This window comes from Desmodus rotundus, chromosome 7, assembly GCF_022682495.2.
Source record: "Desmodus rotundus isolate HL8 chromosome 7, HLdesRot8A.1, whole genome shotgun sequence".
NCBI classification, from domain to species: domain Eukaryota; kingdom Metazoa; phylum Chordata; class Mammalia; order Chiroptera; family Phyllostomidae; genus Desmodus; species Desmodus rotundus.
The window spans coordinates 80,134,223-80,206,134 of record NC_071393.1 but is presented as its reverse complement, the minus strand read 5'-3'; the positions used below and the strand labels follow the sequence as shown (position 1 = coordinate 80,206,134).

General features: G+C 44.4%; 1 protein-coding gene across 6 annotated transcripts; it reads right to left on the bottom strand.

Moving 5' to 3' along the window:
* Positions 1-16,323: 16,323 nt before the first annotated feature.
* SEMA6D (semaphorin 6D) lies at positions 16,324-70,206 on the bottom strand. Of its 6 annotated transcripts, none has more exons than XM_045201717.3 (19): positions 70,015-70,206; positions 31,028-31,190; positions 30,516-30,627; positions 29,899-29,959; positions 29,717-29,779; positions 29,507-29,608; positions 29,186-29,276; positions 28,622-28,741; positions 27,831-27,919; positions 26,893-27,110; positions 26,653-26,784; positions 26,167-26,322; positions 25,901-26,074; positions 24,529-24,669; positions 24,357-24,437; positions 23,835-23,896; positions 23,391-23,447; positions 21,747-21,911; positions 16,324-20,011 (listed from the first exon to the last, which is right to left on the bottom strand). In XM_045201717.3, the coding sequence occupies exons 2-19, from the start codon at positions 31,134-31,136 to the stop codon at positions 18,723-18,725; spliced, it is 3,222 nt and encodes a 1,073-aa protein (XP_045057652.1). In that variant the 5' UTR covers positions 31,137-31,190; positions 70,015-70,206; the 3' UTR covers positions 16,324-18,722. The 6 variants fall into 6 exon arrangements, with proteins under 6 accessions (XP_045057652.1, XP_045057654.1, XP_024423503.1 ...); XM_045201719.3 differs by having other exon boundaries at positions 21,759-21,911; XM_024567735.3 differs by lacking the exon at positions 70,015-70,206 and adding an exon at positions 68,919-69,976.
* Between the last annotated feature and the right edge of the window lie 1,706 nt (positions 70,207-71,912).

The following is a 71,912-nucleotide window of genomic DNA, read 5'->3' as shown; positions in this document are numbered from 1 at the left end:
TAGGCGAGGAGGAGCTGACACAGTCGTGCTGCGCCCGGAGCCTCGCTGGAAGCTGTTAGCCTCAGCAGGATGTCGTCCTTGCCAGGCTGTGTCCTCACAGTCATGGTGACGGACACATCCCACGGTCCAGCTTTGGCACATATGCTGCATGGGTTTTCTCCTCCAAATAGGATGATGTGGTCAGGTGACAGAAACCTCAGTGATGGCAAAGATTTCTGGTGGAACAATGTTTTTATGGAAGTAGCAAGCATTTTAGATTAAAAAAACCCTATTTGACAAGAATAAAAGCAACACTTTGTATCTAAATGGTCTAGGTTTGCTGAAGCATCGCCTTGTGACTTACACAGGTGTGGTTTTTATTTTTAACTATCTCAGCAGTGATTGTGTCAGGGCTCCAGGCATGAAGAGCCAGAAAGGGAGTTGCTCAGCCTGTTCCTGTCACACGTTGTGCTCTGGGCAGCATTCTTCTCATTTCAAATTGCGATGTTTTCTCCCAGACACCCAGACTGGTCCATTCCAGCTCCAGGGGCTTTACGATTCCTTTTGCATTCACTTAGGAGCAGTTTTTAAGGAGCAATGGTCTTATCTATTTATTTGCTAGAGTATGAAAATCACAGAGACTTTGAACAGGGAAATAACTTATTTTTTGTAGAAAGCAAACAGCATAGAGTAAGTGATTTTTTAAAAAAGAGTAAATTATTTACCCTCTTAAGAAAGCCCAAGCTCCTTCAGCCAGCCGATTTAATCATTTTGAGTTCTATTAATGTGCCACGCACTTTACTAGGGTCCCTGGCTCAGGGCCCTAGAGCCCGTGCTTTTTGGAAAGCTGCCAGAAACGTTCTCACCGTGCTGTCCACGGCGGAGGGCGGGAAACACATCAGGGAGAGACGAGAGTTTAACTAAGTCCTGTCCTCCCTGCACAGAAAAGACCCAGAGCAAGGGTTCATTAGACTCCAGTAGGCAGGGACAGTCCTATGCAGACAGTGGGTTTGCGGGACAAAAAGAATTGCCAAGAATTTTTTCAGTCTAAAATTAATTATTTTTTTAAAATGACTACTTATATGTATGGAAGCATCATATAAATTGCAAATCTTTTTTTTTTGATATTTTAAATGTGGAATTGTGTGGGTACGTACTGTAAGGTATAAGCAGTACATTTAATCGAGTGTGCGGAAAAACTTTTTCCACGAGGGAATGGATTGTACAGTATTTATAGAACATATACTACATACTGTATTCCTATTTGTTTTTTTTCAAGATAGTGGGTTGTTTGGTGTTGAACTTCTAGAGGGATTATTTACTTGTGAAACGTGACTATCGTTACTTTGTTGTTGATTTAAGGTACACAGTGTCAACAACTGTGAAGTGTTTGCATTGTTTTGTAAGTCATCTAAGGACCCAGCCTGCAGTGCACTGAGGTGGTGCACCGGGCTGGCACGCGAGTGGTCCGCAGGCCGCTCGAGTGCAGCTCCAGCCCTGGAGGCCCACACTGTCTCCCTTCCCATTCTCTGTCTCTGTCTCTGTTTCTTTTTGCTGCTTCTTGGCTCTTTATTTTCCTCTTAAAACCGCAAAATCAATTTGAGACTTCTAATTTCTGGTCCCAAAAATTGACATGGACAGAGTTTAACAATCTAAGCTCTGGGTTTGAAGATCTTGATGCAAATGGGAAGGAAATAATCCCAGGCTATTATGGGAGACCCATAGTGTGAAGGGAAGCACACAGGACTGAAGAAGGGGAAGTTGTCATTCATTCAACACATATTTACTGAGTGTCGGGTAGGTTCTAGAGGGTAAAGCCAAGAAGGAAACAAATCCTGCCTCTGTGGAAGACACATTGAATAAGACAAGTAGGTAAAACACCAACAAATAAGAGAATATCTGAGAGTGACAAGCATTATGAAAGGCATAAAAAGCGATGAGGGAACCCAGGAGGAAGGGGTTGTTTCAAGTAAGAAAGGCCTCTGTAAGAAGTAGCAGTTGAACCGAGACCTCGCAAACTGCAACCTCGCTAAATCTCGGGAGGGTGAAATCAGGTTACAAGTCCCCAGCACTTAGTTTATTGTAAGATCAAAGGAGAGGAAAATGTATACAAAGTGGTCCAACAGATAATAGCTGTTATTTCATTGACAAAATGCTGCATCAGTTAGGGTCTGAGCAAGAAACTGACAATGCACTCAAATCAGGAAAATCTGAGTAGAGTTTATTAAAGAAAGAATTCACAAGTTTGTGGGCAGGGTATAGAGAAATGAGAAGAGAAAAGGGCGGCGACGGGGGCCTAGAGCAGACAGCATGGCTCATCTTTAGGCCTGAGTGGGAGGGACTCATGGCTCTTCTGGCTGGTCTAACAATCAGTAGGCATGAGACAGATGAATAAGAGGAAATAACCAAATTCAACACATACGTATATATGGGAACCCTGCATACATGTGATTGTCAGAGACCCCACGTGCATGAGAGGTTCAGAGCTAGAAAGGGAACATGAGTATATAAACTCATCCTGAGCTAGGGATGAGGTAAGGTGCTTTGGGAGTTTTAAAGGGTCATCACACTTTTTCCCGCCAGTGCTGAGCCTTGGACATCTATCAGGACAAATGGTACAAGCGCTGCAAGACTGGGTGCAAGAGGAAGCCCCACCACAAGGACCAAAAGCATGACCTGGGACACCATGCCGCCAACACTAAGCTTGGCCTCTGCCACATACACATGGTCCGCCTGCCAGGAGGCAACACGAGGTGCTGTGCCTTGAGCCTGGATGTGGGCAACTTCTCCTAGGGCTTGGAGTGCTGTATACACAAAACAAAGATTATTGATGTTGTCTACAGCGTACCCAGCAACAAACTGGTCCGCCCCGAGGCACAAGTAAAGAACTGCATGGTGCTCATTGACAGCACCCCTTACTCACCGTGGTTGAGTCCCACTAGGCACACTTGCCCCTGGGCGTCAAGAAGGGGGACAAGCGGACCCCTGAGGAGGACGAGATTTTAAGCAGACAACAGTCATAGAAAATTCAGAAGAGACATGATGAAAAAGAAAAAAGTGCCAAAAATCAGTCGTCTTCTCGAGGAGCAGTTCCAACAGGGCTAGCTTCTTGTGTGCCTCGCTCCATGACCAGGTTAACCAGGTCAAACAGGTGGCTACGTGCTGGAGGACCAGGGGCTGGAGTTCTGTCTGAGGAAAGTCAAGGCCCAGAAAGGGAGGGAAAAAAGGTCATTGTACAGTAGGATGATAAGGAGAGCAGAAGTTTAATAAAGAGAATTTTGCCCTACCCTATAGATAGGGGGAAAAATATTTCTGATGATAGCCTAGGCAAAACCTCTAATTCAAATTCTTTTAAGTAGTTAAGGTAGGGGTGGGCCAGTCAAATGTTACCCTTGAGCTTGAGGCTAAACTTGCCTTTAGCTCAAAACAACCTGTATCCCTCAGAGGCACACCTTCAGGTAACTCATTCTGGACCCCGACAGACCCTAAAGAGAAAACAGAGTGTGGTTCCCAGCCCGTGGAGGCAGAGAGCCATGCAGAGCAGGCGGTGAGACTGAGGCATCACCCTGAGGTGTCTGAAGGTCTGTTATGTGCAGAATTAGGTAAAGCACTATGGGGGACGGCAAAGATGTGCTAGGTACGGAGTCTGCCACCAATGAATTGGCTTTCAATGAAGACTGGAAAATGATGTGTAGCATGCAGTTTGATTACAGCCTAGATAAAGAATAACAGCCCTAAAAGGAGCTCTGAGAAAGGTTAAGGAGTTCTCAGGGGCCAGATTACTTGCAGCCAACAGATCCAAGGAAGTACCATAGAAGAAGGAGCTGTGTTTGCCCCACCCCGTAAAGGAGAAATGGGATTCACACATGTAGTAGTGAATGTGGTAGGAAAACCCCACATGAGCAGAAAATAGACAATTTAGTTCAACTGGAGACTCTGGCACATGAAAGGGATGTGGATTTTAACCTTTTTTGTGAATCAGTTCTTTCCTCACTCTGGATATTTTTTCTTCTTTCAACCTATACTTCTTCCCCCTTTCATTGACTTTCTCATTTTTCTCTTCCAATCGTCCTCTTTTATGAGAGGAGGACTTGGGGGTAAGGGCAAATAGGAGTAAAGTGGGGCTGCGTGGAGTATCAGAAAAACATGCTAAGCTAGAAAACTGTGGGGGTTCAGAACGAGCCAAGGTGTGCCTCAAGGGTTGAGTGAGCTAAAGGCAATATAGCTTCAGGCTCAAGAGAAATATGTATTCCCAGAAGAACTTGAATTATAGGTCTTGCTCATAATAAGAGATCCTCAGAGATAACCTCTTCTGACCTAGTTACAGGGCAGGGAAAACTTCTTATCATCTTACCATCCTGTGATGACCTTTTGAAGCCACCGAGGCCCCTTACCTCCTGCCTAGCTCAGGATGTCTTGTATACTCAATCCCACTTTCTGTCTCTAAACCTTCGTGTATGCAGAGTCTCTGACTCCCACATCTGTGTGGGGCTCCTGTACACAGGAGATTACGTTTGATTTTCTTGGTCAGTCCCCCTCCTATTGATTTCTTATTTGGCTCACCATGAGAACCAGAGGAGGTAAGGGGAATTTCCCCTCTTCCCCACATTTTCCAAGCTCTAATTCAGTCCTATTCCAGGGATCACAGGATGGGAAATGATGGCTAATGGTGGGGAAAAAAAACCCAAAATGACCTGAGAGCAAAGGTTATTTAGTTTATCCTTTAACCCAAATCTTCTGCTTCTCTTCCCATTTTCTGAGAATGAGAACCTACTCTGCCCACTACTCCTGTATATGTGGTCCATAATAGGCCCTCGATGCATACTTGTTTGAATGAATGAATAACTAAATTACTGAGCAAACAAGTCTGGTTCCTAAGCATGACTTAGGGAAATGATAGAAAATAATGAGGACCCATCATTGAGGCCTTGCTTGCTGGGAAGGGCTTTGTACATAAAACTAAGGAAGTTGGACTTTATTACTTATTCTTTTTGCTATACAGAATGACTGAAGCTTTATAAGCAACCAGGAATATTTTAGCCACCAAGGCTGTTTTAGCAAGATCATTCTGATGGTTACGTAGAAGGTCAGTTGGTCTCGTACAAAGTTTGATGTATGATACATATAAGCTTTTGTTGCTTTGAAAAAGTGACAATAAAAACTTCAGTGAACAAAGGGCTTTTTGGTCCAGACATAGATGTGGCTGTTTTAACTCTATTGTCTATTAATGGAAATAAATGCACTTTATCCACCTCGAAGTCTAGGGTTTTGTATAGTTTTTGAATAGAATGTGTCCTCATGAAACTAGTGTGAACTACACTGTTCAGTTATTTACCATTTAAGTAAAGTATAAAGTCACAGGGAACTCCTAGATCTTTAATGGCAAGCAAGACTATCTTCAAACTAAGAAAGAGAAATGACCTCACCTTTTAACATTCCTGTGGGAAAGAGAATTCTTTGATTCCTATGTACCTTTAAAGTGCTGGACCTCCAGTTGCCTGATTTTGTAGGCACTGTAGGATTTGAAAGGTCAGACTTGTAGAAGCAGATAGTTTGTTTGTTTCTGCCATCTGGGTAGCGGGCATCTGATGGTCACACCTTAGCAACAGTACTGGTCAGCCTTCTGGGATTTTCTCCATCAGAGACACTGAAATGTGTTGGGCTATCACTGAGGATAACTCAGGTCCAGCTATGCGTGTTTTTGCACCTCTAAAACCATCCCAACACCTCTTTGTTAACATATCACCATAAATATTGATTACTTGCTATGACATATTATACGTGACTGTAATTTTTTTATAGCTCCTTTCATCAAGCAGTGGAATCTGCTCCCTGAATCTGGACTGGCCTTATGACTTGCTCTGACCAAAAGGAAGTGGCGGTGTGATTTGGTGCAATTTCCAAGCCTCTGCTTAGAGGTCTCAGAGCTTCTACTCTCTCTTGGAACTCTGCACCTTGAAGCAAGCCTAGGACAGCCTCTCAGAGGCTGAGAGATCATGTAGAGAGAAAGAGAGATGTCGGTGGGGTGGAGAGAGAGAGAGATCATGTTGCAAGCGGTCCAGCTATCCCAGACACCCTAGCTGAGGCCCAAGATTATGTGAGACCATCAAGAATGAGCCAGTCCTACAACCAGCTCCACCAACTGTCTGGCATCAAAGACAACACCATGTGCAGCAGAGGTGAGCTGCCCAGCTGAGCCCTGCCCAGATTGGCAACCCATAGAATTATGAGACAATAAATGGTTATTGTTGTTAGCCATTACATTTGGGGATATAGTGGCAGACAGAATTCTAAAGATGTCCTCTGACCCCCAAGATTCCCATTCCCTACTTATCAGTCAAATACTAATATAGGCACGGCTGTGAAGGGATTTTTCAAATACATTTAAAGCCCCAAGTTGCCTTGTGCTGTGGACCTAATGTGATCATTTAAAATGCTGAAGGGAGTGCTGTAAAAGCAGCAAGTTTTCTCTGGCTGGTAGCAGAAGGGAAGGAATGTCATAGAGATTCAAAGAATGAGAAGGATTTGTTACACCCTTGTTGGCTTAAAGATACAGAGGGCCACATGGCAAGGAACACTGGCAGCCTCTGGAAGCTGAGTGACTTCAGCTGACAGCCAGCATGGGAGCTGGGACCTCCGTCGTACAACCAAAACTGAATTCCACAAACAGCCTGAAAGAGTTGGAAGCAGATTCTTTCCCAGAACCTCCAGATAAGAATCTAGTTCGACTGAGAACTTGAGTTCAGCTTGTGAAACCCTGAGCGGAGAACCCAGTCCAGCCTGCTCTCATCTCTGACCTAGAGAACTGTGTGCTAATAAGTCTCTACATTTGTGCTAATTTGTTACTCAACAACAGAAAACTAACACAAGTTGTGTTTTCAGTCTTAGATGGTGAATACATACACTAACATTTGAATGACACATAGGAAAGACAAAACATACAGCAGCAGATTTCAATTCTGGCCGCGTATCAGAACCTTGTACACAGCACTTTAAAAATACCGATGCCTAGGTCCACCCTAGAGATACTGATTTAATTGATTTAATTGTTCTGGGATGTAGCCTAGGCATTGGTATGTTTGAAAGGTTCCCCAGATGATTCTAATATGTAGGCAGAATTGAAAGCCACTAATATAGAACAGATTATATAAGGGTGGGCAGAGAGAAGATTTCTACCCTGTCATCCATCCACTGTGAGATAACTGCCAGGATGGAGCATGTCAGGGACTGTCAGGTAGGATGCTTTCCCTGGAAGAAACAGTATCTGATCAGCAATGGGCCAATAAGAACATTAATCTCTCCTTTAACAGGAAATATGAAGGGCTTCGACTTGGTGAGATAAGCAACTCTATGTAGTCATCAAGGATTTGAGGGCTTCCTGCTTCTGTGCTCTGGCGTCTTCAGCAGGCGGGCTGTCCTCCCTTGCCACCTTCATGGTGCTGAGACGGCAGATGCGGTCATGTGGTGTGCACCACATGTCACTCGCCGCCATCCACAGGAAGAGCGCTTCTCCTCACGTGCCCCCTTTCTGTTAGGGATGGAACCTCCCCCAGCGCCTTCCCAGACTTTGTCTCAGGCTCTGCTGGCCAGAAGTGGGTTGACTCCGTGTTCTCACTACAAGAGAGATGGGAAAAGAGGTACAGCAGGTCTTTAAGGCCACTTTGTTCAGCATCGTTCTGTTATAACATTGATTAGATGCTGTAGAAAATTAACTCTTCTTTATATCAGTTAGCCTATGGTAAAATTGGTTTTGTTGTAAGTCTTTTCTCTGCAGTTCCGAGAACAAACTTATTGACAATGTTAAGTAAAGACTTATTGCACTTGGCATTTTTAACCTCTGTAAAGTCATTCACTTGTGGTGATATTTGTAAAGAAGAGAAAAGCACTCTTCCTCTAGATGTCTCTTCATTCCCTGGGGGTAGGTGACTAATCTGAAACCACGAGACACAAATCCAGACACACTCAGGGTAATTTTCTCCCATTCGCATCATGAGCTTATTTTCTGAGAACAAGATCTTCCCATAGAATTGTGTTGGCTATTGACACATGATGAAGTTAGAACGGTGGAAACACCAACGGAAAAAAAAAATATGATGACATACAGCTAGGCCCCTAAATGCCAACATGGAAGTTGAAGTCCATTTTGGCTTGCTATTGGTTAAGATGATCTAAAAAAAAAGAAAGGTCTTTGGGGGCCTTCTAGTCAAGATGGTGGTGTTGGCAGACATGATTTGCCTCTTCACACAACCATATCAAAATTACAACTATAATACAGAACAGCCATCACTCAAACTGTCAGAAATCAAGTTGTATGGAAGTCTGACAACTATAGAATTAAAAAACCACGTCCATCCAGACTGGTAAGGTGGGTTCAGATGTGGAGTGGGCTGGTCCCACACCCACGTATGGTGCATAAAATTTTGGGAGGGATGTCTCAGGAGCAAGAAGTCCCAGCTCCACACCAGGTCCCCAGCCCAGGGTTCCAGGGCCAGGAAGATAGGTCCCCACAACTTTTGGCTGTGAAAACCAGTGGAGGGTTGAGTCAGTGGAAGAAACTAATGGAGCCCCAAGCAGTTCCTCTTAAAGAACTCACACATGGACTCACCTACTCATATTCACTCCCTCTGAGCTCCAACGCCAGGGTGGCAGCTTGAAAGGCACCAGTGGTGCACAGAGAGAAACTGAAGTGTCTGGCATCGAGGCGAGCAGAAGACATTGTCCCTTTACTAAACCCTCCCCCCACATAGCTGGTAAGCTGGTGCCATATCTGAGAGTCCGTCATCCTGGCTAACACTGTTTGGCCTGCCTCAAAGACCCCCAGGGCCTGCACCACCCTACTTATGGGCCCACCCAAGCTGCTTTTCCATATGAATGGCTGCTCTTGGCTCATGTTTCCCAAATCCTATCAAACAAGCAACAGCTGGCTTCACTGATCTCCAGGCCCAGCACTAGCAGTAGCCAGCCTAGATTCACAGCTTGGCTTTGCCTGGGAATCTCCAAGCCCAGCACAAGTAGCAACCATCTCAGATTGTTTATAACAGGCAGGGTGCCCTTGGCCTGCACAACCTGGGAAACCCTAGGACCAGTGCACCCAGTGGACAGCTACAGCCCATGTTAGAGCACTGCCACCCTGCCCCTGCACAGCTGATCCTCCATGGAGGGTGGAGATTGGTCACAGCAAGTCCTTGCAGCTGACTGTTCTGGGTAAATCCTTTTCATCGCTCTGCCAACAGCAACCATGTCTCAATTACAAAAGGAGAGTGTACTCAGTACACACAGAGGGCACACCTCAAGTAACCAGCTTGGGTGATAGGGGAGGCTGTGCCACTGGACCCTAAAGGAAACCTACTACATTAGGACATGCTAACAAGACACAGAGTCAAAGAAGCTCTACCTAATACATTGAAACAAATACAGTGAGGCTGCCAAAACAAAGAGAAAAAAGAAACATGGCCCAAATGAAAGAACTTGAAAGATCAAAACTCCAGAAAAAGAGCTAAATGAAATGGAGATAAACAATCTATCAGATGCAGAGTTACACACTGGTTATAAGGAGCTCAAGGAACTTAGTGGACCTCAACAGCATAAAAAAATTCCAGTCAGAAACAAAGGATACACTAATTGGAATAAAGAACAATTTACAGGGAAACGACAGTAGAGTGGATGAAGCTGAGAATCAAATCAATGATTTGGAACATAACAAAAAAACAACCAATTGGAACAACAAGAAGAAAAGACAATCTGAACAAATCAGGATAGTATAAGCAGCCTCTGGGACAACTTCAAGAGGTCCAACATTCTCATCATAGGGGTACCAAAGGAGGGAAAGAGCAAGAAATTGAAAATCTATTTGAAAAAATAATGAAAGAAAACTTCCCTAATTTGGTGAAGGAAATAGACATGCAAGTCCAGGAAGCACAGACATTCCCAAACAATATGGATTCAAAGAGTCCCACTCCAAGACACATCATAATTAAAATGCCAAAGGTTAAAGAGAGAATCTTATAAGCAGCAAGAGAAAACAAGTTAGTTACCAACAGGGGTGTTCCCATAAGACCATCAGCTGATTTCTCAAAAGAAACCTTGCAGGCTAGAGGGATTGGCAAGAAATATTTAATCATGAAAAGCAGGGACCTACAGCTAAGATTGCTCTACCTAGCGAAGGTATCATTTAGATTCGAAGGGCAGATAAAGAGCTTCCTAGACAAGAAAAACCAAAGGAGTTCATCATCACCAAACCATTATTATATGTAATGTTAAAGGGACTTAAGAAAAAGAATATCAAAACTATGAACAATAAAATGGCAAAAAATACAAATCTATCAACAATTCAGTCTGAAAAACAAACTAAGCAAACAAGAAGAGCAGAGACAGAATCCTGGATAAGAAGAATGTTTTGATGGTTTCTAGACAGGAGGAGGGTGGGGTGAATGGGTGAAGAGGTGAGGTGATTAAGAAGTACAAATAGGTAGTTACAGAATAGCCAGGAGGATGTAAAGTGCAGTATAGGAAATAGAGTACCCAAAAGAATTTATGTGCGTGGCCCATGGACATGAACAATGGCGTGGGATTGCCTGAGGGAGTAGGGGGTGCTGGGTTGAGAGGGGCAAAGGGGGAAAATCAGGACAACTGTAATAGCATAATCAATAAAGTATAATTTTTTAAAAGAATGAAAGAAGTCTTTAATCTCTTCAAGGTGGTACACAGCTATAATAGAGAGGATGGGCAAAATCACTTCTTCAAAGGGAGAACTTAAACTGAAAAAATTCACCTAAAATTTTTTTTTTAGAAAATTCACTTTTTAAAGTGGGGACAGGCAAGGAAGCCAAGGGAATATTGGAAAGGGGTGTGGCTTCCCTGACAGCCGTAGCTGGCAAGCTGTCACACAGGAGAGGATTTTGCTCCACTAATTATTTCATACTTTCACAAGTTGTCATTACCATAACAATCTCATTGTCCTCAGACCTGCCTGCTCTCTATTCACTTACTTCCTTGCTTTCTGTTATTCTGGAAGACCAGACAAAGGAGAACGTAGGGCTGTACATTTCTGTGTCTCTGTCCTTTGAGACAGGACCAGACAGAGCTGACGGATGCACCTTCTCATTCTGAGTTCCAGCTCTGGACCCTCTACCCGCTGGGTGGGCGCCTGCTGTCTGGGCTACTCCGCCTGGGTCTCTGTTCTGTTCTTCAGAAACCTCTTTTCTGTGTTTGGTAATTCTAAACTTTCCGTATTTCATCTGCTGAGTCCCAGCATCTCCAGCAAAACAAACGACCGAACAAACAAACAACCCACCGAGATACACTGTTGTCACCCTCCAGAAACCGAGGGACCTCAGGTCAGTCCTAACCAGTGACGCCTCCCTTTCAGTAAAAGCAGACCTTCAGGGTGTTTGTTCTCAGCAGTGAGCAGAGTTCAGCTTTTCTTGAGACCAAATAACTAAGTCAAATCAGGATTTTTCTTTTTTTTAAAACAAATTTAGAATCAAACTTAGAGACTTTAAAAAAGTATTAGTTTTAATGATTATAACCAGCTATAATATTTTTGTGTTTCTTTCTAGACCCTCTTTCTTCTATGGGTATATTTATTTACATTTAAAATAATTTGAATTCTACCACTTTCTTTAGTGTTTTACTATTTTCATTAAATAAGTTTATGATATTTATGTAAATTAAGCAGACATTAAGAGTTTAGCCGTTTCTACCTCTCTGGAGGCGTGTTGGAAATAATAGCTTAGTCAGTCCTGAAATTCAGATGGACTTATTTAGGGGACAGCCTTAGCCTCTCTGAAGAAGCCATCAAGTCAGGTCGAATCTTGTTATGATTTTAACATTATGAGTTGCCGCGGTTACATACTGACCAGCAAACATCCCGATTGCTTGGACTAGTGAATGGTCCTGTCACTCAGCCTGCAATGTCATTGAACTTTGGAGCCTAACTCAGTTCCCAAATGCTCACTAACACCTGAGGTTTTCAAATTCGCAGAAGTACCCTGAGGGTTCCATTTCCTTTTACACTTTCTAAAGCTGTCCCCAAACCCATGGAATGCCCCTTTCAGAATGTTCAAAGAATTCTATAATCCTCTTACTTTGGGAATCTGATTTGCAAAGGCTGAGAAGGCAGGGTATGCTTCTAGTAGGCTTATTAGCACTAGCAGTTGCAAATACACAGCCAGGCCTGGCTGTCTGACGTAGCACAAAACTCTGAGGGGCAGTCATCACATTTGCCCCTTCAGCGGACGTTTTCTGGGTGCTTCCTCTGCACCTCACAGAAGACTAGGGAGCCCAAGCCACCAGAAGAGCGTTCTCCTCTAAGATGAAGTCTGTCTCCTGTAGCTCCCCCAACCATACGGGGCAGTAGAAAAACTACAACTGTGTTTAACTCCCAGTATGCAAGCCTAGCTCAACATGACGAATTCCAACACACGAAATAAAGAGAACTCTCCCCTGACCGTCCACAGATGCAGATCTGGCAGGACGCCCGGAGACGTCGATGGGCACGACGTGGACACATCAGGTCAGCTCCCTTAGCATCCTGGAGTCCGGTCTCGTTGGTTGCTTTCGACCTCACATCAGCTCAGTCCACGGGTGTTTCAAATAACTGATTTGGCATGCTCACTATGATGGCTCAGCACGTGACTGGTTCACTCGATGTTTTATTTTTCACTGGATGTTTGGCACATATCCCTGGATGCTATAATTACTCTACCCTTTTTGTTTCTCCTCATTAAACACGAAGCGCTGGAGAGAGGCCATCCTTTCTGACTGAACACAGATATTCTCTCTCATTCAGCCCTTTCATGGAGCGTGTTGGTGTGTACACAGAACGAGAGTGTACGAACAGGTGAATTAGCCCTGATTTTTGAATTGGCTGTCATCTGTATTTTTGTAGTTGTCACAGCCCCCATGGACTTCAGTTTCTGTACCTTGAAAACGAGAGCAAACTAGGCAAACAACTAGAACATGAGGGTTGTCATTAAGGGAGTGGGAGGGGGAGGGGGGGAAGGGTACAGAGAATAAGTAGCATAGATGATAGGTGGAAAATAGACAGGGGGAGGGTAAGAATAGTGTAGGAAATGTAGAAGCCAAAGAACTTATAAGTATGACCCATGACATGAACTATAGGGGGGAATGTGGGAGGGAGGGGGGTGGACAGGATGGAGTGGAGTGGGGGGGGGAAATGGGACGTCTGTAATAGCATAATCAATAAATATATTAAAAAAAAAAAGAAAATGGGAATGACACATCTTGTCCCTTTCCAACAGAAAGCATGTTGGAGATTAACTTGAATAGGCCTCAGAATCTCAAAACAAAACAAAACACCCTTAGAGAAGCCCGTCCGCGCAACGCAAGTAGTGACCCTCTCCTGGGTACCAATGGATGTGCTCCTCACAGTTTCTAAATAGGAAAAGAAAACAAAACCTCAGACTAGATCTGTGACTGACTGGTGATCGATTGTGCGCCCAGCTGCCTGTGAGGCAAAAGGGTAGATAAACAAAATGTACGAAGCTCGCCTCATCTTCTCATCAGAGACACGTCCCCGCGGGACTGCTGTGTTCAGAGCAGCAGCCTGCCCTCTGACAGTGGTGGCAGCTGCGGTGGCTTTCTAGAGCAGCGCCGTCCAGTACTCGGTGCCTCGGTGGCACTGTCTACTGCCAAGTGCTCAAAAGTCGTGCATGCTAGTGGCTGCCACACTGAGCCAGAGAGGTAGGGGACATTTCCACCAGCACAGAAGGCTCCACTGGACAGGCCTCGTCGACACTCACAAATCTTCCTTCTGACAGCCCCTCTAACTGGCCTCACGTCCATCTCTACAGCACCACCAGGTGGGTCCCCCTCTCCCAAATGAAGAACAGTTACAAGTAACGGCACATAGTACAAATGTCATAGTTTCGCACTTTCCTTCACTTAAACCCAGCATAACAGGCTAAGATGAACCGAACTGCATGTTACAAAGAGATTTACCAACCAGTAATCAATACCTAATTTTAAAAAGAATCATATAGTGGGGCACTATCTAAAAAGAGCTTGTTTTCCTTTGTGTGTAAACTCCACTTGATTTACATCCAGGGTTTGATCACTCCCGTCCCCTCACCCTGATTCGCATGTGAATTAAAGCTTGATTTTATTATAGGTCCGATTCTTCCTGTTTATGGTATCACATCTCTTTGATAAAGAAGGCAACATTGGCAGAGACTTGTTTTGCATGTTATATGTGCAAAAAGGGTAAACACCAAATAGAGACCCAAACTAAATGGCTTCAAGTGCATTGTTTATCATGCCTTATTTTATTGCTAATTTCACACATATCTCACATCTAACAGGCACAGACCTCACACACCCATAAAAAGCCTACAAACTAAGCTATTGAAAGAGTAAAATTTAAGCATAGCATTCATAATATAGGTAATAGAATGATAGAGCTGACAGGTAACATAAAACTGTCAGAGATATGGATGTCAAACCATCTCTTTTCAGAAATGAGAAAACTGAAGTCGGGAGACGTGTAGTGCCACACAGTTGCTTTATGAGTGATGGAGTCAGGATTAGAACCCAGTTCCCAGGCCTGGACGCAGGGCTATTTAAAGGACACCTTTTTCTTTGCCCACTCCTCTGACAAGGAGGATGAAGATGAGCTGGGTGGGGCAGGGAGAAAGTTGGCCTCTCTCAGAGGGCAGGAAGGTCAGTCCTTCTGGCACCTCGTCAGCACCTGGGCCATCAGGTCCCTGCTTTGCATGGGAGATGCCCTTTCTTCTTAGCCTGCACGAGCACCTCATGTGTGCCACCTGGCTTCAAAATTGCCACACACCAGATACTTAAATGCCTAAATCAGTGGGATTTCTGGACCCAGAGAACAGGTGGTCTCTCCTGGTTAGTTAATTTGTGCCTTTACAATGTCTTTGTTATGATAAGCTCCTCCTCTTAAATGATATTACAGTATTTGTCCTGAAGATTCAGTTTTAGCGGTCTGGAAATCTGCTGAAAAGTAAAATTCAGCTCAGTGTGTAGCATTATTATCAAGGATGTCCATAATTGAAAAAAGGCTAAGTCTGTCTATCAGGGGAGAAGAGAAAGATATACTTTTTAAGGAGACAAAAAAATCAAAGAACCCAGGAAAACTGGTCTGATGGCCATAAGGTATAATAAACACAAATTTAATAGAAATACAGAATGTAAATAAAAGAGATTTCAATGCTCAAGAAACCCAGAAAGAAATGATGATGTATTTCCCTTGTCTCTTTGTTCATTCACTTAAATTCCAAGAGTTACAAATGGACTTTGCAAGTCAGCGAGAGGGAGACCCTCCTACCCTGCTCTCCGGCACAGAAGCAGGGACCAGGCTCACACAGACTTCCTGCAGTGGACTGCAGGGCACAGGATGCCAGTCAGGCTCCGTGACTAGTGGCACCGCCTTGCGGCCTGCACAGCAGTAGTGGTGGGAGCTGTTTAAAGGGGCAAGTAGGTGTTCCATCAGTGTTGCTTTCACAAAAGGATTCCTGCAAAGTCTTCCTTGCATCTCTAGACTATACCATGGTAAGAACGAAAAAAGACCCCAATACCGTGAACTAACATGGAAACGCAGCACTCCTCATTAGATGACATTGAATGAAAACTAGGACTGAGATGGGAATAGGGCAGCTTCTGCTTCTGCAGAGATGCTGCTGGGACTCTTGGAAATGTGGCCACAGAGGAGATGCAGAGGGGCTTCAGCCAGGAGCAGCAGCTGGACCCAAGGGGGCAGGGGTTGCTACAAATTCTCCTATTGTCTCTCCCCGAAGCAGTGTGATGCCATCAACGTCCACAAGACCCAGTGACAGCAGACACCAACTCAGTCCATGCTAAGGGAAGAGCAAAATGGAATCGTAATTTTACCTTCCATGTCAGTATTTGGGGGAAGATACCTATTGATATGTTCTATTCAGTTAAAACAATAGAATTGAGAAATGCCACATTCCAAGCAATGGGAAATGTTCATAGGAATTCGGTATATCGGCTATAATTTTGGGACTTAAAATGACATTGGAAAAAAGTGGGAATAGAAATCAAGCATTTTACATATGTTTGACCTAGATATACGGACACATGTGCCACTAGTGTGTCTGCCTGCGGTATCGACTGTTGGTGCAACACTGTTCACCTGGTGTTCGGAACCGTTTCTCAGTGTTTCGGGGCTGCCCATCAGTACCAGCCTCCCGAGAATGGGGGTGCAACCATGCTGGGCAGCAAATACTCCAGATAAGAATATTTTTGTAGGTTTTTTTAAAAAAGCAGCTCTCACTGGTGTTGACTCAAAAACATTTTGAAAATATGATCCATTATAAACCTCTTCAATATCAAAAGGCAGGATATAATGATTTATATATTTATTTTGACTTTACATGCGGTGTTAAAAACCCAAAGTACATACTATTTACACTTCCACAATACAAGTTTACAAGATATCTATACATGTTAAAGTACTCTATAAAACGGTATAGAGCCGCTTCACTTTAGGGTTACTTTTTATGCCGTAACATTAAAAAAGATACAATCTGTGTTTACCTTTGCACAAATGGATAAAGCATTTAAAAATTAAATTAACAGGATAGAGACTAGATTTAATGTTAGAAATTTCAACATAAATACTGATCGAACTCACATTACAAACTACAAGGCAGCACAATGTTACAAAACGTTACCCGGGGACCACACAGTTACTCTTCCGTTTTCCGCTCGCCGGGATTAATATGGGTAAGGTGAACTCAAACACATTTGTTGGCGGTGGACTGAGCAGTGTTTATCGTGGGTTGGTTTAATTTATGATTAATCTGTAATATTTTAGTGGCAAAGCTGAAGTGTTTCAAGAACAGAAGTTTTAGCTTTTGAGCTTCCAGACATCTCAGGGAATCACATTCTTTATAAAACAATATGCTCAAAGGAAAAGAATAACTGTATCAGTATTCTACATTTTGTATAAAAATGCTCTGGTCTTCTGCCACCCATCCTCCCCCAAGTAATGTCTAGCATCAGCATTATCACAAGAAAGCGGTCGAACTTATTCCTCCGACTAAGTCAGGAGCACTCCTCTGCCTGGGTAGTTTCTAGATCAGGGCCAATGGACCGTAGTGTGAGGCTCAGCAGACTGACTGAAACGGCCATTGGGGCTGCCCATCAGCAACTGTAAGTGGCTTCTGCAAAGCTAGGAATACATGACTCTGGTTTCTGCAGGTGTCACGTGACCCTGGAAACCTCATCTGACTTCACATTATTGCCGTTGCATCCTTAGGAAAGCAGGAGTGGAATGTCTGTCATGGCAAAGGACGTACTGCTGCTATTTGGGTGGACTGTTTTACAATGGATTGTTCTAGGTTGTTTGTTAGGATTTTTTAAAAAGTCTTTTCAGGTGCTGGTTGAAAAACATTTACAACTGGCACTCAGTAAGTGATGTGCTATACTGAAAACACTCGACATATTTTAGTACTTCTATCATTCTCATGAATAAGGCACAAAATGCACAGATTCAGGTAAACTCACATGTAATATTTACAGTATTTTGTCATTACCTGCATGACTCAGGAGAAAAGTCTCACGTAACACAACATAGACGACATGATTGCACCACTGTTGGGTTTTAATAGACTAGTGTCTGTTAAGCCAATTACAATTCTTTTCACGTTTCCTTCTTTTGCCTGGTTTTTAAAAAAATTTAAATCTTGGCAGTGGGAGGAGTTAAAGGAAGAGACAGTTGACCACACGGGAAAAACCAAACACCATAAAAATAAAACCGTATCAATGTGTCCAAGGTTAAATAGAGTGACTCAGGCTTGGATTCACAGTGGACAGGTAAATTTTACTACTGTAAAATACTGTGGGATAAATCAAGGATACCTCTTAACCTCTCTCTTTCCTTAAGCTGGCAAGACTGTAATAAAAGTTTTAATGAATAGCAGCACACAATTACTTAGAACTTTTATATTCTGGCATTGGGTACCCCATAAGTCAATCATATGGATGGTTACATCAGCCTTGATTTTATTTCCTTCTCAAAGCTGAACCCAATGGACTGCTGTGGGAAGTACTTACTGTCTCTTATTCAGTCACGCTCCATGTAAACAACTCCATAGCACAAAAAGACGCAATGGGCACCTAAACAAATCCTAGCGGGCACAGAACACACACGCACACACACACGCACCACAGTTCATCGGTGGCATGAAAAAAATGCCCCACACGGAAAAAATGCTACAGTTTGGGTCAGAGACTGAATTTTTAGCAAATTGTTTGGTAATCTACACGTTTGTTTCTTTGAGACATTACCATTGATTTTGACACTTGTGCAAGAGGCAAGGTGAATGCATACATAGTAAAATGTTCACATTGAATGGGGAGACCACACATAATGGCAGTCTAAATTGAACCCATTTTCAAGTATTTGCTCACAGACTCTTCTGCGTACTGTATCAGCTCTTTACACCGGGGAGGTGAGGTCGCCCCTCGGGGCCCTCCCTCTCTTTAGCTTCAAACAAAAGAAATGGAATGGCCAGCACCTTCCTTTGTTTTCACGCAAGTACACAGAAGCCTTGTTGCAGTAGCTACAAGAACTTGCAGTGGCAAGTTCTGATGTTGCCAAAGCTGGAAAGAGTTTCTTTGGCCACTTGGTTCTCTTAAAAGACAAGCGCATCTCTTATCTTAAGGTACCCTTACAACATCATCCTCTCAACAACATGGACAGGATAAAGCCACATGGGGAACAGCACACGTGAGGCCTAGTAAGTGTACTTGTTCAGTGGTCTGACAGACGTCGTTTGAGGAGCAAATGAAGGCTTTGGTGGCACGTCAGGTTTTAAGGACGGTGTCCTCTTTAGCCCCGTCCTAGGAAGGGTGCCATTACTGGTGTAGCTGCTCTGTCTGGAGAGGGAAGGCTGCAGGTGAACACTCCCTGGTGTTCCCTGAATGTAGTCCACCTTCGCCCCCGTTGGAGTGGGCATGTACCCGCCACGGTTCATGCTAGGCTGTCTAGACAACAAAACACCATTTGGTGAGTTTAAGTTTTTAGGCATAGCAGATATGGAGTGCCTCTGGGAGGAATTTTTGTGGTAACCTCTTTGTCTTTCCAGAGAAGTCATTGGGACTCCAGGGGTGGTGGGGACGTCCACTCGCTTGGTTGGGCTATTTCTGGGGAGAGTTGAAGGAGGAGAGTAGAGTGATGCCTCCCGGTTAGGGACCTTGGGCGGGACCTCTGACATTGGTCCCACAGGATCCAGCATTAGGGTCTGGTGGGCCATTTGGATGTCTCCCATGATGGCTTTGGGGTTACTATTTGGGTCATTTAGATGCTTCAGGAGGTCATTGAGGGTATTTCTGGAATCCACAGAACGCCGGTGATCTCTTTTACTGGATGACTTCGTGAGAGGGTGGTCAACATGTTGAAGCTTTTTCTCAGCTTTATGAGCGTTGGAGTTTGAAAAAGACGTGTTGTAATCATGAGTAGCATTAGGAAGCACAATGGCACTGGGGATGTGCCCATGGCTTAATGGGGAGTGGGGTGGAGGGCTGGAAGGGAAAAACTGGGGGGTTTCTTTCCTGGAAGCTCCATGGCCATGGGCCTTGTCTGAGTGGCTCTTCATGGCCTGCAGGGTCTTCTGGTGCAGCACAGGTGTAGACTCGGGTGTGGGGAGAGCAGCCAGCTCCGGAGGTTGGCCTCGATGGTCCATTACCATGGATTTAGTGTCTCCAGTGGGTGGCAGCTCTTTCCGACTGGTTAGCAGGTTACTATACAATTTGGGAGAATCAATATTCTGCTGATATTCCTTGACCGGGCTGTCGAAGAGACCATTCAGTTTGGCAAAACTTCCACTGGAGTCTGTGCAGGACTGGGCAGATTCTGCATCTTTGTGGATCTTCCTGTTTTTCCGAACAAACATGTCACGATAGCAGTATACTGCTACACCTGCAATGAATGCACCCAACACAAACGCGGCAAAGACACACGTGATGAGGACGTTCATGTGAACCATCTGATTGGACTCTCCAGACTGGACTTCCCACCGCACACCTGCAACAGACACAGGGAAAGAGTCTGACCGAGGTGCTTTTTAAAAAGGTATCAGCCAGCAAATGGCTTCCGTTGAGCCGACGCTACCTTTACATGGTCTGTATGTTTAGCTTGGAGGGTCAGGTAGATTCTAAAATTCCATATATATTTTTTCCTTTAATCACAATAGGATCCCCAGAGATATCTGAAATTAGGATAACTCTAATCTCCCACTAATCTCAATTCTCTGTCTTCTCTCCTCCAACCCCTTTTAAATAGTTGTGATATAACATCAGAAATTTTAAGAGTTTCTACCCAAAAATTAGAATTAAAAAGAGTGTATTTTCTAAATGACCTGTTCTAAACTCATGGAGTGTTTTACCTCATGGTTTCCTCCTAACTCATAAATCAGCATTAAAGGGCAGCAGCTAGGATTAGGGAAATGTATGAATTGGCATAAATATATATTATGCTAATATAATTATGCTAATACAATTTTACTACCTTAACTGGAATAAAAACACGTAATTTGTTCACAAACTAAAAGCATCTGCTTAGTCGTTGTTAGCTACAAACACAGATTTTGTGTTTGCTTTGCTTTGATTTGTTTTTTCATTCCATTTTGGGGTGAAGCAGTCTGGAATTGCCTGCTATGAAAGAAATCGAAACAGTCTAAGGAAATAATACTTTGTATTAGTTAAGTAAGATGACTCAAGTATCTTAAGATACTTAGAAATATTTAAGTTAGACTAGAAGAAGAGTGAATTAGTTTTAATTATTGGAATTTTTAATGCAACCACAGACATCTAACAGTCGCCCAAAGAAATGTTAGTTTAAGAGGTATCAGGTCTGCTACATGCTATAAACACAGCTATCCCAGATTAAGGTAAGTCAGAGGGATTTTGAAGATTTGGTTGCTTTAAATTAGTACCAAGGCCTTTGAATGTTAGTTGTTTTTATCCAGTGTCCAGGGTTATGTAATCCATTTTGAAAGACAAGGAAAGAAAAGTAGAAATGGTACTACTAAAAAAACAAAACAAAGCAGAAAGAATGATTATAAAATTGTTTACAATGAAAATACATAAAACCAAAATCAACAGATGTAAAACATAAATGACAAGACACTGTGATAGAAACTGACTGGAAACCTGATCCCATAGTTTCATAAGCACTAAAGAATAGATTTTCCCCTGTAATAATATATCTAATAAGCCTACTCCATAGGCAGCTATGTTATAACTGCTTCTATTATCAGTTGAAAAGGATAGTTTTGGATAAACACTAATGTTTTATCACTTGTGGCATTCAAGCAACTTAGCACCTCACATATCCTTTTCATATGCATTTTGAACTACAGCTAAACAAAAGACTAGGAAGGGCTCTTTGGCAAAACATCTGATATCTGGGTATCTGCAACTAACAAGTTTTGTTCTTTGACCTGGTGAGTGACCCTTGAAATTCTCTGATATCCAGAAGTTTGGTCCAGCTCCTTCAGACAGAAATCAACAGACTAGACAGTTTGAGTGGCTGTTTCACTACCCTTTCTCGAACAGCTTTCTGCCTCTCTTTGCATTTTAAGGAATGCACTCCGGTACATCCACAGAGCACCCAGTGACTGGGGCCAGTGCAGGTGGTGTGAACACGAGCAGCAGCTCCTTTCCGGTTCCGTGTGGAGCGCCCTCAGTCCTCAGGTTTCTCAGAGAGTAGGAATCAGGTTTCTAGTCAGTGAGAGGTGATTTCCCTGGTGAGGCCTTACCCTTTGGGATACCTGATAAATGATCAGTAAAATCAGAAGGGTTTGGGTCATCTTGAACTACAAATTTCCGGGAGCTCGTCAATTTAGGTCTCCAGGTGTCAATCACTTTAGGTGTGATTTCTGGGACACTTGCTGTGGTAACAGAAGACGAAGATACCTCCATGTCTGTGGTGGCAAACAGATTTTATTAACGTGGGTCCTGTCGGCAGGTTTTTCTGACTGCTCTGTTGCATTTTTAAGTACAGTCGAAGTTAAATTTCCTGAGAAAGCCTGCTCCAAGATTTCATCAAAACACACCCACAGAGACTACACCAAATCCTCTTCTCGCAAGGGAAAAATAAAAACTGAACGTTAACAACGAAGCTATACTAAGCAGATTTCAAAAGGCACAATACTCAAAGCGCTCCTATGGAAGGAAGCCTCTGTGGTGACCAGTGGCACCTGTGGAAAAGTTAACTCTAGTCCCAAAGATTTATCACTATTTTTGTCATCCTTTTGGGAGACAACATAGTTTCATTTCTTTTTGTGACATTTTCAAGCACTTCTATAGACGTTGGGAGACTTGTATTCCTTCACTGGGGAGCCTGAGTGTAGCTTCGACAGAAAGCACCTGGGGAAGTCCGCGGAAACACTTGCTTTGGGACCCAACACGCCAGCTCTGTCTATGGCGTCCTGCTTTGCCAGGGTCCGCGCCCACCTGTAGATTATTCACTGCACTGGGGGCTCACTGTCCAGGTACAGCACTGAAGCAGGGATGAACCTTGCCCGTGCCTTCCAAAATGCCTGGGGAGTTTCTTCCGAAGAGTTAGCAGCAACTCATGCAAAAGAAACGGCATTTACAAGCTCAATTAGGGTGTTCTGATACATGAATCTGTCGTCCTTTTCCCCCACCCCGCCCCTGAGGAATGAAACTGCTGGTGAGTTGGAGAAGCAGCAATAGGATCGGGAGTGACTTAACCTCAACATGTCTATTACTGACATTTTCCCTTAAGATGTAAGCGTATGATTTTAGGTTAAAACTCCAGAGACTCCAATTCAGCCTGGTGTAATGGTCACAGATGAGAACTCCAAAACCAGATACAGACAGAGGGGCGTGGGGAGCCCCCTGAGCAACTTACTACATCAGAAACCAGCTTTACACAACCAGGTTTTTCACACCACTGAGACCACGACACTCAAAGATTTCCCAGGATTACCACAAACCATTCCAAAAAGATCTCTAAAATTCATAAATACACATTTTGGGGAAATGTGTATTTGTTACTAAGTCTGAGGAGAGGTGAGGAGAGGAAGGGGAAAATAATGAAATCCTGCCATCCATTAAATGTAGATGGCCAGAGGGAGCATTCACAATGCACAGAGGGGAGGAGAAAGCTTGGGTGGACGCGTGCAGCTGGAATGTGGTCTATGTTAATCCACTTGCTCTTCCTTAGAGGATGTGCCTTGGCCAATGATGGGCTGTTAACATGCTCCACAGGGTGAAGTACTGAGCAGGAAAAAGTCTTTGGTACCATCAGTGGGATTATGAGTCAAAGCACAAAAATGAAGGGCTGCCACACTGAGCAAAAGGAGGGGGGAGGGGCTGAAAATGCTGAACTGAAGGAAAGAAAAGGTTGTTAATTCAAAAAAATTAAAAAAACTAACCAGATGTTGGACCGCCAAATATTTTGTAATCTGGTGTAGTTGAAGTAGGCAAAATTTCTAAAAGAATTAAAGGAACAAGTAATCAGTAAAAAGTAACCAAAAGAAAGCAAAAATGTATGAGTTCCAATTAACTAAAAAAGTCAAAAAGAAAAGCCTATAAATGAAAATATTAATCTACTGGTTAGACTACCTTTCTCTAGATTTCCTACAAAATTGTAAATGGTGAAGAAAAAAAAAAGGTAAGATTCTCTAAGGAAAAAAAAAAAAGGTTAAGATTCTTCTCTATTATATCCCCATGACCAAACAGCTCGGCTTTTGCGAAGTTTAAGTTAAATGCTAGGTGGCATGTGTCCTGCGTCATTAAAAGGCTGGTTGTAAAATAATGTTCATGTGCAAATGTGGTCAAAAAGAAACGCCAGGAGGGCAAGGAAGATTCGGTCTTACCATGGCAGTCCCCTAGCTGGGCCGTGTTGCCGTATTCAGTGTCTTGTTCATAGCCTCCAGCGCTGTGGTTATGGAAAGCAAAGAAGTCTTCAGTTAACAGCCTTCATAGGAACACAAGTGACAACCAGAGCAGAACCAAGAACACAAATCGATTAGTAGCAAGAACAAGCAGAGAGAAAAAAAATGGACATTTCAACATAGCTGGCTAAGTTGAGTATGTCTGTTAAGCGTTTGGTGACTGGAATGTTTTAGAAAGCAGAAGAGAATTGCCCATTTCTCACAGGTATTATACTGTCTATATCTCCCTTCCTTCCCACAGCTCCAGATTTCCCTTTTTTTACTTCAACAACAACAACAAAAACTAAAGGAAAGACAGAGAGAAAGAAAGAAGCAGCAAAAAAAAGGGGGGGGGGAGAATAAAGGTAGCGCTTTCGGAAGTTTTCCAAGATTTCTAGCTTTAGAGATAAGAAGAGGATAGGAGCAGATGTGGAGATTTTGGCTGACGCGACAAAGTGTACTTACAACATCCCTTGCGTGACTCTACCACAGGCCCCCTGGCTTAACAACCAGCCACAGTACGGGTCCCGAGATGCAATACAAGACCTGCACAAAGGCAGAATGTAACTTGGATTTTCTCATCATCACAGGTCTGAATGCTGCAAGACCCAGGGCGAGAACAGAAACGTCAGCTCACTTTTTACACGATCCATAACGCTCACAGCGACTGAGGGGGATGCGGATAACGCAGCTGGAGAACGCCACATACAAAGTGTGATGATCTTTGTCCAACTGCAAGGAGATGACCCTTTTGTCCTCCTCATTCTCGGCGTTACACCTGTATTGTGGGAAACGATTTGAAGCCATATGTTTAGTAAGTCAAAAGCTGCATGAAGTACAAGGCAAGTGAGGTTTGCTTGTTGCAATTACTGAGAACTGGGGAGGTCGTAAGGAATGTTCTCAGGAGCAAACCAGGCAAGTACATAGTTTGGGAAGTAATAATTATGCGATTCATCTTCTACTGCTCTGCATGGTTAGTTAAATTTCAGGCTGGATAAAAGGTTTTTTTAAGACTGCTTTCCCATTCTGATGATTGAAGGAAATTATATTTGTGAAGACCATGCTGGACTACAGTGAGGGGAAAGGATAACGTTTTAATGCACTTATTTTATTTTTTATCCTTATTCAAGGACGTTTTCTTCCATTGCTTTTAGAGAGGGAGGAAAAAAGAGAGAGAGAACCCTGACTGGTGTGGCTGAGTGGGTTGGATGTCATCCAACAAACCAAGGGGTCACTGGTTTGATTCTCAGTCAGGGCACATGCCTGGGTTGTAGATCAGGTCCCCAGCTGGGGATGTGAGAGGCAACCAATGGATGTTTCTCCCCCTCTCTTTCTCCCTCCCTTCCCCTCTCTCTAAAAATAAATAAATAAAATCTTTTTTAAAAAAGAGAGAGAGCGCAGCATCAATGTGAGTGAGAAACATTGTTGCCTGCTTGTACGAGCCTGACCAGGAATTGAACCCATGACCCTTCAGCCTGAGGGATGATGCTCCAACCAACTGAGCCATACCAGCCGGGGCTGTTTTAATGGATTTAAATCTTCCTGTGCTAGATGTTTCTGGGATCTCTCCTTAGTCTCTTGCTCCATTTCTCTCATCCATTTTTTGTTTGTTTTAATGATCTAAATAATCTTTTATATCAATGGTTGGAAAAACTGTATTCTGTGTGTGGGTGTGCGTGTGTGTGCCTGTAACTGCTGGCTGTGTGTAGCATCCCAAAATTTATCTGCAAGGTAGGAAGGGTGGTGGTGAAATGCTTTCTACTTCCACAGGTGAAATAAAAGGGCTGCATTATTTTTAAACTCATCAACTGTCCAGCGCCAAGCCCCAGTAGACTCAGGGGAGAAAACAAACCCAGGATTTATTTCAGTGAGAAGAAAAAAAAAAAAACCCAAAACACTAATATGCCAAACCACTGCTAATTTAGAGAGCTGAAAGGAAATGACTAGATGAAATAAAATCCAGAAATTTTTGAGCAGTGCTGAAGAGCATTCTCGTAAAATGTACCTACTTTGCATGGTTGTATGCTTCAATCTCTTCCAGTAATACGCTGTCATTCAAAGAGAAAGAACTGGTCTTGGCCAAAATTTTAAGTACCACGCCAGCTTCTGAGCCAACAAAGATGACAGTGTGGTTCTGGTAGGGTCCGGCAGAATGGTCAACAGCGATGGCTGTCAGTCTGTACCTGCCAAATGAGGTGAGCCAAGTCAGTGTGTGAGGCCAACAGGAAGGGAAGGTACTGGATGAGAGTGGGTCACCCTTTCTGCTCAGCCTCACCTGATCCGAGTCTTTGTGAACCAGGGCTCCTCTGCAATGGGGGGGACGGCAGAGTCCATCAGGGGGTGGGACTTGATGAATGACAGGGTCTCATCCGGGAAGTCAATGGAGGTTTTATAAGCTTCAGCAAGGCCATGCTTCGCACAACAGCCAGGCCTGAAAGAAAAACCGTGTTTTTTCCCCCTGTATCACGAATTGTATCTAAGGAATAAGTTAAGTGTCCATTCTGAAAGAAGAGGTCAAGAATGAAAGAAGAGTAAGTGAAAACCAAAGAGCAATGCTATTTCCCCGATTCCAGCGGGTTTTCCACACTCATGCTCCCGGGTTGTGCTGACTGACTGCCTGTCTACCACGCTGCACAGGGAGCCCTTCCCCGCGTGGGGCATTGCCCCCGTCTGCTCTCTGAGGATGGATGCTCCCAGTGGCCAGACGGTTTTGCTAAAGACAAAAACCCTTTTGTACAAAGACCCTTTTGTCTTTCCTTACCTTGGCTTTGGTACTTTGTCTTCGGGGACTGCTGTCCAAACAGAATCTGGAGTTTTCTGTTCTTTAAATCGTCCTTTGAATACTTTCTCAATGTCATCCATGCTAAATGCACAGACTGCAGAACCAGGAATGCTGCAAAGGGCAGAAACCATCAGAAAACCATCAGGCAACAACAGGCCTGTTCGCAGGTCCCACGAGAAGGGACAGACTGTCATTTGAGGTGCCCAGGATCGTTCTCACCTGTTGAGCTGTGTGGTGAACACCCCGACCACGGTGGGGATGCCATTGATCTGTATTATGTCTGTAATCGACTGCAGGACATCAAAGTAGAAAAACGAGTCTCCGGGCACAGAGCAGTTAAGCCGAGCCTTCAGGAATGACGTCCAGTGCTTCTCCAGGACCCGCTGGGAGCCACCCATGTCGTTTTTACATATGCGGGCCACACGGGAATAGACAGCCTGCCCGCGGGACAAAGCAGGGCAAGGGGTTATGAGCATGGAGGGGGAAGGAAAACCAAAAGCTGCTGTTTATTTATGGGAGGGACAAAACATGCTACCGCTATATCTGGTTCAAAAGAATCTAGCAGTCTTGTCTGTAGGGATCTGCAGACTAAGAATGTAAACGAGATCTACCTGTGAGGAAAAAAAGGGCCATTTTCCTGTTCTGCCAAACAAGCTCCTCGAGAAGGGAGCCATGAACCTCCTGGCGGAATGGAAACCATTCCTGCACTGTCTTGCACTTCACTTCCCCCGTTGCTACTGAAATGTGCCGTCCTTAAGCCTGGCGTAGCAGGAATTTAAACTCACACGGGCTTTTCCCGAAGCACTCCAAATTGAACAAAGGCCTCTACTTCCATCCTGCCTTTGACAGAGAGAAACAATAAACTATCGATGGACTGCTCAAGAGTTAAAGGAGCATCCCAAGCTCAAGGGGGCCTGGAGAGCACTCTCTGCAGAGACCGGAAAAATGAAACCATCTCAAGATCCAAGGCTGCTGTTCCCATTCAGGTTATTGTTCAGGTGTCTTTCAGCAATTATTCTCAGGATAAGCGACTTGCCTCTCTGCACATGGCCCAAATGCAGTGAGTGCTGGAGAGCGTGCAGAGACCATCTCTCTGCCGCAGTGGGCTCAGTTCCATGGGGGAGAGTCCACAATACAAGTCCGGCGCATATACTTGCCTTGCCTAAATTATTATGTTCCACAGCAATTTCTCGAAAGAAGAAGTAGACATAGTTTCCATATTCTATGGCATGAAGGAAGTGTGGCTCTGAAAGAAAAATTGCAAACAAACTGGTTCTGAAAGGGCAATTCAATTAGTGTACGGCCCTGACTGCTAGGCATGGCTGACAGATGTCACACAGCTACATTCAAGCCAATGAGAACTTCGATGCGCCAATGAGTGCGAGGAGTCCCGACATGGGTGAGTTGAAGCTCCAGGGACAGCAAGGTCTTTAATGTCAGCTAATGGGCTGTAAAAAGCCTACTGGGAACTGAACTACAGCAAAGGCCTTTGTTTCTACAGATTTATTCATTAATCTATTTAACTAGGGAAAGAAACCTCTTACATTGAGAATTTTTTTAAAATCTTGAATTCTACACTCCGAAGAATAAAATGATTCTGCAGATATGACCTAACTGATTCTCACTGCTGACTTTTCAGGATAGGTAGGTGAGAGTGGGCGAGGAATGCTGTGTGCGTTGAGAGTTTGGCAAATTGGCCCACTGAAATGGGATCTCTTTTTTTTTTTGAGGTCATCTAAGATAAAATCCTGGATGGATCTACTTTCTTGCCTTGGCTACAGGTGTCTTCATTCCCTGTCAATGTCTCTGTTTACAACCAAAGCAGCTTAGACGTGGTCTAAATAAACAATGCAAAGTCGGCCGGAACCTCCTGCTGCTCACGGCTCCTGCTCCCACCTGGCCATCCCACTACTCTTGGCGATCCCACAATACTGCTCTTTAAAGGTACCTTTTATCCATTTGGAGTCATATTTTATTGTACGAAGGGCGGATCCATCGCCCATGCTTCGATAAATAACAGCGTCACTGGCCAAGAAGTCAGCCACTGTGGCAGAATACAGCTTCCCATCTGAAACCAAAGTTAGAATTTGAGTAAAAGAATCATAATCATCCTGCAGTGTGTTGCCCTATGGAGTTTGTTATACTCTCTGGAGTGCTTTCGCCTGTTATCCCTATATATAGAAATAAAGCTAAATCTGATGCTCACAATCAACCTGTAGCAGGTTGGCCCATAAAATTACTTAATTTTATAACTGAAGAATCTAAGCATCAAAAAAGTTAAGCAACTTATTCAGGGTCACTGGCCTAGCTAACAACAGAACCAAGGGTCAGAATACTGTATTGTAATATGCTTACTTTTAATTCTTTTTTGGAAAATTTTCCATAGCTTTTAGACTTTGAAACACCTATATTGAGGGAGCTATCTCAGCTCTGAGCTTTTTTCTTCCTTTAAATTCCTTTTGCACCTTCAATGTCATTAATCATTTATATTCATTACACTAAAAGATCTTACCGGCAAAAAGGGCAACATTGGTTTGTCTGGCATCAAACGGGCATCTTGCCAGGCCACTAATTTCTTCCCCATCATACTCTAAGGTATTCAACTGCAAAAGAAAAATAAATAGCTCGTGTCACATCTGTTCAATGTGCCTGTTTGAAGGAATACTGTTTTATTTGTACGGAAGTTCTATTTGAAGAATTCTGTCTCTATTCTTCCATAGTGTTAGAGATAAAACAATTCCTAGGTTATAGTAGAAAGGGTTCAACTTTAACAGCATACTAGTAAGGAAAGAAAAATTACTGAACAAAGGCACATTTTATAAAGTATACTTACCCTATAGTATCTACACATGGGATTAAATGCATTGGTACCACATACAAAAACCATCTCATCGTTTCTTGGAACAAATACTTTAATAAAGTTGTGGCATTCATCCTAAAGAAGGTAATAATGACACTGATATTAGACATTCCATATGCTGATATTGCAGGGTCAAGACCGCAGAAAGAATGAACGTGGCAGGCACTGGTCTGTTTTACTCACTTTATGTTTGCCTTTCATAGCACAGTTTTCTCGATCCTGTTGCCTCGACCGCCATGTCAGCTTCTGCATTAATCAAGCAACACCCAAGTTCAATTTTTAACTATGAAAATTCTGGGAGGGGAGGGGGGCATTTTCCAAGTTCTGAGCAAATGCAAATAAAGTTGCCCACCACACTAGCTTACCTTGGTCGGTATTACTTCTGTTTTGGGGATTTCATTTAAGTTTACTGTATAAACTTGATCCCTGTTGGAAGCAAGGCAGTAAGTCATATCATGTGAATGCATAAAAACGTTAAGCTGCTTCTTATTTTATTTTTACAGATCTGCCTTTATTGTGTCTTAGAGATCATTTGGATTTTCTCTGTCTCCAGCAAAGTCAACAAAGGGTACTTTTTCATTAGTGAGAAGCTTTTATATATCACTATGGCTAGGGAGCAAAGAAAGCTCTTCTCTCCAGGCGTGGGTCAAGCTGCTGCTTGTATTAGCATAGGCATACTTCTAATATTTGCTCGAATAATTCCAAGTTAAAAAAGAATAAAAAAGATTATTTCCCCCTGCTGCTTTAGGAATGAAGAGCGATGTATCCTTTCCTGATGGCAGTAATAAAACCGCGCCGCCGAAGGGCTTTGCTCTGCATTTTGTTCCCGGTACACAACACTGACTCTTCCCTGTGAATATTTTTGGCTACTTGCGATTTTTGATCACAATCACATATTAGTTTTTCATGAACTAGACACATTAATGCAAGCACCACAAGAGAAAAGAATTTTAATCTAATAAACCAATGAGAGGAAAATTACCTGCCAGCAATATAAAGTGTGTCTCGAATTTTCAGCATCAGCTGAAAGTCCAGCCTGTGCTGCGATTCATTGCCTGAAGGGCGTCCTCTAAACACCGGATATTGCCTTGAATCTGCAAGTAAAAATGGGCTAAACCATCAGTCAGGATTATGGCGCTAAAGAATCAATATACAGCATTGATTAACTGTATATACTAGTTGTAGAAGGGTTTTAACCAAATTCCTCTCTTCGGATCTTGAATATAAATGAATAAGAGATGGTAAATGCCAGCAAATGGTCTTTTCCTTTTAACTGAAAATATATAACCTATACGTGGGCTGCTTTAGAAAAGCTCCCAACAAAATCGTCCCATTTTCTCCAGACACAATTGGGGATAAATTAACATGTAAAACATTTTTAAGACATATATATATATATATATAACTCTCTTTCTAAAAACAAATACGCTTAGAGAAATCAAAACCAGAAAATCTTCCTTCTTAGAAAAGGAGAATGTTCTTGGGATTACTTACAGTGATAGTCAACGGTATTGAGGGGCTCGTCGTCTTCGGGAAAGCTGACTGCCCTCAACTGGGAAATCATCAGGAGCAGCATGTAGGCACAAAGCAGGAAAAGCCTCATGGTGGGCCGCCGTCAAGTCAGAGCAGCCCCTCCTCAGGAATCCCACTTAGCTACCTAGAAAACAGACACAGTTTGAAAAGACCTCTATGCTGTGATGAACCTGTTTTCTTATTTGTAATCAGCTCGGTTTTCGCCACCAGCTCTCTCCAATGCCCTCCTCCCACCAGGAGCCCTGGCCATGGTAAAGGAGGTATCTTTGAAAACACAGGCAAGAGAGAGGCAGCGGGCCAGTCCTGATTAAAGCACCTGCTGGGCATATGGACGTTGTAGGCAAATTTGCAAGAGTCTTTGAGGTAACTATGTATGTCATCACAGCAAAATCCCCAGAACCACAAACAGAAATGCTGGCTGCTGACTTGGCAAGAAGATGGGCAATGTTGGGATTAGAATTTTAATTAAACTCCAATCTGCTTCCCTGCCCCCAGCCCTGAAATACATCCAGTAGAGCTTGCCTCTGCCCCTCACAAAATGCCCAGGCTGCCTTGCAAATATCTGGAGAGCTGAGGGTCCTTTCGCCCCTCATCTGATCTCTGCTTAAGGCATTGCCAAATTCCCAGCATTACTCAAGCCTGAGCCCTAAATTCTTAAGTAGAACAGTCCCCTAAGCTTAGTAATACCAACGTGGAAGCAATGACATGAATGACCTTGAATCAGGGTGAAAGGGAATTAAAAGAAATGAAATGATTTCACAATCAATCAATCAAGCAAAGCAGGGCAGGGATGAAGCGGCACAGCTGCCGCCAGACCACTGGGGAGGTCTACCCTTTTACATAAAACCATTTGGACGCAAACCAATACCCTAAGTACACTTGTCCTCTTAGCTTTATTGAACTTTAGAGCCACAGGGGGCCTTAGGGACCATCTAGTCCAACCTCCTCATTTTTCAGAAGAGAAAACCAAGGGCTGGAAAAATGAAGGGACTCACTGAATTCCATGAAGCTGTTAAGGGAAAGAGCTGAGTCCAGAGTCACATCGCCTGAGTCCCCACTCAGGCTCTTTTCATCAAATTAGATGATGGGTTTTTGTCTTCAAAAGTACTACATTACAAAACATCTCTCTGGGGTACTGAATACGTTCATTATTTTTATTGAAGTGGTGTTTCACAGGTGTATGCATATGTTAAATTTTATCAAATTGTATATTTACATATGTGTAGTATGTTTGTCAGTATCTCAACAAAGCTTACAGCATTAACTGTATACTATTAAGTGTCAAAAAAAATTTTTAAAGTCTTTAAATGCTATCCATTTATTAAAGAAATAAATTAGGGCCGTACTGGGCCAACGGGTTGAGTATTTTTGAGAAACTGTAAATGCTCCACTTTCCAATAATACCACCCCTTCCTCAACCAAAATAGTCACTTACAACTACTGTAGGGAACAGTGAGAACATTAAGGCTTATCTCCAGTTTCATGTATCTTAACTAAGAACTTTAGGGGAGAGGATAAGAATCACTTCAAATTCTGGGGGATTCCAAGCACTCAACCAGGTACTTAGCATGCTTCTTTTATCTTCTGAATGTTAAAGACACAGACTCATAGTACCCCACGCAATGCTTCACTATTCTATTTCTCACTAAAGTACAAGTCAAGTCTATGTGAGTTTTAGAATCCTAATTTTACAAAAAAGCGAGAACAATATGGTGATAGAATTTTTCTTCACGGATAAGTAATCCAGCAGTAAGTTAGAAGGATCCGGGCAGCGTCGTTCTGTACTCAGGTGAAAGAGTGTGGACTTTGCTGGCGGTCTGATTTGGAGAGAACTGCGTTACTGACTAGCTCATTGACCCAGCAAAGTTCCTTTAATTTTTCTCAGCATTAGTTGTTTTTGTTTTTTTAACATCTAGTATGAGGATAATACCACCTTCTCCACGGGATGAAAAAGAACTAAATGCCTTGCACATCCAGATTCTGAGCAAAGTTAGTCCTCCTCACCCATTTCCTACTGGACCCCATTCACGTGACCAACCTGACCGTAACAGTCTGAGAAGGGTCTGGGAAAAAGATGTCATAAAATGTTAAAGATATTTGGCCAAATTTCTTTTTCACAAATGAATAGTTATTTTAAAATACTAAGGGAATTATTTTTAGAATAAATGTTACCACTTGAGCCCTTATCGAAACTGGCAAAACAACTGAAAAGGAAAAACCAACAATGCTACCATCCTAACTCAACGACTCTGATGACTTGGTTCCAGTCTTCTCACCACATGCACCTATTTTCAATGATGACAAGATGACCTCTTTCAACCCGTCATTTATCCTGAAGCAGTGTCTTCCTGTTTTGCTTTGCCACGGTGTCTTGCCAGTTATAAAGACCCCACAGAGTTGAAGCAGTATGAAAATACAAAACGTTGCCCTAAAAACCAAATTCTGTTATGACATTAATCCCAAACTTCATTCTCTGGAAATAAAGTCACTGATGTTTCTGGAGGGTATTGGGAAAAATTAAGAAACACCAATCAGTCCTGAAGAAACTTAGAAATAACTGCATGGACACAAGAAGACAGTTCTGTGAATCTTTTTCCATCAGAACAGGTAAGTAAATGGTTCACATCATGGGGGCAGAGCCTGGTGCCTGGACAGCAGGGCAGGGAGGGGTCTCACCAGGAAGATTGTCACAGCTACCTGCGATTCCCATAATGAGGCCGAGGAGGAGCTCACTGCTGACTCACTGGCTAGCACCAAGCTGCTGGCTGAGTGATCATTTCCTATAACTCATCCATCTGACATGGCAGAAGGCAATTTCCCCTCAGACCCCGCCCCCCGCCAATCTCGTCCTCCAAAAATAAAGCCTCACCACTAATTGCTTCCTGTCCCTGAATACAGCCTTTTTTTTTTAAGAATTACTTTTAGATTTGCCATAGAAATTATAAATGGAAGTATTTAATGTAAAATACATATCAAAGTAAGGTTGAGTGGGGGAGGGAAGGATCTGGAAATACCTGAGAGAAAGGTACCAGGAAGGAGATTTATTTGTATGTAAACCCCTCAGACTACCTAGCTCTTACCTTACTGAGGAAGTATCTCAGAATTCTAGGGCTGAGTAGAAGCATGAAAGCAGTTATGCTGCAAGAGGGCCAGTTAAGAGGCAGGACAAAATGTTGGAAAAGAACGTAGTCGTGGGGTTCGAATAATCCAGGTTCAAGCTTACATGTGCCATTTCCTTCCTGGCTCTGGGACTTGGTTTAAGTACACATAACCTCTTTAAGCTTCAGTTTCCTCAAGTGTAAAATAGAAATAATTACATTTTCTACCTCATAGGCTCTTCTAAGGATTAAAAGAGATAATCTATATAAAATATCTAACATAGAACCTGATCCACAGTGAGTCTCTAGGAAATTTTTGTGAATATCATCGTGATGATTATTGTTATAGCTTATGGGGCAGAAATGCAAACACAAAAGCGGGGAGGAGAAATGTTTACCCTTTCGTCTTGTAAAACAATTTGCAAAACTGTTTATGTATGCCATAGTTACAAAGCTAGGAGGATGAAGGCACAGCTTCACAGACGCAGACACCTTGGAGGAGGAGGGAACCACCTTCCTATGTGTAAGCTTATAGTAAAGAACATAACTACATTATGTTATTCCTCTCAGCCAGAGAACAGAGATACCTCAGGATATTTTGTCATTTTTGGTATTATATCAACTTCTCTCATGTATCCCTGATGGTAAAGCCAAATTACAATGAGGAAAGCTCTCAAAAGGAGTGGAGAGCTACCAAGACAGCCAGGGTCTGAGTGGCAGGATCCTTGAGAGAAGGGTGGTAGAAGGAAAGGAGTCCCACACTCGGCACGTGATGTCACATTATGGGATTTGCCAATTCTTAAACTGTATACAGATGACAGGGCCGTTATAAGGAAAAGCCAAAAGTTTGGCAGTCTAAAGTTGACGTCCCACCAGGAAGGGATTCTAGTAAGTGTCTAAAGGCTCTCATCTGGGTCTCTGAAGATCTATACCCCAAGGAGAGGAGGCCAACATGAGATAGGCCAAACCTTACAAAACTCCACCTTGATCTCTGGTAAGCTAAGTCCTAGATTGAATAAATATTGTCTCCTCCTATTCTAGCTACTTGCAGAAAAGACAGAGTGAATCTTCTCTGGACAACAATAAAATAACATCATCCAGAGACTACGGTTTTTTTACATAAAATGCTCAATATTCAATCAGCAATTACTAGACATTTTAAGAGTTAAGACTAAGAAAGAAAATAAAAACAATAGAAATAGACCCATGGGTAAATATATGTTATCTGACATAGATTTACAAAATAACTGTGTTTATTTTGTTCAAGAAAAAAGATAAGATGGAAAATTTACCAAAGAAATGGAACCTATTTTAAAAGAATTAAATGGAAATTATAAAGCTAAAAAACACAATAACTAAAGCTTCTCAATAGATTTTTTAAGCAACATATTTCTTGCAGCTGAAGAAAGGATTTGTCAACTGGAAGATGGGTTATCAGACAGAAACATGGAGAGCAAAAAAGGATGGAAAAATAGGTAAGACAGGAAGAGATACAGAGAAGCTTTGGAAATTTCCAACATACTGGAATCCCTGAGAGTGGAGCGGGGTGGGGGGATAGAGAGAGAGAGAGAGAGAGAGAGAGAGAGATGGACAGAAGCACTATTTGACAAGATAATGGCTGCATCCTATTTCAAAAGTAACAAAAGACCGTTACAGGCCCAAGAACCCAGGAAGAGACCTTGCTGCTTGTAAAGCTCTCCCCCGGCTCTCTTCTGGAGAGGCTGTTTCTCATGGTCCATCTACCCCTGGATCTGAAAGGGGCGTCAGTCCTCCCTGTTTCCCAATGATTCTTTGAGTCCCTGGGCTTCCATGATCTTAGGGAAAAAAATCTTTGCTTACTTGAGGCTCTTCCTCTCCTCCTCTCTTTTAGCTGATAACTTCCTAGTCACTTTCTCTGAGAAAGACATTCCAAAGACTTTAGATATCAGCCATGGCTTCTTCACCTCCGAAACCACAACATCAAGCTTTATAGGCTTTGCTGCCCATCTCTTGTTTTTCCAGCCTGCTTGTCTGACCACTTTCACCACGACTGCTTGTCCTTCTCATCAGACCTTCTGTCCTACTAACTGCTCCCCCTTTTTCCAATTTAATAGCCTTCCTGAATCTTGACAATTTTATGCATCTCACCTGTAATAGTTCACAGTCACTCATTTCAATAATACATTTGACTATACTTCAGATTCCCTCATCTTTTGTCTCTGTGTCAGCCTTTCTTGCAAAGTTCTTACCCTGGATGAACTTGGCCATTCACCTTCTGCACCTGTCCCAGGGCAGCTGAGCCCTCGTGAAGACAGCCACACTCTGGAGCAGTTTGGTAGTGATATCACAGCATTCTTGATCACCAGCTACGGCTAGTTTTCTAAAACTCTGTGAGGAACCTATGTTTCTCTATTAGATTGGCTCACTCTCCAAACCAGTAAGTTTAATTTTTTTCCATTTTCTCCAAGGCCCTCATCAGTTCTCTCTCCTTACTCTACTGCAGTCTTCCCTCCTTCCTGCCCCTCCCCCAGCTACTTCACATAGAAAATAAAAGCTACAGACAGGAACTTCCTCCATACCCGCCTCCCGTTACTAAATATATCAACTTATCAGCATCTTCATCTAGTTTTTCCTCCCTCTCCTGTTTTAAGAGAAGATTTCGTTCCCCAACTCTGCTCCATGTGTGTAAACCCGACCCCTTCTGTCTTTCCTGAAACAGAAAAAACATCCTTTTATGTTGTTTTCTCTCTTTAAATATTCTATAACTTTGTATTGATTAAATACTATACACCAGCACTTAAATTTGCCACGTCTCTCTCATCTTTAAAAAAAAGGGGGAGTAAAAAGGGCCCAGTGCCCCCAGATCCTCTTCAGCCACCACCCATCCCTTTCCCTCCACTCACAAACACTGGGGAAGTTTTATGGTCCACTGTTGTCATTTCCATACCTCCTACTCATTCTTCTACTTCCTGTTTAGCTCCTCTCTCAATAAGGCTTTTCAGTAAAGTCACTGATGGCCTCCAGGTAACTAAATTAAACAGTCCTGTCTCATGTAATTGCTCAACAGCTCTAGAAGCAGCTGAGTGTCCACAGCTTTTCAAAACACTTCCTTTCCCTGCCTTCCCTTATGTCACATTCTCCTGCCCTTTACCTACCTTTCTGCCTGTCCTTTGTTTGCTTCCCATTCATTTTCTAGACAGAGCGAGAATTGCGCTTTTTAGAATGTGTCTTCAGATAACCTTATAATCCGATAGCTTCCCACAGCTCTTAGGAGACGGCCCAGCTGTCTGCAGGGTGGCCTTATGTGTTCTGAGTCCTGCCTCCTGCTTCAGTCTGCACTTGGGCTTCTAGCACCCTGGCTCCGCATCTGGCATGGAACGTGTCATGCCACCTACGTCCACCCAGCTTTTTCTTCTATTCTCCTCCTGGGTGGCCCTTCTTCTCTCCCAATCTTGGCCTCATTAAGTCCTCCTGATTTTTCAGAGCCTAGGGAACCTTCTTCTTAGTCCCTTGGGGCAAGCATTTCTCACAGTTGTCAGTTCTTGAGACAACTGCGAATGAGCAGTGAAGGAAGGAATAATCAAAAGAACTAGTCCCGTGTCCTGAATCGCCAAAGCCCTGCTGAATCTCTCAGGGCAAGATTAGCATTTTGGACTCTTGTCCAATTTAGATTTATTTAATGCTGTTAAATCAACAATAACAGCAACAGAAGAGGGCAGGAGACCCAGGGAGGGTGGGCACCCTATTCCCAGAAAGCAGCACTCATTTTTTTTTTAGTTGAGGGTGCTGTGAACTACTGGAGAGAATGAGGGTACAACCAGACCTGCAGCATGAGGGGCACCATTCACTCCACAGACCGTGAAGCTCCAGGGTGCATCGTCCGCACAGTAGTTTGCACGGTACTCTGTGGGAACGGCAGCCCCTGGAAATGCAAGGCTTACAGGTCCACCACCCAACGGCTCCACATGATCAAATGGAAGAGGAGCAAACGATGGGTTTAGTCAGATTGAAAAAAGAGCCAAGAGAAACAAGGTAATTGCTATTCCTTGGAGCCTACCGAGAGGGTTGTAACTGAAGGTCATTACGAAAGAGAGGTTTGTATTTCCACAGCATTTACACGTCTAAATTCCAGGCAGTGTGTTCTCCGTGGGGCTGTGGACTGTAATCAGTGCACAACACGAGGATTAATCAGGATGGAATGGCACCCAGGCCGACAGTACAACCTCTGGTGGACAAGAAGGTGAAAAGGATGATGAACCACCACTAGATACACATGGGTTCCGGGAAGCTCGTGAGTAAAGCTGAGGCAAGGGCCCTTCTGAGCAGTGTGCACAGGTGCTTGCATCCAGGCTCACCAAGTCACTGGACGGATGAGGTCTCTTGGGAGAGCACTGGCTCTCTCATTTAAGGAATCTCTACTGCCACCCCACCCCCACAATCCCCTCCTGCACACAGGCTTGGGGACGGGGTGCCACGAATGAACAATATATCCTCCCTTACTCTGGACGAGGAAGAGGTGGCAGAAAGGCCCTTAACTCCGAGACCCTTTCTCCCTCTGGGAGCTTGGGTGCTCAGGAGAGACAGAGGTTCCCAGCACTGCTATGTTGACGACACCTTATAGTTAACCACACAAAACTTTGCCCCAAGGCACACTGAGGAAATGACAGCAGCTCTCTGACTCCCCCTCCTCCGGGCTGCAGCCCTGCTGACACATCAGAATCTGGCAGGACACGCACAATGAAGGAGCAGGGAGAGCCGCCCTGGAGGCCTGGGACTCAGAACCGTGAGGAACATCTCAGAGACTCTTCTGCTCCCACTGACAACAGCAGCAGCAGAGGAAAGGGCCCAGGTACCAGGAGGTCTGGTGTCAGGGGTTGGCTGTGTGACCACAGACAGGTCACTTCACTTTTCTGGCTTGAGTTTCTTCATGTGATAAAAGGTGGGGTAAGTTGAAAGTGTAGGAACACTGTTTTCACTCTGAGTCCACAATATCTCTCCGAGGGCTGGAAGGGAGAATCCTACGTCCCCGTCCCCTGTCTACCCGGATAAACATCCTCGTGTAATCCCCACTGCTTCTCAGGCTCTTTCTCCTCTGCGTGCATTCCAGCATCTCCAGTGGTCCCCAAGCAAACAGTATGCCCCTGTTTTTGAGGCTGCCTCCGTTATCTCCCTGTCTCTCACCAACGTCTCCAGCTTTTTTGAGTCCAAGCCCATTGGCTCCATTTCCTCACTTAAGAAATATTAACCCACGTCAATCTAACTTCTGCTCTTGCCCATCAACATCTAAATGCCAAAATCAACTCAATCCTCATTTTAAATCTTCTTTCATTTCCCTGAGGAATTGAATCGTGTTGGTCCCTCCATCAGCTCTTGAAACTGCACCTCTGACTTTCGTTCTCTCTCTCTAGCTATTCCTTTGCAGCAGCCTTCCCGAACTCGCCCAAACACACACACCCTTACATGTGGTTCCTCCTGGCCCTTGAGTTTCACCCAACATTACACCCACCACCTTCGCTACCACCAGTGAATTGAGGAATCCCAATTCCCAAAGTCCAGCACAGCCCACACCCTTCTGTTCCAGATCCCACTGTTCAACTCTCTGCTAGATATTTAAACATAGGCAATTTAAATTTGGTATGTGCAGAATGAATTTAAGATACTTCGCCTTGACTTGTCCTCCTGCTAAATTCCCCAGAGAGCACAGGCTCTGAGCTCAGAGTGCCTGGGTTCAAGTTCATGCACTACCACTTACCAGCCACTGAGCCTTGGACATGCCTGTTACTTCACTTCTTAAAGACTGAAGTTTTCCTGCCTAATTATAGCACTAAGATTATGATTTTCAATGAAATAGTCTGTGTAAAGCACGTAGCCAAACCCTTTGCCCCGGGTAAGGATCCAATAATTACAGCCATTATCAATATTGTTGGCTTTGGTATCTTACTTATAGTCACGTGAGCCGTAAACCTGGGTGTCAACCTAGATCACTCCCTTTCCATCGTCCTCTCTTCCCAAACTGTCAGTATGTCCCATTGATTCTTTCTTGTCATTGTACCAGAGTCCACTCTTAACTGGTTCCTGCTTTCCTAGACTTCTACCTCATCCTCCACAAAGCCACCAGAATGACCTTTCCGAAGCACAAGCAGTGTCATGTTATTCCCCTGCCTAAAAACACTTCCATGGGTCCCAAAGAGCCATTTGGTAAAAGTCCAAATGCATTTCCAAGATTTACAAAGTTTTCCACAATCTGATTTCTTGCCAGCTTCTGTTTCAGCAATCAATGCTTCCCCACCTTAATCTCAAAGCAGTGTCTTCTGTGTACACCATTCCCTCTAAAATGCCCTTCCTCAAACCGTCTATTCATTGGTTCAAAATGCCCCTGGACATCTCCCCTCTCCCATTCTTCCTCCTACCCCAAATCCCTCTTCCTTGGCCACACTGCTTCCCTCAGGATGGCTGATCACACTATGATACCATGTAAATACTTCTGTTACAGAACTTACCACTTCCTAGTGACGTTACATATTTTCACATGTGCTCTATCAAACTGGGCTGCTTGAGGAATGGAGCACATCTTCCTCACCCTCTTTATCTCCAGCATCAGGCACAGGGCCCGGCACCTCAGAGGCCCTTGGTATTTACTGAGCAGAGGAAGAAATAAGTGAAGGAAGTGGCACACGTGACCAGACTCAACAGAGGCTCAGGTACCACATCAAGAGCACCTCTCCTCCGTCACCCCGAATAGCTGGGGTCTTAAGCCTCCTACTGCGTCCCTACGGCACTGGCCCACAGTCCTCACTGGCTCCCTGTCCATGAGCTCCAGGTGCTGCAAAGCCAAGAGGTTCTCACAATCAGCAACCGATGCCTCTTTTCACACCGTCCCATCATTAGCAAAGTGCTCTTTGATGCGCAAAAGATGGGCAACACAGGCCAAAGGAGTGATTTCTGTCACCCCCCAGAACAAAGGAAAGTAGACCCATCCCTGAGGTTAAAAAGCAGGACATCGTGGGATGGCAGAGAAGGAGCCTATTTGGCTCCCTACGACCCAACAAACAAAAATAAAATAAAAACCAGCTTGCCTAATTGCTGGCTAATGTTGGGGTTTCTGCAATAGGAAATTCTTTTCTTTGGCTGATAGCCTTTTTTCCCAGGTATAAAGTAGTGTTAGAGTATAATACAAGCCAGAAATCCATATGAATACATTCGTATGATTTTTTTTTCTTGCAGCTACATTCTGATGGAAGAGAAAAGAAAGAAAGGTGGCAGTAGATCCCACGGAAGGGAGGCAAGGGCACGCTGTGGATTCCAGAGCCTGCTGAATTCTTTAGTATTGCCCGGTTTTCATCACCAATGTTTTCCTCAAAGTTAGGCCACTTGTGTTTATTTTAATTATGTTTTGCATGCATGAGGGAAGCTGTCTATTTAAAGCAGCTTCCTGAAAATTAAAGCAGCTCTTACTGAAGATTTTGACTTTAAGTCTGAATTTTCAATGCTTCTGGACAAATATTAATAATTCAAAGGGAAATTGAACTGAAAAGGAACTGGGCAGGAAGGGACACGAAACAGGATCTAACCTGTCTTCGCCAAATTCTAAGCAAATCTGGACAAGGATCCCAGAATCTGACCTCTGGGGAGCAAAATCCTAGTGACAACCTGCCTACAAGTTTTTGCCTGTCCACCCTTACTGAAATCAGGTAACATTTTAAAGCTAAAACGTCCTAGAAACAGTCCTCACTTAAAATGAAAACAATACCAGAGACTAATGAGCCCTGTCTCTAAGCAGAGGGAATCTGCTCTCCAGGCAGATGACACCCACATTAACTTCTTGAGAGATAAAAATGAGGACTTGCTTTGTGAAAATATAAAACACAGGAACCTTCTACAATCACAAAAGGAAAACAATAGATGGCAGAAGGTGGCAGAAATGAGCACAACTATGTGTCGTTTTTCCAGGGAGGGCCATAGGGCTTTCAAGGCTAACGAGTAACAAGAGTAATTAAAAGCCTTTTCCTTGGCTGTCTCCTGCATAGAGAGGTCCCAGTGGAGGGAGGCGGGGCAGGGGGGGCGGTGCACACTGCTGCCCTTCGACTTCCAGGAAAGGAACCATCCCAGACAAAGGAAGGGCCAGGGTTCCAAGGGATGAGTGAAGGTGCCAAAGGACTAGGCCTGTCTTTGGACCAGCGGCTGATTCTACCAGATGACCTGCTAGGGCTGCCATATGGCCTGCACACGACATTCTGTTCAGGGTACTGGGGCCTGGGTCCATGCCTGGTTCTGCCCTGCGGGCGGGGATCACAGAAGTAGAGGCTGTTGGTTCTGATTCCACCGACTTGGGACGATGCCACCACAGCGGAGCCACGGCTTTGAGCATCCTCCACGGTGTCCTTTCAGGTTTTCAAAGAACATGACTAATACCCAGGCGAGGAAGGCCTGCGCAGGGGCCGCTGCTGATCTTCCTGGGAGAGGGTAAGATAAATTAAGGGACTTAGGATCCCAGAGTGGTTAAGCCGGCGCAGCACCCAGATGTCACGAGAGTGCAGTGATCTATGTTTATCATCACTGCCGACGACAAGAGGAATTTGCTGTGTATGAAGGAGCTCATGTCTTCACGTTTTATATTCTGCAAACCACCTCACCAGGGGTTCCCAGGTGATGTCATGGTTTAAAACAGTGGATGAAGGATTCACAGAAGGGTTAAACAACTCTGAGAAAGAAAAATGGTCTTTAAAAAAATTTTAAAGCCAAGAATTCCCGATCCAAGTCCTGTGGTTTTTCAGTTACCAAAAATATGGCCTTTGTATGTGCCCTCTGCATTTGAAAACGTAGTAACAGTTGCTTGTCTACGGCAAATGTGGACAATGATTACTAATTGCTCCAAAGGCTCTGGTAAAGCATTATCACTGTCCCTGCTCCCTTAGAAAATTCAGGTGATTTGTTTTTAAAAACATACTTTCTGGGTGTGGAGAACACGGGACTCACTACTGTTACAGATCCCTCTGAGTGTGTGTGTGTGTGTGTGTGTGTGTGTGTAAATATATGTGTCCACGCGTTTTGTCCCACTGATGGCAGTGAGATCCCAGGGAGTTAGGCTCAGCCCCACAGCCCTGCACTAAACATGAACCACCAATGAGAATAGTAACCCAGGTGAACTTTACAGTAAAAGCTCTCCAAGGGCCCACACTGGGCCTGAATCAATTCAAGGTGACTCACCCGTAGACCTTTGTCTGAGCTCCATATCTGATACCTGAGCTTTCCATACCTCTGGGTGCACAGAGGCAAAAAAGGAAGTTTAGGTAAATTGTTATCAAGTGCTGATTTTTCTAAACTGACTCAACACCCGGAGGGCTGGGGAACACTGGGCCCTTCATCCTCTGAGCTGTGGAGTCTGCCTGGAGGCCAAGCAGTGCAGTACCTACGTGGTCCCAAACACGAACTCTGGAGCCTGAATGCCCAGGTAGGAGTTCCGGCTCTTCCACTTAACTAGCTACGATCCTGCCTCTGGACCTGTAACCGCAAAATGGATTTGTGTAGACAAAAATAAAAACTAGGCCCCACAAAACCAGGTTCAGAAGCCATCTCACAAACAAGAGGCCTCGGCGGGAGCAGACGACCGCACGCGGATGCTTCTCTTAGTGCCCTGTGTTCTGGGTGTGCGGAGTCTCCGAATTCCACAACGAACCAGCTGCCGCCTCTCTGCCTTTGCGTGTGCTGCGCCCACCACCTGGAATGCGCTTCTGGTCCTTTCTTCTTCCTGTACCTGCCCTGGAGCAAGCCGGTGACCTGCTCTGTACCTCGGTTTCCCTGTCAATTGGGGAGAATACTAGCAGCCACCTCACAAGTCGCTGTGGGGATTACACGGGTTAGAATGTACCAGGATGGCTGGCACACGTGCGCACCAGGTAACCTGTTCAAGGCTGAAGGCATCGAGGAAGGCTTGTGTGGTTCTAGTGCTTCAAACATCACATCACCCTTATCTACTCTTATTCTTGCCTCTCTTTATGAATCACCCCAGGGGGATGTTACAGTAATCTTTTCCCAGACAGCAAACACACCTGGAGATAACAGCCAGTTAAGAAATCGGGATTCTACTCTTACTGAGCTTCTGAGAGGCCCCGAGATAGCCAATTCACTTCCTCCAGCTCCAGTTTCCTCACCTATGCAATGAGAGGCTGGGCTAGAGTCTCCGTAACCTGGAAGGCCCCGCCGAGTCAGTAGATTCTATGAGTCCGAGTTTGGTGTGAGTCACAAACTGTTCTTTACCAAAAGTAAAATGATTCTTAATTTATACTTCTAAAATTTTCCTATAGCATTGGCGTTGCCTAGGATACAGAGTGCATGCGCTCCTTCTGAAGCCCCAGACAGGAGGCTGCCAAGGTCCTGCCACGGACCTGTCACCGCAAACGGGCTCATGCGTGGAACACCGAAGGAGTCTCCGCTGGCACTTGTGAACACGGATTTGGCATTCGAATGGTGTCCCAGATGGGATGGCAGAGGATGCATTTTTCCCCTCACGATCGCGTGGCCTTGGGAAATGCTGCCTGTAGGAGCTGCCTCTAGCTTCCCTGGCCCTGAGGGGTAAAGTGGTGCAGGCCCTCCCACAGTCAATAGGTCACTTCCAATTTCTTCTTTAAATTCTTGAATATGCTTGTGGGAAGCTCAGATCATGTATACCCAGGACCTCCTGGTTTCTTAGCCTTCCCAAAAGTACTCTGCAGCTGATGGCGGTATTTCATTAACTTCTGTGAGGAGGGGTGGGGGGCGGGTCAGGAGCTCCCTGGCCTCAGTGATGTTCATCACAGACCAGGGATTGGTCAATGAGCTTCCACTTTTACAACATCTTATGCTTTCCAAAGCAAATGTGCCTCATCTGTTTCAGTCCTTAAAGGTTTGGGGCAGAAATTACGATCTCTACTGAACTTCCTGTCAGCCTCATGAAGACAGAAGTTAATGCTGGGTCTATTCTCTTCTTTATCTTTATAAACCACCACGGTTCTGGGTAACTGGTATCTATTGAGAGAAGGCTGGCCGAGTTAGTCGACGAATCTCCACTGTACAGAAGAAGAGTTAAAGCACTGCTTGAGGTTAGGCTGTTAATAAGAGGTTTCTGGAACATCTGTCTGCAGGTCCACTGCTCTATCACCTCAGGGGCTAATCTCAGACAGGCTCCAAGTGGATTTGTGTGGACAGAAATAAAAACTAGGTTGCACAGAGACAGTCAGAAGCGATCTTACAAAGATGAGGCCCCAAGCAGGAGCAGAGGACAGCATTCAGATGACGCTCTGCTCTCTGGACAGATTCCCCTCATTCCACAACAAACCAGCTTCTCCTGCCCCTCTGCCTTTGCGTGTGCTGCGCCCACCACCTGGAATGCCCTTCTGGTCCTTTCTTCTTCCTTTACATGGCCAACTCTTAATCAGAAACCACTTCCCACCAGGCTTTTCCCTCTTTTCCTCCTTCTGCCACCAAAATCTGGGCTTATTTTTATCGGTGCACGTACCAAACAATATTACATTTCCTTACTTTGTCGACTTCCTCTCCCCTCCCCTAGCCCCACACTGTGAGTTCCTTGAGTGCAGAGACTGGGTCATAAATAAATTCCTTTCATAGTGGTTGGTACACAGGTTTTTAACAATGAGTGAGTTTGTTAAGTGAGTTGAGTTGTGACTCACTTGTTTGCTGAGTTGTGACATGCAAGCCTGTACCTTATATCAAGGGGAAAAAAAGCTGAAAAATCTCCAAAGGGCACTATTCTCACTGATTGTGAACTGCTAGCGAGGGCCACCCAGGTCCCCAGCAGCGAACATGGACACCTCCCCTCACCGGAGATTATGCCGCAGCCTGAGGGGAAGGCATTCCTCTGACAGCTGCTGACCTGACCACAGTAGGACCTGGGCTCCCACTGAGCTCGCAGTCACTGGGGTGGGCCCAGAGGACTGCCAGTGCTCCGGTGTATGCTCTGGCCCGCTTCTTACAATGACCGTGCCTTGACCTGCGGTCACAGACTCTGTCCCAGTCACTGGAAGCATCCTGGGAGGTAAAGGAAAGAGTGCTGCTTTAGGCACGCCAATAGGCTGAACACTAAGGAAATGAGCTTAATTACCTTTGGAGGGAAAGGTGTGGCTGGCTTTCCTTACTCCACCTACTCTTTTTACAGACTTATGGCTCCTTGATGAAAGGAAAGGATTATAAAGCTACAGAAGGCGGGGGAGGGGGGGGGGTTGGGGTCTTTTGTATAAAGGGTACAGGGATAAAGTGGGTTTACAACCAGAGTAAACAAACCCTTTACACGGATTTGGAGAAGAAACACAGAAGCACCTCTGGGTTTTTTCCCTCGGTTGTGTTCTATACGGAGCTGGGGAGAGAGGAGAGCTGCCTCTCTGGGTCGCACATGCTGAAGGTTCCAGGGTGCCTTCACAGTGTCTGAACTCAGGGAGAAGCGGCCATTAACAAAGGCCCAATCTCCAACCCAGTGGGCATGGGGGGCGGGCCACTGCTTCCAGAGGTGCTCTAATCAGAGGTTCCCAGGCCCTGTGCTCTATCTCGGGTCAGCTGGTTACGCCTTCTCTGCCCACTTGCATCTTTCTGCAGCATTCAGCCTGCCCAAGGGACAGGAGGAAATAGAGGCCACTGAGAAGGACCGAAGGGATCCTACAGCAAGGGCATCTGTGGCCACCCCCACACACTGTCACCTCTTTCGAGGTGAGATAAGGGAGCATCGCTGCTGACTACCTCGCTGTGGTTTTTTAAAGGACAAGTGAGAAAATGTGAACAAAAATACTTTGTAAATTGTAAAGGTGCTATAGAAGTGTGAAGCAGTAGTATTATTATCAGTGCTTTCTTTAGTCGCAGCTTGCCTCAGCACAGTATACTGAGAGTGCTTATGCTTTGGCCCGAGTAAATGTTAACCTTCCTATTTCCATTCTGCAAGTCTCAGCCCCACGCAGCCTCCTGCCGTGGGCTCCCACTGTACTCTGGACCTGCACCACCTTCCGATGCTTCTCTGACTGGCAAGTTCCTAATAGTCCCTTAGGACCCATCCCCAATTTGAGCCCCTTTCCATCTCTCTCTCTCTGGTCTCTTTTTGCAACACTCCATCCATTTGGACTATAGGCTTACCATGGTGGGTAGCACTCACTGGGCCGTCTGCTTACTTGTCTTTCTGATTAGACTGAGTTCCCAGGAGGCAGAATTGATGACATATTAGTGGATATAAGCTTATGCGCCAATACAAAAAATATTTCCTGTGCCTGTTGCATTGAGAGAGCAGTTTGCCTAACAACACACTCGTTTTTGTTTTCACGCGACACACCTGGAGTTATATGTAATATGCACGTGCTGGAGGCTGGAAAAGTAGAGACAATAATGATCATAACAAGCCATGGTTGAATGCTAAGCAAGCGCTAGGCATTGCAATAAGCACCCCCTAGGAGGTTGGTGCTGTTTTTTCAAATTTGCAAATGAGGAAATAAAGAGGTAATCTGCCTTCAGTCGCACAACTAAGGATCGCGGCGGCTCCAGTGTCTGTGGTCCTAATCACTGCACCAGAAAAAGGTAATGCAGAAGAAAAGGAGAAAGAGGGGTTTGTAATTTATGAAGACAGAAATACTGTCTATTTGTAGTTTGATTTTATTAGTATTATTTTAAGATACAGACAGCACTATTTCCCCGCCCCCATCCCTTCTTCTAGTCTAACTGTATGAGACAAGTAAATAAAGTTTCTATGAAACAATAAAACAAGAGAGGAGTTCCATGTGGGAAGTGAGCTAAGATCCTGCCTCTGTAGGTCTTTGGGAGTTGGTTTCCACCCCTTGCTCCTACCTCCCCCTTTGAAGTGGCCAGAGACCTCTTCCCTACCATCTCTGACCCAACATCAAAGCCTTTCAGTTATTTCCAGGAATGACAAGGCAGGGGTGCGCAGCAACCCTCCCCCAAGGCCAGGGAACTTCCTCGCTCAGGTGCTCTTGTGTGGGAACGAAGTGAGTGTGGGAGGATGGGCTCCCACGGCCCCAGGCCCTCCCCAGTAGAGAGGCCCCCTCTGAAGTCCCTTCTTAGAGCAATGTGAGGGGGATGCATGTAAAGAGTAAGTCTCCTCCTTTCCAAGCCTTGTCTACTTTCTTTACTTTCTGTCTTCAGGGACCAAAAAGAGACCAATCAAGAGTGAGGGTTTCACCCACACCCCATGAAATGGCTGAAAAAGGGGGGTCAATGTGTGAAACCCAAGGGAGGACCCACAAGATGATGGGTCATCTTCTCACCACGCCTGAACGAAAAAACCCCTCATGCAATCCAATGAGGAAATGCAGCTTAAAAATATTCTGACCCTGCCATCTATTAGCTATGTGAGCTTGGAAAAACTACTTCACCTTGCATCTGTAAGAAATAGAAAATAACTGGACTTATTTTAAAGGGTTGTTCTGAATGGTATACACTTAATACACAGAAAACCTTTAAAACTGTGCCTAGTAAATAAATAAGTGCAATAAGTATTAGCTATTACTATGGTTATTGCTGTTAGCATTGTTAGCATCACTCTGCTTTCTCTCTTCTGTGTCCCCTCCCGTTTGTATGATACTCTGACCTTTCCTGAAGACCACCGCTGGTGATTTGTGTCATCTTCTATGTTCCAAACTTTCTCCCGGCATATCCTTTGGAAGACTGGACAGAGAAGCTGCCTTCAAATAATTTCCTTTTCCTGACACTAGTAATAGGAATGCCTAAATCAACCACTTAGCAATCATGTGAGATTCTCACAAATATTAGCTCTCAGCATATTAGAAGTTAAGCATTTTCCCAGTATAAATATACCAAATACATTTAATGTCATTATTCCTATTGAGATGCATCACACTCAGGCCCACCTCCATATCTGTCTTACTAGAAAGGAGCCCTGCCGCGGGCGATTAAAAGCACCAAGACCCTGGGGAAGACTGGGGTGGGGCGGGGCACCAGGGCACACCACTAGATTTCCAGGAAGGAAAAATCAGCCCAAGAGACACTGGGCCGAACCCCTTGCTGTGGGAAAGGTGAACCGGGTCGATGGAGAATTCACTGCTGGAGTATTCTGAAAAGCAGAAGCGAAGGTTAGTGCTACAATACCTCCCAGTCCCTGGGGTTCTAAATATCGAGACTTTCTGTCTCTCAAAGGGCTGGACATAGTCCCTAAGTATTTTTATACTGTTCCCATTAGGAACTGGATATATATCTCCTCCCCTTGAATCTCCAGTATGACTGCTTGAATGATAGAATATAGTGGACATGCCATGTCAGTTCTGAGCCCAGAACTTAATAAATGGGCCAATTGCTGAACCCAGTCACCATAGTATGAGGAAGCCTAAGCTGCCTGGGGAGAAGCCTTCGTGAAAAGCCCACCTCAGAAGGCAGGCAGGCGGTGGCTCTCAGCCTCAGCTGAGCCTCCCGCTGACCCACAGGCAACACGCACTGGCCCCCCACGTGAGTGGGCCATCTCAGAAGTGGATCCTCCAGCCCCTACCCAAGCCTCAGTTGACACTACGTGGAGCAGAGATAAGTCTCTGCCCAAAATGTAAATTCATGAGTCAAATAAATGATCATTTTTTTACACACTCAGTTTTGGGATAGTTTCTGGCACAAGTATATAACTGATATATTCCATGGTTCAGGAAGAACCCTTTCCTGGGTCCTTTCATGTATTCTCTCTATCCCGAAATATTGCTTTCTTTGCTCTCCCCACTGAGACCAGCTGAAGACTGCAATTAGCTGTCAAAGCTGGATACATTGCAGAAGGGCAGGGAGCCTTTGGTCAGAATGCAAATGCTATGACAATTCCCCAGTAATAGTCTTCAGATTGTCTATGTATGTGTCAAGCAGTACAAAACTTGTCCCTAAAATGACGGATCCCAGTCTCTTGAAATCAGGCTTCTTGTTATTAATCATAGAAATACAAATGATATCAACAAGGTTCAATTTCACACTGGTCAAATTAGCAGACTTTTTTTTTAAGGATAATATTTAACGTTAGTGAAGTTGGGATGAAATCAATACATTGCCTGTGACAGGCTAAATTAGTACAACCACTTAGAAAATAATTTGGCAATGTGTAACACACAAGCTCCCATCCATGCATGTTAACAATGCTAACCTTTGACTCAGTAATCTTACTTCTCATAATTTATCTTAAGTGACTAATCTAAAGTAAGAGAGAAAAAAAGAGACTTATTAGAGGAAGATGCTTACCGCAGCTTTATTTAACATGGTGAAAAAATTAGAAACGGATTAAATTTCTAAACATGAAGAAATAGGTCCAATAAAAGTGTGTTATGACAGCGTCATGGAATGTCACGCAATCATTAAGATGCTAATAATGAAGACCACAATCCTCAGCTTGTGATGAGGCTGCGGTGGGAAAAGATTAGAATACAGGGGTGGGCAGAAGTAGGTCTACAGTTGTGAATATACAAAACGAAGTCTATTCTTGTATTATTACTTATTCTTCTATTATTTATTTTTCCATACAAACAACTGTAAACCCACTTTTGCCCACCTCTGATTACAACCTTATAAAGAGACACACATAAACAAGCGTTAAAAGACAGCAGATAAAGACAAAGTCATTTTATATAATAGCTTATATTATTTTTTTCCCTTTTAAAAACAAACCTTGGTATTTTTTAAAAGATTTTATTTATTTTTAGAGAGGAGGGGAGCGAAGGAGAAAGAGAGAGAGAAACACCATGTGCGAGAGACACATAGATGGCCGCTTCCTGCCTGTGCCCCAGCCGGGAACTCGGCCCACAACCCAGCCATGTGCCCTGACTTCCAGTCGAACTGCTGACCTTTTGTTTTGTGGGACGACACCCAACCAATTGAGCCACTCCAGTCAGGGAGAAAACACTTTGTATTTTTTTAAAACATTTTAAATAGAAGGGATGGAGGGAAGATTCATTAAAAACAATAAAGTCACCCTCCCACCCAATTAGGCCCAACATTTCCCTGGTAAAAACAGTTATTGCCCCTCTGTTGAACAAAACCAAGAACTAATATTGGATCTAATGGAATATGTTTCTTGAAATGGATAACTTAACGCTAAGGTACTTTGGTAACTGTCTTGAGAATAAGTCCTCTATCAAACGACATATTTGTAATTCAGAGATTGTGGTTAAATTAGCATATTATAATTTTGGCTTTGTTTCCCTTCCACCCTCCTCTACTTTTTTCTTCCTGGGCTTCTAAAATATAAAGCGCTAAAATAAAAACAGCAACAACAACTTGTGTGTTTAGAGTGAACTTTAATCCGAATTTCACAAGGATGCATGCCAGTTCCAAACATCACTGCTGCTCTCCTCCTGCTGGTGCCACGGGGCTGTCCACTGCACTAAGCGCTCAGAAAAGCAGTCACACAGCAGAAGGGACACCTGGCTCAGCCTTCTCAGTGCCCAAACGCACACCAGCAAAAGCAAATGGACAACTGATTGCGACTGTGGACTTGGATATTTAAAGCCCAGACCATTTTACCCTAGTTGTTCAAATATTGGATTTAAGGTCTCTTTTCTCTACTCTAAAAACATGCACGGAAAAATGGAAAAGGAAAACCTGGTTCGTTCAAATCCCAAACTTCCAGTTAAAGCCCTGTGCGTGAAGGGGCAGGAAGTCCGCATCCTCCCTCTGCCAGAGCCGTCTTGCTCTCGCTGGGGTGGGTCAGCGCCCCGAAGCACCACAATCCCACACTGAATACTATCGATCTATAGCGCTAAGTAAACTTTTATTTCAATGTGTAGCAAAACATTAAGTACGTGTTTTCATAAACTAATTCCCAAGTGGAACTGTTTACATTTTACCTTAAAGATAAATGGCTGCTGGAGCACTGAATCTATTTTAGAATTTTAGTCACATTGAGTCATTCTTCTTAGTCGTAAAGAAGAAATACCATAGCAGGTAAGAATAATTCTGCAGTTCTAGTCTAGCTCACTAGACTAGTTAGTAGCTTTCAGCTCTCTCTGTGGCCCTTTTCAAATCAGCCCACTCAATGCTAATATAAATATAAATATGTCAGTCAATCAACCATCAGGGCTGAAGAAATATCTTGGGAGCTAAAATGTAAACTCCTCTTTGGTTCCCAGGCTTCTAAGCTAAGCACCCCATTACACATAACAGGCAGAAGTCAAGATGTTCTCCATCATGATGAAATAAAATTAAATAAGGTTAAACTAAATTAAGGAAATAAACCCCTAAATTGAGTAACTTTTAGGAGGCTGAAAGACGTGATACTTCTAGCTCTTTAAAGAAGAGCTACATTTACCACTCTTGTTCTTTCTCTCTAAATTATTTGAGTTGTTTAAAAGAATCTCCATTAACACCTCCTGATCGATGTCAAAGTAAAAATGGCTTCACGGTTAAACGATGAAACCGGGACCAGTAAGCATCATGGTTTTGATCTTAATTGGCTCCTGGTACTTACTGTGTCTTAAGCTGGAGTTGTCTTTGCGCTTTTAACACCACAGAAGCTCCCCCCTCCCACCACCCCAATCTCTTTTTTGCTCAGACAGGCTGGCAGCATGCTTGTAAAGTGGAAAGGCCCACTTAATGATGCAAATGTTTGGGTGATGATTAGAGACACTTTGAGCTGCGAATTCTCTTGTGATCTAAAATTTGCTCAAGTAGAAGGCGCCTTCAGGCAGAACGGAAGGTGTATCTACCAATGATGATTGCAAAACATGATTTGTGTCTGAAGTCTGCCTGCCATTAAACAGCTGTAAGTTTTCATTCGGAAATTGTAACAGTGCTCTCTGGGGTGTCAGAATGACTGAACCAGAAAAGATTTTGGTTCTCACAATGAGTAGAGAGGGGGACCTCTTTCTTACACCTTGGAGAGACAGAGTATCTGTAGAACTAGCTATCTGGGCCACCATTAGTTAATACAGTGGCACTTTTTCTAAAAGCTAACATTCAAGTGTAAGACTACATGGCATTCACCCAGAGCTGGCATCCGCTTGGCACCACATCGTGGGGTCCATTTTAATTGCTCAGCACCCTCGCCAGAGGGCTGGCTAAATATTTTGATCATCTTGCAATATACAAAACTTCTTGGATTAGAAATTACAGAATTTTCAAGGATGCCAATACTTCCACATTAGAGTTTTAAGGTCTTGGATATAGATTTTTTTTTTAAGTGTGGCAAAACTATTGAAGTGAGTTAAATCTCCTCTGGGATATTAGCATAAAATCTATAGAGAGGAAAGTTCAAATCCAAATGAAATGAGCAGAATAATGCCAGCGCTCAATCAATTTGATTTTCTATTGTAAAACCACCAAACAGCATGTTTATGCAGGCCTAGCCTAGAGGTCAAAGGTTTCAACTACACAGCTCAACTTCTTAAGAAAGATTTCTGTTTTCAACTTTGTTTTCTTCTGATCCCATGACCCCCACATCCTCATTTTGGGTTCTCAGAGCGTGGTCACCGCAGTGACCGTCCAAATTCAGGCCTGACACCTTTTACACTCATGTCTTCCTGTCCTGAAGGGTGAAGATGAACAGCAGTGACCCAGAGGCCAGTCCGTATTGCCTTCGTTTACAACTGAGAGAACAAGGCCTGGAGAGACTGGGCGGCTTGCCGGAGTCTGTGCTACAGTGGGAACAGACCCAGCCTGGGACTCTTCCCAAAAACCGATGTATGTCTACTCAGATCAACACAGAGTAAACACCAACGGTGAAAAGGAGCAATCAGAACAGGCCACCTGATTTGCAGGGGCCAATGCAAAATGAAAATGTGGGGCTCCTTATTCAAAAAATATTTAAAATTTCAAGATGGCTAGAGCAGAGCACTCTCGGCATAGGGCCAAGTGTGACTGCACAGGTTCCCACACCCATGAAACTGACCAGCAGTGAGCTTTCATTATTTACTAGGCTTTGACTCTACGAAGGCAAAGGGGAAGCAAGGCTCTTTGATCACCGAAAATGCTCAAAAATGATCTGTTGCATAGATAAATGAGTAAGTAAATGAGAGAAGGAGAAGGCACCTAGAAAATCACTGAGACCCAGGGTCAGGTTGAGTTAATACAATAAATCAGCAAAAGTACCTGGTCTATTTTTTAAGTGCCACAATTCATAATCTGAAAATACTTCACGACATAATAAACTTTCCAAGCCCCAACACAATGAAGTCACCAGAATCACATCCAAAACGTGAGTGGCGATGAATTCTTGCGGTAGCATTACTGTGCTTTTATGTGATCAAGAAATGCCAATATTTCACCAAAATGGTTTTGTATTTTTTTCTGTCTCTGTGCGTTTAGAAATAGCCATCCAGATGTTTCATGGAACCTATCCATATGCAAAATCTACAAGCCCTTCAGATATGAATATTTCATTCATACATTGCTAGGCAACCCTGATTTGAAAACAACAGTACTCATAACAAAACTAGTACAATATACTGAGTTTTTATTATGTCAAATGCCATGCTACATCCTTTGCATACATTTCCTCCTGAAGAAAGACATCACATCTCGAAGGATAGACATATTATCCTGATTTTCCATAAGGAAAGCAAGGGTCTGAGAGACTGAGTGGCGGAATCAGAATCTGACCTAGGGCCATTTGGACTCCTGGAAAGACGAGAGTTTTTTGGAGGGAAAAGAGTGCAGGTTCACACACAGAGAACACACCACAGGGCTGTTTCTCGTATTAAGGAATACGACTTTCATTTGATAAGGCCTGCGTGAAGTTTCACTTTGGTGAACAAAAACACAACCATAAGACACCAAGTGTAAATTTCTGATACTGAAAATCTCGATGGTTAATTTTACAGCATACTGCAAAGGCAGACCCATTGTACCAAGGCAGGTACAAAGTTGAACAAAGATAGAGCCTCCTCACCCATATTTTATTGGGCTCCCGGGGCAATTTTTACATTACTGAACCAAGAAAAGAGGTTAGTTCAACAATCCAGAGTGAAGGAAGAACCATGCTGAGACTTCCAGCCAGGGAACCTGTAATAACATACTTCATTCACGGACAAGAAAGAAGTGGGTAAATTTCCCCTGCACGTACAGGATTTGTAATATGTAGCCAAAATACACGTTGTTTCGAAGTAAGAACCACGAGAAAATGCAAATTTATAATCAGGAAATGTCTCAGAGTTTAAGAGAATAGAGTTAGTGTTTCTGTCTCCACCTATCAAGAGATAAAAGTGCCTTCACACTGATGGCTTATATTTATTAAGATGTTTCAAAGTGTTAATCTGGCAGGGACATCTTATTTCTCATTGGAAACAAGCTACAGGAAAAATTAAGAAAAAATATGTAAGCATAATGAAGGCACATTCATTTTGCAGATTTTGTCTACTTTTTTGTGGTACTGTCCTCTGGTGTCACATCTTTTAATAATTTTTAATTGCCTCATTAAATGAAAATTTTGTCTTAGGTATGCAAAATTTTCAAATAATGGCAGAAAGATATTTCTGGCCAAATACGTGAATACGTTCATGTAATATACACCGTGTTTACATAATATAAATATGTAACAATGTAAAAATGCAAACACTTTGCAAGAAAATGCTGATTATGTTCCCGTATCCATTGTGAGTCTCCTCCACCTCAGTGCATCGTGGCGGTGGTGGTCGCTCCCCTGCCCAAGACTGCATCAGGCTCAGGGCGTGGGCAGCGGCAGGACGCGGTCCACGGAGACTGAGGAACTCTACTGCTAGGAAGGGTTTCTTAGGAAGGCCTGGTCTCCTGATCTCCTGACCTCGTCTGGAGCGTGCCAGCCTTCCTGGGACCGACCGTGCCAAGAGCTAGCCGAGTACAGGTTGGCAGGGCGAGGAGAGCAGAGAACACAGGAAGCCTGGAAGTCTTTCATGACCCTGTTGAGCCACCTCATCTCAGGACTCCTTGTTACGTGACCCGACTTGTCTTCACGGTTTATGCAATTTTGAGTTGGGTTTTCTCTTACTTGTAGGTAACACCTACTTGACTGCGTACCTACTGTGTTCTAAAAAACGACAGCAGCCAATTTGCATACATTCTCTGTAATGATTTTAACATTTCTTTAAGATAAAGGCTGCTTTCTCCACTTAACAGAAAAGGAACTAAGACTCCTGGAGAAACTAGTGATACACCCAATTTCTCACATCAAGTTAGCAGCCAGGGCGCGATTCCAATGTAGTCTATCCAACTTCGACAGCTATCACTTAAAATCTCCATATGTGTCTGTGTGGATGTGTGGTGGTGTTGTATTTTAATATATGTCCACAGTTATAGACCTATGGTGAAGGTGTTATTTGTAGTAACAATCATTTATCTCATTTTTGACTCTTTGATAAAATGTTAAAAATAGTGGGGCATGAGTGAGGGAATGCAACAAAAGAAAGCAAATGGTAAGAACTGGGAAAAGTAATCATTAGCAAAGTGCCTTCTCCATTAGGAGTTACTTATTTTCCTTCTCATGGGTCAGATAATTCAAAATGCTGTTCTGCGGTTAGCTGAGACGTTGTGCCAGATAACATCCTCATTAAATACTTATCATCAAGACCATTAATGAGTAAGTGTTTTAAGGGTGATATGTGTCTCTAAAGAAAATTCTGGATCAAAGGTGGCAGATTTTCTGTGTGGAGGTTACAACCATGTACTCTCCCTTTCCCACAGAAGAATTTGCTAATCAATCAAGGCATTCTTTCTCCCCCGACCTTGGATGTGGCCCCACAAATTTCTACAACACAAGCTTCAGCAGGCGCTACCAAGCAGCTAGGTTTGGCTTTCTACTTTGAAACTCATTTGCCCTGTCTGCCCTCCATACGTGTTCAGTGGGGGACAGCTCTTCAGGGATGTAGCTGAAAATTACAGGGAAACTGTGCAGTGGTGGTGCATCAGCCTGAGAGCTGAATGAGGTGCAATTACTGCTCACTGAAAATATTAGCCGTGTAGGTCTGAAAATTGAGTCTAAAAACTATATTAGCAGCAATGAAGTTTAAGTGATCCCGAAAGAAAAGGGCAAAGTGTTGTAAAATGTAAATGGCAATAATAAATTTAAGAAGTTAGATTAGTTTTTGTCCGTCTCTTTTTACAGATAGCTGGCTAGATGCACATTTGTGAAGTGGATTCATAGTTTTTAAATCACCATTAGATTTGACCCTACTACCCACGTAATGAAAATATGAAAATAAATATAGTATTAAGGAATCCTACTACTAAAATGAACCGTGGAGATGATCCAGACCCTCTGTGCTGCCCAATCCCCCTCATTTTGTTCTAATGAGAAAACTAAGGCCAGCAAGGCCAGTGCTTGTCCAGAGATATCTGGCTGGCTGGTAGTTGAGCCAGGCTGGGTCTCGACTCCAAGCTCTGTCCTCTTCTTCCTTCTTCAAACTGCTCTGACGGCCTTGTCAGTGACGGGTGCACTTTGAACTGTGCAATTACATTAAGCCTTAGATATCAGCTAAGTGTGTAGCAAAGAGCAGGGGGGCAGGGTGAGGGGGGAGGAAGAGAAAATAAATGAGTGAAGGAGAGAGAGATCTCTGATAACTCCAAGTCTTTGGAGACTTGGCAGAACACAGGTTTCTGATTTTCTCACTGACCTCTGAGGACATCAAGCCCCGTGAGCTGGAGATGGTCTTGGCTTTCAGTGAATGGGGTGGGGTAGTTTTATCTGCAGAACCCCACCCAACTGGCCAAGAGACCAGCAAAGCCAGGGGCAATGCCAGGGCCAGCAAAGGATGATTGGCTTATCGCCATCACTTTTTGTCAACCAATCTTTGCTGAACTGGTGGCTCCATTAGAACACCTTCCTAAAGTCTTCCAAAATGGTACCTGGCCCCCAAACGTTTCCTTTATTCACTCACCTCACAAAAGACAACTGGATTTAGGGACCCTATAAATTCAGTTAATTAAGTAAATAATATTCATACTCACAAGAAAGACATGACTATAAATAATATGCTTTGTACAAAGTAGGACATGAAGATCAGTAAGGTTCATTTTTGTGTTGTTACTACTGTAACGATTGTATTTAAAAGCCCCCAGTTGATTATTCTAACAGTAACAGGGCCCTCCTTACCACTCATGTTCTATATTTTTATTGTTTCTTCCACTGATTGCATCGAGGAGGTTTTATAGTAAGTGGTTGAGATTACGGGCTTGGAAGTGAGACAGGCGTAGGCATGAATCCTGGCTCCGCCACTGTGTGTTCTTAGCAAGGTACTTAACGGTGGCAGACGGAATAATGTCTCTATCCCTCCCCAAAGATGTCTGTGTGCTAATTCCTGACCTGTCAATATGTTGCTTTAAACAGCAAGAGGGACTTCACACATGTGATTAAATAAAGGGTCTTAAGGGAGGGGAGTTGCCTCGGATTATCTGTGTGGGCCCGCCGTCACCCCTGGGAGGCACGAGTCCCACGAGATGGGTCTAGCACAGCAGAGCCGGAGTCAGGCACAGCTGACTGGGACTGACGATGGGGAAGGGGCCGCAAGTGAAGGAATAAAGGCAGCTTCTAGAAGCTGGAAAAGACAAGAAAACGGGTTCTCCCCTTGAGCCTCCGCAAGGAACATCCCTTGACTTTATCCCAGTGAAACTCCTTGGGGCCTTCTGACCTCCAGAACTATAAGGTGCGACATTTGTGTTGTTTTAGGCCTCTCCGCTTGTGGGAAGTTGTTACTACAGCAAGAGTAAACTGATGCTCCTTGACCATCTGTGTCTCATCCATGAAACGGTAAAAAGCATACGTGCCCCAAAGGGCTGATACGAGGATTACGTGAGAAAATGTAACTAAAACACTTCAGTGCTTGGCAGAGATTAAGAACTCAGTAAATGTTCACTGTCATTATGCATATGATATCATCATATGGAGTTGGGATTTGCATATTGCTGATTATAATGAATGGTGATTCCATAAGTGTAATTCATTGTATCGTAATACTACCTTACATTTTGAGCAGCACTTAAATGGTTTTTACAAAGCACTTTCACCTCTTCTGTATTATTTGATGCTCATTATCCTTTTGAGTCCACAATAAGGGGAAAGTGCTTTCCTGGGGCACTTGGAGTAGGCTGTTGGCCAAAGTAGGGATCTAGGTCATCTCGTTGTAAACACAGTAGGGTTCCAATCTCCTCGTGTGACTGACAGAAATTCGCACAGAACTCAGAATCTTCACATGAAAACAAAACTGACAATGGGGTTGTTCTTCGCACATCAGACCGTTTCCCGTATGAACTTATCTAGGGGAGTTTTCTGCCAGGGCCTGGAGGCCCGGTTTCTCCCAACCCAGCCTGAGTACTCTCTCTAATGCATCTAGTCAATTGTGCAAAACACAAGAGAAAAAATTCCATCCTGACCGCAGCAGGCAATCACCTCATGCCCTGAAGCATGAAGTTTGATTACCCTTATCTCAGTTTATCATTAAATCAAAAATGTTGCTATGAATACCGGCCCAGGACTCCATTTATGAAATGATATAGGCCAGCCAGCAGAAATAAGTGAGCGCCCTTTTTCTTTCTTAGTTTCTGCTCACTGTAAATCTCCTTTGCAAACTGGAAAAAAAAAAAAAAGCCTCCTTAGTTTTGAGCATATTTTATTACTTTTTTTTGCTCTTTCATGAGTTAGCTGGAAAGCCTTCAGCTCCTAAGCATTCTCCTTGTGCTGTAGGCGAAAGGCGTTGGATCTACTACTACCTAGTAGCCTGCGACACTAGCCTGGAAGTCCAGTGCCTCACCTGGATGGGAATCTGCGCTCTGGCTACACTCGACCATCGTTTCTCAAAGTGTGGTCCAGGGACAAAACGGGGCACGAGTCATTCAAAGTGTTTGTTAAAAATGCAGACTCCTGGGCCTGTCCTAGACCCACTGGTGCTGGGGCCCTGAGAATTTGTATTTCAACCCTAAGGGATTCCGACGAAATTTAAAGTTTGAGGACCACTGGTAGAGATCAAAGATGTGGGTGATGGCAGGGATGGTCTAGGAGTGTGCCTGAATTTCCAGTGTTATCCAGGCTTTCCTCAGCCCAGGGGGCCACCAGCAGAGAACACATGCTGGTCACCTACATTTGTCCTTCAACACAACCAACAGTGGCAGCCTGATTTCTGACATTGTGAGTCTGAAACAGCTGAAATCTGGGTCAGGGGTATGTAACTAGGCGTCAAGGGCTGGGGTCAATCTCCAGGCCGCTGGACCCCTCTTGCCAAATTCTCCTTTCCAATCAGGCTGATTCTGTGGCAAGTGTAGTAGGGGGGTGGAAGGTAGCTGGTTGTGAACCTGGCTTCACGGTATACTCATCAGTTAAAGACATGTGATGAACTCACAGGTGAAAACATGGCGCAGTGTCAGGGGTAAGCACGCTTGCTCTGAAGCCCGACTGCATTTACCTTTCTTGAATAGACACTGAGATATATATATATATAGCACTCCCTGCATGCCACACACTGCTCTACATGCTGTCCAAACATTAATTCATTTATATCTCACAACAACCCTACCAGGTGGGTACCACCCATCATCATCCACCCTTCCTGTGGTGAAACTGAGGCTCCAGATCAAAGCTTAGCAGTCACACAGCCAGAACTCACACCACAAAAAGCTGGCTTCGGAGTTCACGTCCTTAATCCCCCTACTGCGCTGCTTCTTACGAATCCAAGTCCTCTGGTTCCACTACTCATTAGCTGTTCAACCTGGCAAAATCACATAAATCTCCCGTCCCTCAGTTTCCCGCCGTGTGCTGATGTTATTAATAACAGTATACACCTCACAGAATGCTGATCAAATAATTTATTTTTTAAAGATTCTATTTATTTATTTTTAGACAAAGGGGATGGGAGAGAGAAAGAGACAGAGAAAAGCATCATTGTGAGGTTGCCTCCCATGCACCCCCCTACTGGAGACCTGGCCCACAACCCAAGCATGTCCCTTGACTGGGAGTTGAACCGGCGCCCCTTTGGTTCGCAGGCCAGCACTCAATCCATACCAGCCAGGGTTCAAGTAATTTAATATATACACTTAATGAGTATCAGACACATAGTCAATAAATGCTACCTCTTAGCTATTAGTCCTATACTTTCAGAGGTAGCGAGAGGATTAAATTAGGTAACATATTTAAAGTTCTAGGCATAGTGCCATAGCACACGGTGAGCACACAGTAAGCACACAGTAAGCACTAGCTGTTATTATGAGTCGAGCCGAGCCAGGCCAGGTTATTTTAGGTCCTGTCTGGAAGGCAACTGTGCTCATGAGGGGGAGGAGGGGGACATATGCCCTTCACTTGAAAAAGTAACTGGGTGGGAGCCAGACTAATTACTAGACTCAACAGGTTCTCTGCTTTACATCACTGGAATATTCCTGAAAGGTTCCCGATATTGAATTTGTGTAGGCTTAATCCTTTTCCCTGCTGACCTATTTCATAGTTTTTGATTGATCTTTCATTGGCAGCGCTTCTTCGGACTTAAGACTCTGTCTGTCATGTAACTATCAACTTGCAAAAGACTTAAATATACCAAGGAAAACTAAACTACTGGAGCAATTCTTGGCAAAGCAATTGGCTTAATCATTCCCTAATGTAAATGTTTTCATACTATTTTTTTATTATGTGTTCTAATAAGCATGCTTATACTAGACAGAACTTCCAGTCTTTCCTTCCACAAAGCTTAAGTCCACTATTACACTTAACCACTGGTCTATTACAGTTTATGTTAACTCAAGGGGTTAATGATGGCTTTCAAACAACCCCCACACCCAAACAGGGCAGCAGCTTGGAGTAGAAATGGGCATGGAGAGAGGGAGAAGAGGAGGGAGTTCAGATGGTGGGGTCTTGGGGAGCCACTGATGGGGGACGTGTTTATCTTGAAAGCTCAGCCCCGGAAAGGCGTGCTGAACCCCCAGGGACTCTCAAAGATGGGGTTTTCAAAAAGGAAGGATTAGTAACTTTCCAAGTCATGTACTGCTTGTTCCCTATTACCAAAAGACAGTCAAGAGCTCCGCCCCCATTTCTTGCACAGTTTACCAGCCACCATAGGCTCTAACTGCAATGTATTGAAAGGTCAGACTCAGTGAACACTTTTACTGAAATATTTGCTGCACGTCTACGATGCGTCACTCGCTCTGCTAACTTAGAGGGGAAACAGGCAGTCGGGCCTCTCGGGGGCTGCACTCTATGAGCGCCTGGAGGCCAACTCTTACCATTCTCTCAGTTTCAACAGTGTCTACTCTCTCTTCTACCTCCTCTCTCTACAGTCCTTTCTCTCACCACCCAAAATTCTCATATGTATGCCATCTACTCTTCTTTATAGAATCTATGTCTAGAACCCTTTCATGTTAAAAAAAAAAAAAAAGATGAAGCCTATGAGGCAGCAACCTCCTGGGTGGGGTCTGCTAAACAACACTGCGGGAGAAACCACCTTCCCAGGAAATTTGAGGCAAATCATGCCATCCCATCCTCCACAATGTTCATGTGTGACATCGAACCATCTGGCAGTTGACACAGGGGAGGGGGGTTCAGTTCTGATCATGGAGCAATCTACTGAACCATCACAAGACTGATCCCATTCATTCCGATGGCTTCAGCAGCAGGGCCATCTGCTACATGGCCAAGTACAGTAGACCAGAGACAATAAATATCTGTGGATTGCAAGACAAACTGCCTCTTCGCACCTGAAATGCAAGCCTGTCCTAGGTTAGGACTCAAGCGTGGACAACTGATCTAGACCCCCATCCCCACCCCAGGGACTTTGCCTAAGCTGTTCTCTATGCCTGGAATGTCCTCCTTCTCCCCACCTCGCCCACTGCCCCTCACTGTCCACCTGTCCAAATCCTACCTAGTTCGAGGACCAGCTCAAATATCAGTGGCTCCACAAAGCCTTCTCTGACCACCCTTGCCAGAAATAACCTCTCACTCCTCTCAGTTTCCATAAGTCTGTGTGTATGTTTCCTGACACCTAAAACACTTGCCCTTTTATTTTGGCTACGTGTTGACCTCGTCTTTTCCAGATACACTCGGTAAGTCCCTGGAGCTCTGGATCTGTGTCAGGCTCCTCCCTGATCCCTCTTCCCACCCTGGCACTTACTTGTAAAGCACAGACACTTGGGAAAAGTTAGCTGGGTGAACAAATGGTCACCCCAGCAATGGCAAAAACAGAAACATTCTCCACTGATACTGCAAAAACAGCAGCATTCTTTATTTCCTCCTTCTGTAGCTTTCCAAATATATTTACTCCATCCACCAATTACCCAGGAGAGATCTGGGGACCTACAAATACCTGGAGACAATTCTGCTCCCTGAGACCCTCAGAATGACATGTAAGGCCAAGGCCAATGCAGACGTGGCGGCAGGCGGGGGTGGTCTGAGTCCCTGCTCTGCTCACAGCCGGCACCTGAGAGTGGAAGTGGTATTTTCTCAAGAGCTTCATCTGCTCTGGGTCATATGTGCCAGCTCCTCCGCTGAGAAGAAACTCCAGACTTTATGTTTAAATACAGACTCCAATAACAGGCTAAGTAATTCAGATCATCTTGAGGCCATATTATACATGTACCAACAACATATTGAACTTTTTAAAACCCATATTTCCTTCCCAAAAATATATGTTGGAAAACCTTAAGCTTCAGCATGATTCTAGTAGGAATGCGTATTTGTTTTTCTTCCCTCCCATAGGATACTGAGTGCAGGAGAACGACAACGCGCGGATGCAGAAGGGACGGCTTTTTAATGATGTGTCTGATGACTGGTCGAGGTGAAAGGATTCTCCCACAATCAATCCTAGCAGAGAAAAATGTGTATTGCCACACATCACCTACTCAAACTTCAGTACTACACTTTCCCTTCTGGTGCCACTAATGCTTGAACAGCTGCAGTTCTCACTGTCTCTGCTGATGGGGCCCATAAATACTCCTGGGAAATGGGACAAGAATACATAATGGGTCTTTACCTGCCAAGATCAGGGAAATGAATGTCAGTCGCGCCCTGACGCAGGAGCACTTTTGGGGGAGAGTGATGAATTCTGTCATTTGTCCTCCGCCACTGTAATTTTGGACGGGGAGGTCTCACATGCAGAAGAGTGGTGGGAGAAGATAACTGTTCTAGGACACTTGAAAAGAAGAGCGTGCCACAATTATCTGGCCACCAGGAGTAAAAATGAAAGAAGAGCACGATGTTACTATTTAGTTCAGAGAAAGGTTAACATTTAAGAGCAGACCCAATCTGTACATATCATTTTATGCAGTAGAAAAATTTCCCTCAACATCTGACTCTTTTTTTTTTTTTTTTTAAAACAAATGTCAGAACTATCAGGGACTCAAAAAACTGCAGAATGGCCCTTGTTCCTGGAAACAATTCAGCGCAGACCTAGTTCAAAGCCTACCTCACAGACCTGCTTCCTGCTGAAGTTAGGAAAACAACCTGACTTCTCAGGGGCCTGAGTGTCTTTTTTGGTCATGCAGTGACCGATCTAGAACCTACCTGATGCAGTCGTTTTGGAGGTAAGATGGTATAATGAAGATAAACATCTCGGATGGTGCCTAGAATTTTGTAAGCCAACCAACAATAAGTGGCTGCATTCTCCTCTCCCTCTTTTATCATCAGAATCATCATCATATTAAAGGGAACCAAAGTTCTGCCACCCTGAAGCAGCCTTTCCGGATACTGATGTCAAGCTGTTTATTAAGAAACAAAACACTCAGAACTTTGACCCTTCCCCCTTCCTGCCCAGAGATTCAGACAGATAAACCGACTTCAGGAAGGAGACTTTAGGATGTTGGCCTAACCCTAATTTGAATTAAGTATGGTAAATAAGAGGGCTTTTCAGGCAGGGGCCTGTTAGCTAGATAACCACCGGGCCGCCTGCAAGAATGTAACTGCCAAGTGTGCTCAGCTCTTCCTCGGCTACCTGTACATCGCTCATTCTTACTTTTGATATCTAATGCCCCTTTCTACCCATGTATCCTTCGTCCAAAAATGTCTTAATACCCAATGTTGCCTCACTGTCTTCGGGATTTTCATGCCTGTGTGAATTACCCATGCCCATGTACTAAATTTGATTTTTCTCCTGTTAATCTATCTCTGTTAATTTGATTATTAGCCCAGCTAGAAGAACTCAGAAGGTGGGAGGAAAAGCATCAGTTCCTTTTTGCAGTCCCCACACGAGCACCCCAGCTATTTTGTGGCTGACTTCATCAGTAACTCTTAGCATAAGAAGCAAAGATGCTGTCTCCCTCCAGAACATGAGGTGCATCGAATGCCCCTTCCTACATCAAAGTCCAAAAGCAATACTTCTAAGTATACGTTTTTATTTGTTTTTAAGCTTGGCACCATCACTTAACAGATACATACACCTAATTCACACCATTCTTGCTTTAATAAGCCATGACCGCTGCAGCAGATCTCTTACCGAGTAAAAAGAAGGAAAAACAGTGATAGACAGCATTGGGCACTATTGGACATGGGTCTCAGGTTCAGGCACAGCACATGTTCCTTGTGAAAAGGGATAGAACAGCAACCTGTTTAGTTCTCCAGAGAACCAGACCAGGTCTTTTCTGTTTTCAGCCTTTTGGGATCACAAGCTAAAAAATACTTCATTTTTTCTTCCTCTTTTCAATTAGAGTGGATTCTGAAGGTCTAGGATTCAGGGGTGTCTGCATGGCTCCCTCTAATTCTGTAATTCCAATGGTTAATCATATCAAGCTTAAGGAGGCCTTCCAGTGGGTCGTGTAAGGTTGGGCCACGGCCCCTCTGGAGTGGGTGGGACAGGCCACTGCAAGCCAGCCTTTCTGCAGGTGTGCCCCCAGGACTGGACGGGGGGCCCAGGCCCAGGCTGCCAAATGATGGAAACTTCCCGTTCTGGGTGTTAACTTTAGTTACCACAGCCAGACAATGCTGCCAGTGGTGTGGAAGAAAAAATTGCTGTAGCCAGCTGTGTTGTTCACAGTCGGATGGATTCTGTGTAGCTCCAAATGGTGATGGAGCCAGCAGCCTGTTGTAGCCAAGGACAGGATGATGGATGATCTACACACTGTGTCCAAGTAGAGAGAATGTCAGAAGTTCACTTCAGGGTTGTTAAAATGCTAATCTGGGTGAGTTAACAGGAGCTTCACAGAAAAGAGAAGTTTGAGAAATAAGTACATCTCATGTGGTACCTGTGTGCACCACTGATTTGATCACCCTTGGTTACATAAACAGTTGCTTTTCGGAGGAGAATGTTGCCCAGCTTTCCTGTTGGGACGAATGAAAGCAGCTTCAGTTATCAAGTGCACTGCCACTGTCATCAGGGGCTGAGGAGAAGTCAGCCAGACAACCGCCGCCTCAAGTAACAAGATTATGTTATGCTCAGTATAGTTATATGATTTTTATTCTCTCCTCATGTCATGGGAATAAATCAAAACACACTTTTTTCCCCAACTGGAAGTTGGCAGCAGTTTGCAATAATAAGTGGCCACCTAAGACTCTGGCTTTGGTATATTGTAATGCTATGTCTCCATTCACATGATCCACGGAAAGTGAGATCTTCCACTGTAGTGACACTTTCAGTACATGAATTACACACTAATAGTACATTGGATTATTAGTGTTAAAAGCAGGAAGGCTGGGCCTCTGTAAATATCTGGTATAATTAATCTTGCTTTTAAATTTCTAGGATAAAATAATATGCTTCCCGAAAAGAGGTGCATATTTACATTTCTTGCCTAATGGTATGTTTGCCAGTCTCTATTTCTTTTCATTCTTACTTAAATTTAACCTACAGAAGCATGTCTGCCTCACCTGATGTTGGAACACTGACTCGCACAGCTTCTCACAAACGGTAACACTCAGTAAATACTGACTGGTTGGCATACCCCAGGTGCCTCTTGCTTCCTCTAGAAATGAATCTAGAATGTGCAGGTTTAAAGTCTATTAATTGAAACAAAAGGTAATATTTTATCCTGCAATATGCTAAGGAAGGAGTTCGCCTCCTATGGTTACACCAATAATGGTTAGGCATTCGGCCAGGCTCTTAACTCTGCGTAAAATGCATCAGAAGGCTGAAAAATGACCCTATTTCAGATGCGTTTTTCATTCCCTGTATCTTAGTGAAGTACACAGGCAAGAACAATGACTAAGCTAATTACCAAGGTTCATTATGATGAAGCAGCAAGAAGTGAAGAACTTCTCTAGTTTTTAGTAAATCCTTAAAAATTATGGGCATCTTGGTGAATCAAAGCTTTGATTTCTACCTACTTGTCTGTGTGTCTTTCAAGCAGCAGGAACCACCGCACAGGATCCAGGGGCCCACTTACCCACAGCAGTAACTGGACAGATCCTGCCCGCTCAGCCAGCAGCCAGTGAACTGAAGTCCACTGGATTTCTAAGTGGCCCTCCCTCTAAGGACTAATAGGTTTACGTCACAGCCATCTTTCAAATCCATCAAACCAGGGAGGACATGACAAAAAAAAAAAAAAAGAAAAAAGGGAGGGGGGGCAGAATGTTCGTAAATCTACATCACATTCGAGTTAAACAGCTGTTTGGTGGTGGGGAAGTCACAATATTCCTGGCACACTGTCCCACATCATTGAAACACGCCTCAAAAAAAGGTTAGCTACGTAGGGCCTCTAGTAGAAAGGACAGGTAGCAATATTCTGCAGGAGCCAATAAGAAACAGTAGTTGGCTGTTAATCTAACCAAATGTGCCAATGGAGGAAAAGGGTCTGCTAAACACCACATTTGGGACATCTGAGGGTTACTTCTTTAACTGTGTTTTTGCGAGTTCATTCTGGAGACCTACATCAAAGCACACACACTAACTACAAAACACAAGACCCAGCGGTGGCTGTGCTGTAGCTCACATGGCACATCTTCAGAGGTGTAAGCTCATGGTAATGCGCACGGGCCCAAAGCTCAGGGCTTCTCTGGCAATCCCTGTTCATCTAAGGCAGGGGAAACGTTCGTGCAGTACTTGCCAGGCTGACAGAATAAGCCTGTTACTCACTACATTAAACATGACTACACACAACTGAATTTCCCGACCTACACAGCTAAGAGAGCTGGGGGTTTTAACAACAGGAATAAACCGGCATCGAAACCTCTTGTGCAAACCACCACCAAGGACAGTAAACTCATCACCCTGAGCTAAGATTTCTCAATTCTACCAGGAAGACACCTTGTAAAAACTCTCCAAGTAAGTATTTCTCCTATTTTGAGAGACAGAGACAATCCAATTTAGAAAAATGTTAAACTTTACCCTAGGGCTTCAACCTTGAAATAAACAAGACAATATACTTTATTGCCCCAAATACAGGTAGATACTGCAGACTTAAAATTCTTAGTAGCTGGAAGTTCTTAAGAAAATTGCCCTAGACACTTACTTTCTTTAGAAAACGGAACCACTACCGTTATTTTTATGGGAAAGTAGCCGCCTGTAGAGGTAGACATAGGTCCAATTACTGGTTACAAAGTCTATATATCTACAATAACGACCCACTGTCCCTTCTGTGCGAAAGTCACCCAGCTGAGAGAGGTGAGGGGTTGGGATGTTAGAACCTGGGCTACTGACTGGTCACCTCCGAACTGGGAGCTCTCCCCTGACTTCCTCCAATGCTGTAATTAATTCCGCTGCTTCATTCCGCCTTAGCTCCATGACATTTAGCTTTTCACAAGTTCAGGATTTAAACAATCACCTGACAGCACTGGTCGCGAGAGTCGATTTAGCAGAAATTTTTCACACCCAGTTCTCGTCTACACCTTTAAGTCTTTTATGACCTTTTATTTCAATCCAAGAGTAAGACACGACGAAGGAAGCGTTAAACCCGTCTGCAGCCGAGGAACAAACAATCGCTGACAAGACTGGAAATAAAAGTTTCCCTACCTTCCTGCTCATCATCCCCCTGCCAGCGGCGGCCGGCGAGAGCGGCGGTTCCCTCCCGGCTGCTGGACGCCTCTCGCCGCGGGAGAAGGGGCTCATGCAAAATTGAGTCTTCCTTATTTGTTTCCATCCATAATTGATGGGTAGATGAGAACGTAACACATTTCAGCGCCGGGCTCTTGCTGCCTGGCGGAGACCCTGTCCAAGACGCTTCCGTAAATCATTTCCAGCCGGAGAACAAAGCACGGAAAGTTGCGGGGGAGAGTGGCCGGGAAGGAGAAACCCGGGCGCCGGGTGGGAGGTGGGGTGGGCGGCGGGCAGCCCCCGGCCCCAGAGCGGGTCCGCCCCGCGCTCCGCCAGCACGGAGAGAGGGAGGGTGGGCAGTGGCCGCCCTCTGGGCTGGAACCCGTGCTGGAGCTTCGAGGGTGGGGGTGGCCGAGTGCCCCGAGCCCCCGCCCCTCGCCACTAGGCGCAAAACAGGGGCGCACTGACAGGTAGCCGGAGTAAGCTTGGGAGCTGCTCGGGTCCCCGCGGCTGTGCTACGCCCCTTCTTCAGGCGCGGGCGAGCTGTCGCCCGTCCGCTCCTAGCCGGGCCCGGCGCTGCCGACCCCAGCGGTCCCAGCGCCGGTTCCGGGGCGGGCGGGCGGAAGGGGGTGGCCGAGCCCGCAGCCCGCTCCTTTGGCCTGGGCTCGGCTCCCTTGCTGGCTGGAGACGCTGTGCCCGGTACCGTAGCAGCCTAGGTTGCCCCTGATAAGGTAAGGGCAGCGCGGACCTGGCGCTGCCTGGCAGGAAACTTTTACTTGCCCCCTTCTTCCGCGTTTTCCCCCCAAGGGGTGAACAGTGCAGGGGGGCATCCAAGTCCCCATGCCCCTCCCCCCAAGTTCCCAGCTCTGCCAGTTTTGACGGGTCTGCCAAATCTCTCCAGCCTCTGAGCGTCCCTTGCACGGCAGGCAGAGAAAGGTGGTTAGAAAAGAAATCAACTCTCCAGTGACAACGCACACACACACGCGCACACTGGCTTCGATTCAGGCTCCGAGGATCTAGGTCCGATCCCCACCAGGCGACCACAGCATTAGCACATTTTTACCCGAGGGCTTACCTCATGGGGGGAGGCTGGTAAAAATAAAGCTTGTCGCGTTCAAGAAAAAAAGAAAATAAAGAAAAAATGCAAAATACACACACATATATATATCCCTCTGTCTCTTTAGATCTTGGCTTCCTTGATATAATCCTGAAACTCGCCAGCACGGGTCCTTGCAGCAGCGTCAGCAGCAGCAGCAGCAGCAACAGCAACAGCAGCAGCAGCAGCAGCAGCGGGACGAAGCAGGAGCAAAACAAATCGAGGCACGGCAAATGGTGTAATTCGATCCATCTCCAAGTCAATCCGTCAGGCGGCGCGGGGCCCACCCCCAGGCGCGGACAGCAGGAGGCGCGGGTGGCCCGGCGCGCTCGCCCGAGCCCCGCGGCCAGCGCCGCCTGGAGGCCCCCCAGCCCGGCGCCGCGGCCCTGCTGACCCCTCAGTGGCCTCCGTGTCCCTCCTCACTGGCGCTCTGCTGCGCCCCCTCCCTCTCCCCACCTCTGAAGAGCTACTCCTTCCAGCAACTCCCAGCGCCTCAGTCATCCAGCTCGCGGTAGCTGCGGTAGCTGCTGCAGCCTGCGAAGCAGCCTTTTCGCTTTTCTCCCTCTGCCCCTCTTTCTCTCACTCCGTCACTTTCCTCCAGCTACCCAGAGGACAAAGTATTGCAGCTCAGATGAGCTGCAGGCGCAGTTGCTTTGTAAAGTTCTGCCTTAGTTTCCTAATCTAAGATTTGTTTTTTAAGCGCATCTTTACAAACCCGCCCCCATATTATCTTTCTCGCCCTACCCCCTTCCAATTTTTCTTTATAACCACTAACCAAAACAGCTGGGAAGAAGCAATCAAACATTGCTTTATCTTTATAAAAATACAGAAATTGCCTACTAAAAATCCCATTTCTGGTTTGAACGAAAGCCATTCAGTACAGTATAATTTTGCAGGCTAATGAGCCAGTTTTACAGGCAAGTGTTTCGTGTAATATGTTGTGGGAGAAATGAGAATGTCCTTGAAGTGACATCACTTAAAACTGTCACAGATGAAAGGAAAAAATCATGTATTCCAAAACAAGAGGATCTGAATCCAAACTTCATTTCCAAGAATGGGCTGCGTTTTACTAATTTCCAGTTGAATTATGAATCACTGAGGGCTCTAAATGGCTGGAATGAACCATGGTGCTCTATTTAAAGGAAAAGAAAGAGGAGAGCCTTTTCGCCAAACTTTTAATTTTCATTTGAGTATGGTTAATTACCCTGAAAGAGAGAAGATGGGGGCAGAAAAAGGATTTTCCTTTCCTTGATCGTTCCTGCTTTCTCCTCAGCACAAAGTTGCAAGATTACATTTGGAAAATACCCTATTCTGAGTTGTTTCTGAATCTTCCACTGACAGCTTTGAAAAGAAACTCAGAAAAGACACCTCAAGGAACTGCTTGCTGCAGGACTCAACAGGAAAACTGTTTCCTGGGTAGTTAACACTTTGTTACCAAAATGAAGGAGGAGGAAGGAGGAGGGTGGCTTTTAAAATATAAACTCTCTTCCTGCTGTTCTTCCTATTGGAAGAAAGGGGTAGGGGGCGGAAAGAACAGCTTTGGCAACACAGCTCTTTAATTTTTCTGTTCTTGTTAAGGCTATTGTTGGCTGGGTGGCTGGTTTTTTGGTTTGTGCTGGGCTCTGACATCATTGCAAGTTACTTGGCAGTCAGGGCCCTTCCCCAGCCAACTTCTGACCCAGAAAACTAGGCTTGTTTTACTGGCATCCAGTCTATTCCGTGTTTTGTCCATCAAGGGAGCAAGCCCTGCTGCAGGCAGAGGGCTCTGTGCACTGAATGAAGATGCGAGAAGGTGACCACTGGCTTGATGAGGAATCCAACTGCCACCCACCTGGAAGCGGAAAGCTCAGGAGTTGTGCTGCATCTGCCGCAGCAGC

Excerpts from the sequence above, each read along its gene's own strand:
- SEMA6D (XM_045201717.3), bottom strand. The coding sequence starts at position 31,136 with ATGAGGCTTTTCCTGCTTTGTGCCTACATGCTGCTCCTGATGATTTCC. Across the intron at positions 29,960-30,515 it reads ACACTTTATATTGCTGGCAG|GGATCAAGTTTATACAGTAA; the intron begins GTAATTTTCCTC and ends TGCTTCCAACAG. Across the intron at positions 24,438-24,528 it reads CGTTATGGATCGTGTAAAAA|GTCTTGTATTGCATCTCGGG; the intron begins GTGAGCTGACGT and ends GCCTTTGTGCAG.